This window comes from Python bivittatus, unplaced genomic scaffold, assembly GCF_059951505.1.
Source record: "Python bivittatus isolate LINGU-HERP-01145 unplaced genomic scaffold, Pbiv_v1 ctg000080_np1212, whole genome shotgun sequence".
Classification (NCBI taxonomy): domain Eukaryota; kingdom Metazoa; phylum Chordata; class Lepidosauria; order Squamata; family Pythonidae; genus Python; species Python bivittatus.
In genome coordinates, this window is record NW_028277035.1 from 27,280,426 (window position 1) to 27,352,514 (window position 72,089).

A 72,089-nucleotide genomic window follows, 5' to 3' on the forward strand; every position below is an offset into this window, starting at 1 on the left:
AGAATTGCTAACAGGGCCTGGATGGAGTTGGTATGATTATATTACGCCACTTGTTTGTTATCTGGCTTCCAAGTCCATTTCCAGGCTATTTATGAGTGCTGGTTTTATCATTTAAATTCCTAAATAGGAGCATGTATTGGATTCAGCCAAGCTGAATCATAAGTAAATTCAGGTAATTTTTCTTCAGTTGCTCCTTAAGCTAAAATGAACAGGGTTGCAGTTCTGGATCTCCCCAAAAACCTCACTCCAGATCCATGGAGTTCTGGTGTCCTGTTGTAGCCTCTTGTTAGATTGGGGGGTATAGTAATAGTCATATTAATGGGAAGTATTTTAATTTCAGTTTAATTACATTTAAACTTGACAAATATTTTTAGCTTTCTCTTTGATCCTATGCTCTTATTTAACTGTGGTTCCTAAGATTCTACCCAAAACCAAAGTGTGGATCTTGTAACTGGAAAAGTTGCTGACCCCTCATCTAGTATGTAGTATACATGCAATATCACATTTAAAATTCCAGGAACCAATCTGGAAGTGAACATTTTCTGGGTTTCCTTCTTTCTGAAGCAGGTAAATATCACCAGTTTTGCTTTATTTCCTTTAATTTTACTCCCTGAGATCTACTATTTTCACTTAAGCTTCTCATGCCCAATTGTAGACCAATAACATATTTTCATCAAGTCTCTTTCTACTCATCATTTGGCAAATAGCATTTCCACACCTTCCTATTTAGCCTCCTAATAGGATTAGGGTGCCGTTTTTCCTTCCTGTAAATAGAAAAATCGTATTTTCTTATCTGTATAAATATGGTAAAATAATATGCATGTCTGCCTTTCTTTTCCTATGCTTTCTGTTAGTGATGCTCACCTGAATTAATGGTTCACCATTATTTTGTAAGACTGAATCAGAATAAAAGCTACTTGTTCCCCAAATTAGAAATCCAAAGTAATTATTCACCCAATGAGTGAAGTAGGTCTACATCTGCTTTACATGTGTCATACTTACGTGAACAGATCTCTCAAACTGTCATCAAGCTACACATGTATACTAATCTGAGTTAACTTATACAGATAAACAGAATGCCTGACATCAATAGATGTAGAGAGTGTATTAATAACCTTGAAAATCTCATTCAAGATGCCTGTATAAGAAATCAAATATAAACCATTACTCTGACTTTTTAGCTAAAATGAATTCACATTCATCCTCTTTCTCAGTCTCTCATCTCAAACCATAAATTTAAGGTCAGAGCTTAAATGCTGAAATCTATGAAAAATGTCAGACAATGTACCTTCACTGGATTTATTTCTTTAGTTTGAAGACAGAGGGACTAAATATTTTAAAGGGCAAATGCATTGTCTTCAAATAACATAATGCTAAAATATATTTCCATTTATTCTTTTGATCCACAAAAAAAGTCTGATAACGATCAATATTATGATATGTTAAAGAAGTGATTCCTCTTCTTTCCTATGCTGTTAGCAGCTCATCACTATCTGGTTCTTTCAATAACTTTATTTTGTGTGCCATTTTACAAACAAGATGAAAAATTTAGGAGATCCTTTCAAAAAGTATCCCAAGAAATCATGGATGATGCAACCCAAATAATGATGGCATACAGCTAGTCAGATTTGACATTATGTCAGTCTTGTGAGAAATTACAGCGATTTGCTTCAACAAAGTGATCCAGACAGTTTAGACCATTTGATTTGCTTTTCTAAAATAAAGAGGCCACACAGTTCACATCACCAACTTATTTGGGAAGCCTTGAATACTTTGGGGGCAATGCTGTAGGAGAAGGCATCTTCCAATCTTCTTCACTAGGACAAGCTGACGTTCTTCCTTTCTGGTCAGATTTGGAATTAGCTCCAGCATCGACAAAAGCTGCACAGCTAGGTGATCATTGGCTAGGTAGTATCAGCATGCACTGCAGAGTTGCTAAAACTTTCATAAGCAGGTTCACAAGAGGTGAGTGAGCACGAGGAAGCACTGCTACTTTGGTGAATGGGTCTGGAGGAGGCAAGCAGTGTATTCTCCACAACATTCACTTCACCACACATCTTAGCCTCATCCCATATAGCTTTTTCTGCAGGAGAAGGCTGAGAGAAGCTTCGTTCAGCAAGTAGACGTGTGTACTACAGCCTAGCCAGCATTGAGCCTGTGCTATGGGACAAGCCTTAGTACAGCCTTCTTTTGTCAAGCAACAGTGTTCAACAAAGAAGGCTCTCTCAGTCTTCTCCCTCAGTATGAGGTCTACCCAGGAAGGTTGAGAAGATCTCCAAAGCAGGATGAAGAGAAGCATCATAGTCACCTTACTCTCAGAAGTGAAGTGGTCAGGATGCTTTGAGTGAAGCACCTCTAGGAAGCTTGGCTTGGCTTTCATTCCTTCTTGGGCAGACCTCACCATGAGGAAATTTTGCTCAGCCCAACATTCCCTTAATTCCTATGTCACAAATCATAACCAGGGTGTCCTTTCTATCAATTTTCTTTTTTAAAAGATAGCATGGGGCTAATCAGATTTAGCTAAATAATTTCATTACAGAAAATGTACTCAAGCATTATATAAAACCATGATGGAGAGAGGATGCATCCCCACTAAATTACTCCCCACCCCACCCCACATCCCTGGGCTTTCCATATTGAGCAGTGAAGCAACAGGAGTCTTCTTTTGGGGATTATTTAAATCTTCTGTGTGAGTGGGAAATCAGTTCTCTGATCACGCCAAGAATTTGACTCCTATTAGGGACAGGAAATAAATCACACTGAAGCACTTTGAACTCTGCTTGGTGGTCAGGGCCTGGCAGCACCACCGAGAATAGGGTTGGGAAAGGTGCGTTAAAAGATAGTCTGTTGTCTTTAAATAAAGCTTATACATGAGACATACTGTAGTCTACTGAAAACATTGCTTTAGAAAAACAACCCCAAAGAAGTATATTTGGAGGGTTATGTATGTACATTTCCTAAAAATACATATATTAAGGGAAGATACATCCAAGACTCATATGATAGAAACAGATCTATCATATGAAACTGAATCTATATTCCTTTCCTCCCACTTTTTACCACTCTGTTGTGAACAATCACCAAACCTTGGGCTTCACGCCCTGATGCAAGTTCCCCAAACAACTTGACCTGTTTCAACTCAGCCCTAGACAAGAGAAGTAGAGAAAACGCAGGAACAAAGCAAAGATTATGGCAAACATGTAAACTTGCTTCAGGTGTCCTAAGCATTACTTATCACAAGAGTTGAAGAAAACAAGAACAACGTGGGTTGCTTCTCCACACTCCTTCCCTCATATTCATTACAGAAATCCTTTGGGATCTATGACTGGGTATACGCAGTAGATTTAACATGCTGATTCTTGTTCTTATTTCTCCTCTATTGTTATAAGCAACTTTTAGAATGCGCTTTAATGTACACTAAAAACAACTACCATGTGTGTAAGAGGGGCATGTTATGGGCATTTGTAAATTCAGATGCTCACAATCACTTCCTTACCTCACCTCAATCCTGAGAAATGCTACTAATGCAGCTGTGGTCATTATACTTTAACCAGGGCTTAGTAACTTTACTTGGCTGAGGAAAGGAGACAAAGTAGATGGTACTTTTCTCCACTGTAATAAGACACTGATTCTATTGGCATCATTGTGACCACACTCTGCAACCCTGGCCGTGCCTAATCTTGGTGAAATTCTCATGGGTGGAGTGTGGGGCTCTTGTACTCTTTTAGTTACAAGATGACAGAGTGCCATATATATCCATTTACAATCTCTTCAGCAGTCTTCTGTGTTTCCCATGTTCTAGTTAAATCGCAAGAGAAAACCATCAGGAAAGAAACCTGACTGGGCTTTTTCAGACTGGGGACTGTGGGCAGCCAGGAAGGCTTTCGGGTAATGGAAAATGTGTAATAAAAACAACCAAAGCAGCAGCTTTTCCATCCTTTTTTCTCTCCTTCCCCTGAAGTTTCTACATGCTCCCACAAGCTGGGAAGTCCCCGAATCCCCCAGAGCAAACTGGGAAGCAGAAGGCAGAACTGATGAGGGAGGATTGTCTCTGCTGTTGTATTCTAACAGTGGAGTGAGACCAATAGATGTCACTTGCCATTCCTAGTCTAGTATTCTCCTGGAGTTGCAACTTCCAGAAAGCCCAGTCAGTCTAGTCAAATGACTGAGAATTCTGGGATTGAATCCCAAAGTATCTGGGGGATGCCAACGGTTGCTTAGGATGTCATCCAGCTTCACTACAGTTAAACTTTTGAAACTAAGGATGCTTGTTGGATCTTTATACATATCAGATGAATTGCAGATTGATTAGCACCTCCCAATTTTATATGCAGACTGGAAATTAGTTATTCCCTAATTTCCCACTGTCCTTATATCCCATCACAATTCTGGCTCAAAAAATTATCTATCCAAATCAATTTCAGGATGCAGTTGCTAATTGTGTGAAAGTGTAACTTAAATATGCATTTATATTACTGCACAGACATGCCACCTCCTATTTTGATTAAGATCTAAGCATCACTCATCACTCTTTTTGCAAATCAGAATGTTCAGGAAAACTGAAATTTAGCCTGAGGATAAATACCAGAGATACCTTGCACACAGAGGAAACTGCTTATCTTTAGTTAGATCAGTGGCTTTCCTGGGTTTTAATTAGGAATTTTTCACATAGGAAAGGTAAAGGGGACAATGCCAGAGCATTCCCCCTCCCTTGTACTTGTACTTGTTCAGTACTATATTGTTCAATACTAAATTATTCCATTCGTAAAATTATGGAAATCTGACTTTTTACTTTTGATCTTCAACACAATTGCTTATGGAAAGGCTGGATGGCCATTCTGAATTCCTAGAGAATGAACTAAAATATTCTGGAATGGAACTGTTGAAGCACCCAGACTTTTATGACTTTTAATCTTCCATCATGTTTTTGCTATTTGATATGACTTTATTTCTGAATATGCAGCATGGGGTGTATATTATCAGTCCTTCTGTCATATTCAGTTGATAAGCAAATAATTTGCTACGAAGTATGAATCAGCTCATGAACTCCTGATAAATATTAACTGCTATGTTTTAATTGCCAGATTTGTATTTTATTATTAGCTATCTTGGACACTATCCTACTGAAATTTTTAAAAAAGTATGTTTATTTAAATCCATCATATTATCAATTGAGAATAAAGGAACTGGGACCCTCAGGTCTGTAAACAATGTTGCCTTCTTACAGGAATTTTGTGTGCGGGCTCAGCAGATGACACCTCTTGGTGACCTGGTCTGGATTCAAGTTAAGCAGAGTTGAGCTTCAGTACAACCTGAATGAGAGACTAGAGGAAATCCCAGGACGGGGAAACTTTGGGGGGGAAATCCTGACAAAGGCAGTGATAAACCAATTCCATATAGTTGAGAAGAAAACTACACAGATACATCCATGAAGTCACAAAGAGTCAAGCTCCTTTTGCTTTTGTGACCCTCAAAATATAGGAAGATACTCCCATTAATGCCCTCTCTCTTGTTAAATATTCATCACATGCTGGGCCATAGCCACCACATATTTGTTCAGTTCAGGAGAAATGTTGTTTGTCCTCTTCATTTGTTTTTTTTTTCCGTATTCAGTACTTTCAATTGCTATTCATTATTAGGTTCTGCAGTGTAAACTTATCCTAAAAATTGACATCACATTATATCGCCAGGAAATTCAGTTCAAATTGCTTGAAATGGGGGGTCTTCGCTACAGGGTGTAGAAATGTAACATTTCTGTATTGTGTTGCCTGGTGGGAAGCGGTGCGTTCCCAAGAAGGGGGTGGTTGTTATTTCTTTTCTAGGCTATTAATACCTCAGCAGCCAATAGTGGAGTTCATTGGATCAGATATCTTTTCCATACAATATTCTCTAACTAAATTAATCTCATTCTTCAAGCTCATTATCTGAGTATAAGAAGCTCTTTCATTCTGAGTCAGCCCCTAGCCCATTTCTTGCCACTTACTACCATTCCCAGAATTCTCCAGCTAGCATGTCCTATTTCATAGAGGACAGTGCAGTCCCCCACTGAAACTTCTATTTGAATAGCTATGCAATTTAAAGCTAGTTTAGAAGACATAAGCCAGTTTTGGACGTGATGCAGTATCTGCCAATTCTCCTTCAATTATGGCTGCATAAAAGGGAGCAAAGTATGATTTTTTTCCTGCTACCTTCTAATTTTCTGAGTGATTTCAGTGCTTGAAGGAGCACAAAAACATTGTACCCAAACTCTTCCTATATGAAAAATCACCATATTTAATGACAAAACATTAGAAGAAACTTTCAAATATTCAGAGCAGTTCAGTGCCACAATCTATTGCCTAGAACAGTGATGGGCTTTCCACTTACACATTAATCTCTAAGGGAGGCTTGCTCTGCTGATTTCCTGTATTAATCACGAGATTGAACTAGTTGGCTGAGTAGACTCCACCCAACTTTTTGATCCCACAGTTCACACATTGAATTAAGTCAAAGAGTGGTTTGGTTTATGTTTGGGTTTATGTGAACCTGATCCTTAATAGTTGAAAACATGGTTTATGGCTTAGAAGAGGTATGATCCAACCCCCAATGGTTTGTTCAACAAATCATTATTAAAAATGAGGTAGGATGCTTGAATCTACATTCAAAGGGAACAAATGTAGTGCAGTTCTCTTCTGCTCTTTCTCTACCTTCACCAGAGTATTCTCTAAAAATAATTCAGAAAATTAATTTTCCCCCAGAGCCTTTCACTGGTACTGGCCATCTGCCAGCTGCTGGGGTTTGTTTGTTTATTTATCATATTTATATAGCCACCCATCTCACACAAGGTGACTGTGGGCGGCGTACAATTAAAAAAAATAAATACACATTTATAAATACATGGTTTGCCACATGTCTGTACATCGAACCTAGATCTTGGATATTACTGGGAACTTCTGAGCAAAGTTCCATCTAACTGTACCTGGTGGTGTTATCTGAAGGAACATTAATGGATAGTTCCAGGAAATTGTAAGTCATTCAGAGATCTGGAAGAGGGAATTTAAAAACATTGCCTAAATTATTCTAACAAGTTGGTACTATGTGTGTGTGTGTGTGTGTGAGAGAGAGAGAGAGAGAGCACTTTAAGCAGTTGAAAAGAACATCTAAGATGAAAGTCTAATGATGCTTATGGTTTCCTTGAAGGAAGATGCTGGGCAGATTTGTATATAGAAAACTAAGGATGGAATACAAGAAGTAGTGACTGAAAATATTTGAAAAAATAGTGCAAATGTAGCACTTTCAAATCCCCCTCATTTTTGGGGAAGCATAAGAATATTCTTTAGATTCTCCCCTACTACCAGTAGATTGTTAATGATAAGTAGCTATGTATGATGCTTAGCATTTACAAGATGAGAAAATCCAAATATTTTAAAAGGAACTATTATCTCATTTTTTACTGATCAAAGAAAATATGGCAGGGAATATTAAGATGTATTATATTTAGGGCTGTCACTTTCTGACCTTAACATGGCCTTTCTCTGTAGCTTCAACAGCTACAGCATCAGACAAATTTGGCCATGGTGCTGTTTTCCTTTGATACTTCAGCTTCTCAGTGTTATAACATCATTCATCCATAGTATCATCCTTTCAGCTTTATTCAGCTCTCTTTGGGTTCCAATAGCATCTTGTTCACTTCAGCTCCAGCTGCAGGAACATTTCCCCTCCCCATCTTTATTTGGGGCTAAACCTCCTCCTTTTGTCTTGGCAATACCATCAGCATCAGGAAGTGGGGCTGTTTAAAAAGGCTGGGGCGGGGGGGGGCTGCAGCACTGGGGTCATCTTCAGGAGCAGTTGCAGAGTTGCATTGCCTTAATGGACAACACTCCAAAAGGGACCCTAAGTTGTTGTGCTTCATTCTGAGCTGAGGACAAGTTTTTTTTCACATTGCATATATCATTGGAGCCATGAAATTAAAAGATGCTTGCTCCTTGGGAGGAAAGCTATGGCAAACCTAGATAGCATATTAAAAAGCAGACATTACCTTGCCAACAAAGATCCGCATTGTCAAAGCTATGGTTTTTCCAGTAGTGATGTATGGCTGTGAGAGCTGGACCATAAAGAAGGCTGAGCGCCGAAGAATTGATGCCTTTGAATTGTGGTGCTGGAGAAGACTCTTAAGAGTCCCCTGGACTGCTAGGAGGTCAAACCAGTCAGTCTTAAAGGAAATCAACCCTGATTGCTCATTGGAAGGATTGATAATGAAGCTCAAGCTCAGATACTTTGGTCACCTAATGCGAAGAGAGGACTCTTTGGAAAAGACCCTGATGCTGGGAAAGATTGAAGGCAAAAGGAGAAGAGGACGGCAGAGGATGAGATGGTTAGATAGCATCACTGAAGCAATGAGCATGAAACTGAGCAAACTCAGGGAGGCAGTGAAGGACAGGAAGGCCTGGCGCGATATGGTTCATGGGGTCACGAAGAGTCGGACACGACTTAACGACTGAACAACAAGGTCCAGAAAATTCTGCTATATACACACACACACACACACAAACATATATGTGGTGATCAGATCTTCCACTTAGCATAGAAGGATTGCACTAGGAGACCTCAAAAATTTTAAGGGAAGCTTATTAACATAGTATCTGAGATGTTCCTGTCTTACTTGGTATTTTATGCATTCAAGGTCATGCAAAACAGATTCCTCTCATTTTAACCATCCACTAGCTTGCCTAAACTTCTGAGCCCTGAACTCTTCTTCTCTGAAAACATACCCCTTTCTTCCATATTGACCTTTAGTTCTCTCCTTGGTTTCTTTGAAACACCTTGGATTTTGTTCTCCTCTCTTCTATCTACCTCACCTTCTTCTCTTATTTTAGCCCTGACTTTTTTCTTGTTTCTTATATCATCCTCTGCTTTGCTTGATCTTATGTGCCTCTTTCTTTTCCCATATACTTCTCCAGTAGGTTCTGTACTCCATTAAAAGATTCCTGAAATCTCATTTCTTCACTTGGCTCAGTGTCCAACCCAACTGCTGTTCCTCACCTTCTCTCCTTCCCTGTTTTATTGCAAGGGCTGCCTTTTCAGTTTTGAAAGGAATAAATGGAAAGGGCGGAGAAATGAGACAACATCATGAAAACACTGCATGCGATGCTTGATGGAAACAAAGTCAACTGGAAACTCCTTGCCTCATTGTATGGTCAATCAATGATAAACTGCACCAATTTAATTACTATGATATCGAGATCAGTACGCTGCTTGGAGTGGGAGGCAAAGAGATTTATGCTTTTCTCAGCAAAAGCTCATGCCTTCATAAGGGAAATAGGACTCATAATTTGAGAACTAAACCTCTGAATCTTTATTTCCTATTTGGCTGCTTGCCATATATACTAAAAGGACTTTCCCTTCATCTATTAGCTCTACACTATAATATAAACGTGGTGCTTCCAATCCTGAACATAAAAACACTTTGGAGAGTAAAGAAAAAGGGAAAGCAGAGGAGAAGAAGGAAAGCACATAAAAATTAATGTCACAACCACAGGAATTTGTCATTACATGTGACTATTTTACTATAGAATAGACTCGGACATTTTTCCGGTTATCTTGTGAAAACAAGTTAGAATTTAGTCAGTGTTCACCCAATGCATCCCTTCAAACACTGAAGTAACAGTGTTCTTCTACCTGCCAGCCTAAAGCATTTAGTACCTCAACCTCAGTGGTGCAATTAAGAAATATTGCTTTTATCCCTACCTAACTTTAGATAGGAACCCATGTTTACTTGGGAAGATTTGGAGATGACAGAGATAGAGTCTTGTGACATGATCTGGGATTCATTCCATCCTGGATGTTGAGGAAGTGGACCGGATGCTGGGCAGTTCTGGTGGTACTCACTTAACGACCACTCATTCAGCAACAGTTCAAACTTACAATGGTGCTGAATGAGTAGTACTTACAACCAGTCCTCATATTTATAACGGTCACAGCATCCCACGGTCATGCGATTGCCATTTATGACCTTCACTGCCAGCTTCTAACAAGCAAAGTCAATGGGTAAGCCGGAAAAAGATCGCAAATGGTGACCATGTGACATTGTGCTTAATGTCAGCACAGGAACTGCCATCACTAAGCATCGTGGTCACGTGACATTGTGCTTTACAACCACATTGCTTAGTAATGGAAATTCTAGTCCTGATTACTGTCATTAAGCGAGGACTAACTGTATAAGCTCTGCCACATGAGATCTTGAACTGTCAGTCTTACCAGGTAGAATAGACAGAAAACACCACCAGATGAGCTAATTCTACTTTACTCTAAGGCTATTTTAACAAAATATTGCAAGTCTGAAACTACAGTTCTCTCCCTGTCTCCTTTACACCCCAAGAAATTAGGGAAGGTCTCTTCTGAGCCTCTTGCCCCACCCACTATCCAGTTGCAGGCTATGCTCTCTCTTATCTGACTGTTCCCTAGGGAGTGTCTCTGGGCCCCATCTCCCAAGGTCATTTCCACATATCTTTGCATGAACTTTTTGGTTCATTTGGGTGGGGAGTTGGGAAATAACTGAATGGATTGGGAAAGTGGTTAACACCTCACTGTGGGAGGGAATGGTGTCATTCGCCTGAAAGAAGCAGTGGTGGGCCCCTTCCTAAAGAAGCTGTCCCTAGATCCAGCCCAGGTGGGTGTAGAACTGCCCCAATCCCTCAAAAGCAGGCTGAAAACTATCCCCAATTACTTTTACTGATTTTTTTTACTGACTTTACTGATTTTTATGGAAACATTGAGAAGGAGGGGTGAAAATCAGTCCTAAGATCAGAGTGGTCCAGGTCCTGCAGGAACAACTTTCCTCTTATCCACACCCCACATACAATTAAAATAAAATAAAATAAAATAAAATAAACTTCAAAATAAGACAAAACATCCTAGTCTTTTGTAAACGGCCAGTCATTTGCAGAAAGATGATTAATATGTGCATCACAGACCATCTTTTGATTTGAACTCATTTGATTTGAACCAGATTTTTAGTCTTTTTGTGCAATGGGAAAGGGTGGGTCTCTCCTTCTGTCCTTGCTCTCCCTTGTTTTCTTCTTTTCCAAGTGCCAGCTGCTCCAGATACTTTTTTTCAGGGTCAAAGTTTACTAACAAGCTGTATTCCAATTTCTGGGCAATGGACTCATCTTCAAATCCTTTGAAGTGTGGCACAAACATGCCCCAACAACCATTTTAAAGACCATATTTCCATGACTTTCTCATCCCCAGCCCCAGAGAAGGCAGCTTAATTTCATATTAGGTCTTCCAGAGTGTTCACCCTCTTCTCTCAACCCAGTTTTGGTTGTAGACAAAATCTGCAAGGCTTTCTCAACAACAGCTAATGTTCACTTAGTTCAAAAAGCCTGAAATATATTTGGGGCATCCTGGTTTATATTTCTATTTTGCTCCTGTCTTTGAATACTGTATGGGATACATGAGTGTAAACAGCGGGAGCCAAGACAACCAGTGCTCTCTTTTGTAAACTGGATTCTGTCCCACTTGTAATAAATACCTACTGCAAAACTGAAAGAGAAAGTGATATCAGCTAGAAAACAGTGGTCAAAGTATGAAATGGCTTAAATCAATAAAGCCCACCCCTTGATTCTTCCTAGATTGTTGCACATCATGGTCACATAATCTTCTTTAAAAAGGAGGGACCTCTGACATCCTTCTCATAATCTGCATTATCATCAAAGCATTTCATTCAACCACATTCCTAAAGCAGATGTGCTGCGATATTCTTTTTAGTTAATTAGGCAATTCAAAAGAAGTTAATGTCCATGCGTACATGTTAAATGGGAAAGAAGTCAAGTAAAGGGAAGCACTCACAGAGAGCTCCAAGCATTCCTTAGAAGCTGCCTGCTTGTGGGACTTGCAAACCTGTTTGCATCTGCTCAAGGATACTGGACACTATTTGGACCAAAGCAAGAAACTGAAAGAAATATATCCACTCAAAGTGGTTGTGCAAGGCAGTCTGAACTAATTACCTACTTCAGTAAGTTCTCTAAATCAGAAGCACTTGTCAAGGCAGGGTAAATCTGAGGTCTAGCAACCTTGAAAATGTCCTTTTAATTTATGAACAGAATGCATACGTTTGTAATGATTGCAAGACAGATATGCTGCGCTGTCTTCAGCACTTGGAAAGACTCAATCAATTCATTGCTGACTGTGTTTATTCATTTATATTAGACAAGCTTAACTGAAAGGTCATTACCTCATCTCCAATGTATCAGATGAGGATTCCTTTTACTTTAATAAATTCAGCGTCTTATAAATAATGATGTACCAACCATGGTTTCTTTGAAGATGTAAAAACATTTCTTAGAAATGCATTTTGGAAGTCATTTTCTTAACTTGCTGAAGATCAGAGGGCTTTTGAAAGGATCAGAATGAGTTGGTTAGTAAATCGGCATGGATAGTATGCAGTGAAGCAAATGGGTAGGGGCCCCATCTAATTGTCCAACTTGTGTTAAACCATGAAACTGATTTACTATAGGGTTTTACAGATAAAATTAAGATTTTGTGAAATTCAGCATTATGGCTGAATTTGCAATTTGTAATTAGACACATTTATGAAAGAAAGATCTGTGTACTGAGTTCCTCAGTTTACCCGCCACCCTTTCTACCCCTATTTTCTTCTATAGTTCTGGGAATTAGAAAGTAGTGAAAGAATTTCCTCAGTCCTTGGCCTTCTGGCTATTAAAATACCTCTTCATAGTCCCATCCAGATCCCCAACCTTGACAGCATCCTGACCACTCATTTCCTTGATGGGTAGTTCAGCCAAAATGTTTTTGTCATTGCTGGAACGTTTATAGATTTTTCCACCTGCGGAAATGGAAAAAGTCATTGGTAGCTGTCTTGGGTTATCACCTGAATTTTGGCTGCCTGCCCTCAAGCGGGACAAGGCTGGCAGGTGCCCAACAGTCTATCAGTCACTCCAAGCCATATTAACTAATTGTAACTTTCATTTTCAAGGTAACATGCTAAGCTAATATACAGACACTAATATATAGTGTCTATATATTCAACGCTAGCGGAGCAAACCAATTGCCTTAACAGCTTACTTCATGACTCAGTTTAATTTTGCATGAACTTTTTATCTACATCTAGCTAAAATCCCTATGGTATGTCAGAGTTAACTGAATACATCTAATGTGAAGACTCACACATGCTCGTATCAGCTGAAGCAAATTCCTGAATATGGTGAAATAAAAGGAATGGTGTCAGGCCACAGTCGCTCTAGCCCAACATGTTTTGCAGAAATTCTATGGTTCTGCAGGAACTTCCTACTACTTTTTTTTTAACAGGCCAAATAAGAGTTTGCAAATTGAGTTTTATCTGGATAATCACTTACCCAGCCTATGGTCCCAATCCAGGTTGTGGGAGGTAGAAAGGTTGCTTTTAAAAAATGAGAAGCCAATCATGGATCTTGTTCAGAACTAAGAGCTAGTTTAGTTTATTTTTTCACTTCCAGCCAATACCCAGACTGAAATGCAAGGTAAGATTTTCTTCTCCTTAAAGCATCTGACTTCAATCACACTGCATCTCATGTTTGAAGGTGCATTGTATTTGCAGGAGGTGAATCATAGCCCTCTGTGCAGCAGGCCACTTTCCATGAGTTGTTAAATACACAGGAGAACGAATGCAATATCTGAATGTGTCCTGCGCCATCAAAAGTAATCTCCTGGGCAAATTCAGATTAACAAATTTGCTATGAGTATAAAGGTTTATGCAGCACACAGTTTATACTGTCATTTAGACACAATATTATAATCATCAGTTTCATTCTAGCTTAAGGCACTGAATTCTGAATCCGAAAGCAATATCATGAATATATTATAGTATCAACTGGGGGAAAATCAACTCTCTCTTAACATCTTTTACCCAGCATTTTTTGTTTGTTATATTTATGTTCCATTGCTATGTTAATAAGTTAGAAAGGCTGTATTTTACATATTAATATCATTTTTCAGTATCAATGTCATTTATTTCAGACAATCAGGGGCTCAGCCATAATTGGCTTTAATAATTAGCTAATTATATTGTTTTACAACTATCAAGGTATCTGAGAAACAAGGAAAATAAGGAAATTTATTATGTATTAGGCTATGTCACTTCTTTTTTGTTGCTAGCTATTGAATAATACATTTTATTAGTTTTTTTTTCAGTTTGTTCTTTGACAAATGCTCATAAGCCATATTATTATAACATGCAAGCACCTTATTTGGAAGGCACATGCATGGCAGCAGCACATATGCATCAAATATGTTTAAAAAGTGAAAAATTAAGCTGAAGCTTGAACCAGCATTTCTCACATACAAGAAACACTCCTCAGTTTGTAGATCAATGCATTTTTTCTAGCATAAGCTTTTGTGGGTGGAATTCACTTCCTTTATTTTATCAGGTGCATGAATCACACTCTTGGGGGGATCAGGGAAAGAATTACAAACAAGGCTAGAAGGAAATAAAGCAGATACAGATAGTGGAAATCACTTCCCTGGGAAGGCCATTCACAAAACAAGTGCTCCGTGTAACACAGTCATCCTTGCACTGGTGGTCTGATGAGAAATCCATACCTCTTTGACAAAATGTAACTCCTGTGTTGTTTCCTGGAATCCTTTAAGGATGGCTAGTAAAACATCCTTCTACTGGTTTTGAGACATTTCTGAAGCCAAGTTTAAGCCCCACGTAGTCTGACCTGCCTATCCTCCATAGAATGTGGTGGGACACTGCAGACGAATGACAGCAGATAGCACACTGAATGAGGAGCAGGTGTGAGAGCCTGGGGGATTATGAATTATGTCACAAGGTTCTTTCATGCTCTTGCCTGCAGCTATGTTTGGTTCAGAGCCTTGATTGCTTTTGCTGGTGAGCAGCTAATTTAAGTTGGGGGACTCTCTATAAACAAAGCTTGACACTCAAGTGTCTTTGTCCGGAATGCAAAAAAATAGCCCATGTCAGCAAACAACACACAGGCTGTGTTAACCAAGTATTTTCAGTTTAAAGTTCAACAGGGACATTTAGGGTTTGACTAGAAAATGGACACTATCTTACATTATCAACAATTTCTAATCATTACAGTATTTCAGATGTGTTGTTTATCCATCTGTGTTTCACTATCTGTATCTTATTTTTCTATCTTTCATATTTTTGTATTACCTCCTTCTTTGAAAGATATATTTGAAACAAAACTGAGTGCAAAAAACCACCCCAGAACAGAAGCAGACTTCTGTTCATTAAGAATTGGAGTTTGCCTGCAGTGATACTTTTCAATTATTGAGGCATGTAATATGCACAGAGACTTATAACAATTAGATGCACTCTTTCATAAAAAGGAAGCTTCATTTTTAAAAAGAGGCATAATGGAGTTCTGCACATGCACAAACTATTACAATAGTACCTTTTAGAAATTTCTAATATAAGACTGCTATCCAGGCAGTTGTCATGAGTCTACAAACTGTTCTCATATCATTTAGATTCAGATGCAAGTCACTAGTATTCATCATGCTCAGATAGAAATCTGTGCAATGTGACACATCCTTCAATCTCTGAACATAATTCTGTGTTAGACTGGTGCAAATCAGTCCTGATTTTATTTTAACTGGATTTGTGAGATCTAAAGAGGACACGATTTGACATGAGTTTGCCATTCATGATTTCAAGGGCAAATAGATTCCATTCAAGCTGCTTTGAGATTCAGCTGGAAAAAAGACACACCCATAGGCTATAATGGGGAAGCATCAACATGTCTGTAACTAATTCATTTTTTGGCACAATTTGATAAAAATAGTAGGTATAAAGGACATGAACCCTGCCAAGTTTTAGATGGATGTCTTCAGTTCTTCCTCCTGTACCTCTTGGAAGGCAGAGATATCAGAAAGAAACAATATGGTAGCTTCCAAATTGTCCAGCAAAAAGTGAGTTGACTTCAAGAACTGCTTCAAAGGAAAGCTCTTACTTTTCCACTTGCTTTTCCGGGCTTGGTGTGGCATTAAAGAACAATCACAGATTTGTTTTCATTAAGTTCTGTCAATTTGCTCTCTCTGATTTGGAGTTTTCTGGGATGCTGGGAGGGTTGGCATAGCTACATGATAAGCTTGTCCCCTCCTTGGATAGACCAATTCACTACTTGGTTGTACCAAGGTTGAGGTTTGCTGAAAATACATTAGCAGAAGCAACGTGCTAACATCGTGAGATAAATCGCCAGATAGAAAAGGGCTGGCACAGAAAAAGTGGCATTTGTAGCCTTGCCACACCATACCACACCACACCTATTTTGAGAGTACTAAAAGTTTTAGCCAATGTCTGTAAGGGTTAGCCTGGCACCCATTCACTCATTGTCAAGAGACTTAAACCTGCCTCAATCATGCATAATTCAAAATGCAGAGAGAGGAGTTGGCAGGAAAAACAGAGAAGTGTGACATTAAATTAGCACAGAAGAGAGCAAAATTAAGACTTGTAGTTGACCACGTTCAAGAAGCTGGAAGGTGAGAAATTGAATAAAGGCCTAAATGATGTAAGCCTTGCTGCTCCCCAAAAACTCTGATGGGTGGAGAGTTTTAGGAGAAGCTAAAACTCGTCAGTCCACTATGTCAATATTACTCCATCAATCCAAGTTCTCCATATATGCAACATTGAACATCATCTGTAAACAACCCAGAAGCAGCCAAAAAGCCATTTGTGACACACTGCAAAAGATTACAAAGTGCTTTGAAGCCTTTTGGTTTCATTTCCTGCTTCTAAGCAGGTCTCCACCTCTATTCGAGAATCTGTTTCAATGGATTTGTTGAATTGAAGCACTGCTTTGAAGCTTTGCACATCTTTAGGATGCATCAGTCCCCCAAGTCTATAATTGTAATAGTTTTTAAAGAAAAAAAGAGGTGTTACGTTCAAATTATCCCATTAAAATACTGGAATTCATTTTCCCAGGCTGGCTGGGGAATTCTGGGAGTTGAAGTCCACACATCTTAAAGTTGCCAAGGTTGAGAAACACTGCTGTAGACTATCAAAGAGATGATAAGAAACACTGGCAAATTTAAGAGGAGAAGCTAAGAAGATACGTGGAATTTGTTTTCTCCAAGAGTTCTGAATTGGTTAGGAATTATGCCAACCTGCAAATATCATTGACTGAAGTTGTAAGTCAGAAATACAACATGACATAAAATACGCCTACTGTGCTTCATTGTCATCTAATGTATGAAATTCTTCTTTTAGAAACTTTCCTATTATTGCTTTCTTTTTTCTTCATATTGTAAAATGACTGATGTATAGCCATTTTAAAAATCCATAAGTCAGTTGCTCATGCCAAGTATATGGTATCTATTATTTATACATATACAGATCCACATATATGGATATTTCATAATAATAAAAGATAAACTTTCTTTTTAGGAGGGAGTACTAAGTACATTTCAATTTCTACTTGTACTCTGAAAAATTAACCAATTGGAGACAGCACATAATATTCACCTCAAATAACCTGTAAAAACTCATATGCTATTTTGGCTTAGAAATCACAGTGCCTGCCTGGTCTATATTGACATAATTCTCATTAGTCTAAACAGTGCCTGCAACTATAGTATTTGTGCAGGAAGAAATTGAAAAAGGCCACATTCACTCTCAGCAGATGTACCTCAAGGGTTTCTGACTGATGCATAGTGACAGAATTAGCAACATTATAAATAGTTCCTATTACTTTAGTAATTGTACAGACAGAAACGGAGCAGGTGTCCAATCCTTCAAAAGGTATTTTGTATGCATACATTTGATGAATTATGGAATAATTACAGTAGGGTGTCAAGGACAAAAGCTGGCCAGGTATGAACCGATTGCTTCAGATCTGGGTGAGATAAGAGAACTTTTCTGTTATGCTTGACCAAGAGTTCCTCATATCTCCATACAGGGCTTTCCATGAGGGGTGGGGTGTGTGTGTAAAAAAGAAGTCAAGATTATAGCTGTGACTGTGTGACTGAAGCCCTGCCATTTTTTACATGTGTTGCTCATGTGCAATGCACATGAAAAGGGGCTCTGATTGTGTGGCTATGCCCACCATGTTGACTTTTTTGACACACACCCACAGATACCTCTGCCTGCATTAGAACATTTGCTTAAGGCATTTTGCGGTGAAGGGGTAATACATGGGGACTTCATGAACTAAGTGAAGCACAGTGATATAGTTCATGAAATTTCAAAACTGTATTTTCCAAGCTGCCTATAGATAATTTCTAGTAGTTTCAAAACTGGAGGGAAAAGTCTGTATTGTATAGTATATTGTTCCATGGCTTACTGAATCATTGCAAAAGGACTCTGAAATTTTAATTAAAATAAATTAAAATAAATAAAATTTCATTTGAGTTGAGCATATAGATTTCTTGGCAGCAGTATAGAAGTATTTTGTCATTGTTTTCTTCTGGGATGTTTTTTTCAATTTTCCTGTCTTGGGATTCCTTGCTATTTCCCATCCACTTACAATTCAGGTTGGATCCTGTTTAGCTTTTTAAGATCAGCCAAGGTTGGTTAGATGTTGTCATAGTTTTCCTTCCTTCCTTCCTTCCTTCCTTCCTTCCTTCCTTCCTTCCTTCCTTCCTTCCTTCCTTCCTTCCTTCCTTCCTTCCTTCCTTCCTTCCTTCCTTCCTTCCTCTCAAGACAGTACCTAAGCTTTCTCTCATAAATGTTCTTAGCTCAATGATGCTGGTGCAAATAATCAGAATTTGTCCAATTATGAAAATCTCAAAGATTGATGGTGGTAATGGTGTTTCCCCATTGTCCTAAATTGTCAGTAGAATCTCTAAAAATTGTCAATATACAGGATAGATAGATAGATAGATAGATAGATAGATAGATAGATAGATAGATAGACGGACAGACGGACAGACAGACACAGACAGACAGACAGACAGACAGATAGATTTTTTAAAAATCATTTGAGTGTCACAAAATTTACATACATCTCACAGTAACTCAGCATTTCATATATTATGTTATGGTTTGAAGAACAGATTGTATATTTGTGTGTTTGATTATACATATTTTTTCTCAAAAATTATCAGAGTAAGCCATAAAAGGTTAGTGAATGACTTTGGGCCAGTCACTCTCTCTTAGTGCAATCTACCACAAAGGGCTGTTGTTGTGGGGGAAAATAGGAGAAAGAAGTGCTAAATATACCAAACTGAGCTCCTGTACAAAAGGCAAGCTATAAAACTAACAAATCAATTAAATAAAATGCATATAATCACTATATGATCAGGACAAACATGAGTCATTCATTCACAGCAACTCTGTGTGTGTGTGTGTGTGTGTGTGTGTGTTTTGAAATGTCTCAAATACGTGTGCACACACATGTATTTGAGACATCTGTTTCCAGAATTCTCAACTGGCATCATCTGTAATTTTAAGGATTCTTAGCCAACAATTTTATGAATCTTGGATCTGATTATGGCAATGGTGGTCCTTATCCTTTGAGGAAGACATATTTGAATCTACATCCTAGGGATGAAGAGGTCACCCTACTAATTTTCTGAAGGAGGTCGGGTCCCTACCCAGTCCTAAGGAGTCCCAGATGCTGGTCACCTGGCCAGGTATAGCACCGCCTCCCTGAGAAAGCAAAAGCAAGACTTTTCATTAGTAAAGGCCTGCTCATGAGTAGGGTTACCCTTGTGTGGGGTTATGGGACTTAAAAGATTTCACTTTGGGTTGCAGGAGCAATGTCTGTTCTCTAGCTTCTCAACTTTAATACATTGAGGGATTCAATGTCCTTTGATCTATGGGTTTCTCTTAGACTTTGTCCTTGGATTATGCTCCCAGCAAGACTAGCCTCCATTGCCTGCAGTTCTTCAGCAGCTCAAGTCAGCTGAAGGACAGTTTGTCCCTTGGAGAGAAATTCATACTTTAGTTTACCTTATATAACCCTCTTCCTTTGGAACTAAATTGATTTCATGAACCTTCAAAAAAGGTTTCATCATCCTTTATCCAAGGAACATAAACATTAGGTTACAGCCAGCCATAAACATTTAAAGATATGTATATTTCAAGCTGCCACAAACAGAAATAGAACAACAACAAATCTGAATCCACACCAGAAGGAAAATATTGATTAGTCACCAAATCAGAAGTTAACCACATTGATAAAGGTTTGCTGTAATAGCTACCATCTTTCTAGCTGGGCTGTAGGCTGGGGAAAGCAAACTAACAGAGGAACATATAGGTTGCCTTGCACTGCATCAGGAAAGTCTGAGTTATATGGTCAAACAGGCAAGAAGGCAGTGGCTCGTACATGCTCCCCCAAACAGCAACAATGCCAGAGCAGAGAGAAAATCCTTCTAAGGCTTTACGGAGGAGAGGTTTGGACCTATTATTAGATCCATTCTTTCTAAGGAACCATCAGTAGTTTCATAGAATCATTGAATGATAGGGTTGGAAGGGACTTTGGAGGTCTTCTAGTCCAACTCCCTTCCCAGGGTAGGAATCCTAGGACTATCCCAGACAAATGGTTGACCAACCTTTGCTTGGAAACCTCCAGTGATGGAGTACCCATGACTCCAGGAGGCAGGTTATTCCACTGCTTCATAGATCTCACAGTCATGAAATTCCTCCTTATTTCAAGTTTAGGTCTTCTTCTGTAAAACTTCCACTCATTGATACTTGTCTCCACTCACTGGTAATTGTCCTACCCTTGGGCATTATAGAGAATAAATTCATACCTTCTTTCCTGTGACAGGCTTTCAAGTATTGGAAGATTGCTATCATGTCTCCCCTTAGCCTACTTTTGCTTAGACTAAACATACCCAGTTCTTTTAACCAGTCTTCGTACAATTTACCCTCTAAGCTCCTTACCATCTTCTCTGCACTCTTTCCTGTTCTGCAGCATTCTTCTTGTATTGTGACACCTAGAACTGGACATAGTATTCCAGGTGCAATCTGCCCAGTGCAGCAATGAATGGAAATATTACTTCCTATGATCTTGCAGAGAGTAGATAGGATGGCCTTAACACAGAGAGGGAAGATTTGTTACCAAGACAACAAACAGATAAATGTGGCTTAAGCCCATACAAAGATAGAGATTTACGAAAACACCTAAGGCAGGCTCCCCCCCCCCCGCCTAATTTACATGAAGATAAAAGAGGGAGGAGGAGAAGCACATTCAGACTTACAAAATTCTGTTACTATAGCCATTCTAATAAAAGTAGTTTTAAGCCTATGTGGCATCTGTTTCTTGATCTGGTTTATCTTGTAGGGCTGACATATCTCTACACCATACTTCTATTGATGCAGCTCAAGATTGCATTGGCTGTTTTGGCAGCTGCAGCTACCTTATGCTTAATCTGGGGTCTATCAGGATACTCAGATCCTTCTTGCAAGTACTTCTTCTGAGCCATGTACCACCTATCTTGTACCTCTGTGCCTAGCTTTTTTGTTAGCTTTGGAATTTGTTAAAACCCTCAGGTCATTCTGAACCTTAGCCTTCCATGCCACATCCTTATAGACTCCAGCTCTCCTTGATGTTCTGGTGTCCCTCTTTCCATTTTTTAAACTTGTCCTTTTTGTTTTTCAGTGTGTCAGAGAGTTTTGTGCTAACACACCCATTTCATCAGATGTATCCCATTTTTTTTTTAATTTTAAGAGACCTTTCCACTTTTATGGCATCAGGTTAGTAGCAATTGCACTCATCTGGTTGTGTACAATTTGAGGTGGCCACATCTTCCACTATCAGGTCTCAGAATGAGGGGACAAGATAGTTTCTTCTCCCTCATCAAATCTTCCACTGTGTGGTATCGAGATGGAGGCTGGGCAACAAAACAGCTGCCAAAAAACAGAAAACCCTGAGAAGCCCAAAACCATCCATTAATCTAATCTAACTGTCCACATGAAAGATGATGATCCACCTAGCAGTTTCCTCCATTCTAACAGCTTGTTACAGAATCCAGTCTACAGAGAATCCCCTCTATTTCTCAGTCTCATATGATACCTGATAAGGAAAATTCCTTCACCAGAAATGGGCTGTGAGCAGATATCATCCCTCTGGGGGAAAGTGGGGAGGAATGCCTGGTTCATGCCTACACAAGCGGATCAAGGCTGATGGAAAGAATCTGAGGTCAAAGAACAAAGCCAAAAAGTACCACTCATTTTCTTAGGCAATAAAAGATAATGAATTGGTCTCAGTGAAACCATGTCATTATATAAAAATGCTAAATGCAGTCTATGTTATGAAAATACTAATATCTTCTAAACTGCAACTTCAAATCCCAACAGTTCATGGTACACTTAAGTTTATAAAGAGGAACCCTCCCTTCCATTTGGCATTCTTGCCATTCTTGTGAGGTACAGTTCATGTCCCAGATTTCAAGTGAGGAGCAAAAGCCACAATCCTTCTTCCTTGAGACATACTAAGCTTTGATTATTCCAAACATTACCTATCGGATGGGAGAATAGCAATTGTTTTCAAAATCCAAGCTATCTTTCATAGATAAGTTTGCATTGTACAAGCAAAAAGAAAATATATTATTTATTAAGATGACTAACTCTTGTTTCTTTTTTTAGAAAATCCCAAGGCTATTCACAGCAATTGTAAAAGCACCATTTAAAAACAAGATTTAAAAAATAGAATAAAAATGGAATAAAATAATCCCCAAAAAGCCAACCATTAGGGAATGTGAATAGATGCAGATAGTCCTCATTTAGCAAGCACAATTGGGACCAGCAACTCAGTCACTAAGTGATGTGGTCACTAAATGGAAAATCATGTGACTGCAACTGTGCTTACGATTTTAATTCAGCTTTCCTTTGCTTTACAGCATCAAAAGAATATGACCCCAAACAGCCAGGTGAGCCCAAATTGCAGGAAAGGTTTCCAGAACTCAACTCATGAGGAAGCTGGGTAAAAGGGCAAATCTTATAGCCCTTTTTCCTCACTCCTCCACCCACGGAATGCTCACCCCAGTGCTGGGGTAATTAGCAAGAAGAGAATTAATGTTTCTCTTTACATTCATGGGAGAAGAAGGGATTACAAGAGAGTAAGCAGGCACACCATGGGGAATACACATCAGAAGGAATGCACTCGTGCCAGCTGTTTGCCTAGCACCCTCAGGGCTCCAAGCTCTGAGCTGCTTATAAGGCAAACCACTGGGTATGAAAGTGATTAAAGTCTTGTCAGTTACAATCTGTGAGCTGTCTAATTAAGGTCACAGAGCTGAGCTTGTTAACTTGGAGTTAGCGCCTTTTGGGGACAGGCTGCAGAGAAAAGCAGCTCAAGAGATCACTTTTTAAAGCAATCTCTCCATTCTGCAAAGGGAAAAAGAAAAAGAAAAAAATGGGTCAGGCACAGGACGATATGCACTAACTGACTGTAATGGCGAACTCGTGACTGAGAGAGAGAGAGAGAGAGAGAGAGAGACGCTGCAAAGGTTGTAAATGCGGCCATTGGTTACAAAGTTATTTTTTCGGCACTGTCATAACTTCAAACAGCTGCTGCACAAGGCAGTTGGTAAGCGAGGTCTACCTGTATATTATTATGGCTCCTACTGGAAGTTCCTTTCTACCAGTCTAAGGTTATTTCTGATGTTTGGTGAAATAGAATTTTTGCAGGTCAGTGTTACCTCCCATGTGCTTCCTGACTTGTCCTGAGGATACTTCCTCTTGAGGAGTTTGTGCTGCTCCTAGAGTGGTCCTTCTCCTTGGGAGCTCATCCATTGTCTATCTTTGGCAACTGAGAGAGTTGCCTTCTGCTATAGTGCAACAGCAACTGCTGTGGAACCAGGTTTTAACCAGAAATATTGGAACTCTGAGGCTGGTCAGAAAAACTCTGTCCTATTATGAGGAATTCTTGTCTCCTTCTTCTCCCAGCAACTCCTCTAAAGAGAATGTGAGCTTGACAGATTTGCATCTCTCCATCAGTAGCCCCGGATTCTGCCAAGATCCTCATTTCCTTTACAGGTGATCGGCAGTGTGTACAGGATCCAGACTGCCTGGTTTCCTTTCCTTTCCCATTTGCACTGATTATGAGTGAGAGGATCTGTGTTCCTAAGGTCTTGTGCGATTCAGGAGAAGGCAACAATTTTCACTCTCTGTTCTCAATGTTTTTGAGTTGACAGAAGTGAAAAAGATTGCAGGTCATTTTAAAACTGCTTCTGATAAAAACGTCCTGAGCTAGACAGTGGCCTTTGTTATGAGACTAATTTCATGCCCCATGCTTTGACTGACATAAAGTTCACATGAGTCATTTGATGCAACCCTCGGTATTATCAGGCAGATAGCATAAGCCTTCCTCTGGGAATAGAAAGAGAGATGGGACAACACAAGGAGAGGAGCTGGACAGTACTGCAAACTACCTACTTTGGGGTCTGGTTTCATCCACCATCATCTCCAGTCCCTTTTTCCCACAGATCAAGGCTGGGAAACCCACATCCTGCATATAGCTTCCAATGCTTCTATCTGCAAGGCTGCAAAATCTAAATTTAGCTGGGAAAATGGCCATATTTTGGCAGTGTAATGTCAGCAGCAAGAGGAGCTTCAAGGTTAGGAAAACTAGCAGCTTGCTTCTCATCGGCCTTCCACTGCCATTCTCATCCTTCACCTGCCCCAAAACAGCAACCATCTCAGCCACACTCCCTGGTAACCTCACTATGTTATCATTCAGTTTCCTGAAACCTTCCAGAAGGCTGAGCTGTATCTCCTGATATGTAAAGTTTCCAATTTCTCATGTCTACTTGATTAAAGAGAAAAAGACCATTCAGACACCGGGACTGTCATATTGTAGCTCCTTAGCTTTGGCTGCTGCCTCTTAGTGCCTCGCTTGCCCTCTGTGGTGGATGTCTAAAAACTCACCCCTACATTCTCCTTGCCCCGATACAAAGAGGGCCTGCTAACCTCCTTGAGGACAGGTACACATGAGATCCTCAACATGCCCCCAGCCCATGGCAGAGGCAACCCCACCCACCTTTTCTTGCTTCATGCTAAAAGTAACGTTTTCCAGCTTCTGCTGACAGAGTGTGCTGTGTGGCCTTCCTGCTGCATTTCATTTTATTACAGGCAAGTGCCTCTGCTCCCAGTGGCTCTGGGTACTGTGGCAGGAATGCCCTTTCCTCTCTGGTGACTTCTGCCCTCCACAGCCATTTCATCCTGGGCTGCTGGACTACTGGCGCACTGCACCTTTTTAAAAACTTTTTTTTTAAGTCCACTGGTGGAATGGTGAAAGACTGCCCTTCCCCCCTCCCCACTCTTTGCTTTACGGGTTCATTGGTGGAATGGTAAAACAGAGGACCCTTCTTTCTTTCCAAGTGAAACCGACAAGAGTTGTGTCACGCTCCCCTTCTAGCCGAAGAATGGCAAAACTGTAGTCTTTCCTTTAGTGCTTTCTGTCTCTCAGTTCACAGGTGGATGTGCCAGACAGGAAAGCGTAAATACAAGAAGGAATCAATGGAAGGGTTCATATGAAAGATCTATTCATGGAAACCACATGTCCTGAAACACTCACCCATGGAAAAGAAAACCATTTGTTCTTAGATTTCTGGTATGGGTGAGAGGGGTAAAGAAGCAGAGAAATCCACCAGTCAGGGACTTTGGTCACTGCCATGCAGACAGATCACCTGGTTATATACTTGCTTGTTTATTTGATTTTGATGCTGTTCAACTCCAAACAATTCTGGGTGGCTCAGAAAGTAAAGAATATCATAAAAATAACAGGGAAATAAGAATGCAATAAAAGTACTCTAAAAAGAAAAAGAAGTACAAAATAGTTACAAGGTAAGTAAGTTGTTAGTTGCCAAAGCTGAAGGATGAGTCAAGTCCAGAAGGAAATATCTTAAGCCAGCTTCATTTCCTGCCAGTCTCAGCACAAGAGATAGCAATGAAAGGCTGTTGGGTGGAAGAGTCCTAAGTGATTCACTGGCACCATGATGCTCTGACAGCCATGATACCTCTAGATGGCAGCCACTGACCTTCAACATTAAAATTAAAATGACTGCCACCTAGCAAGAGAGCATGAGACCTGGTGAGATTCTGACATGATTCTTTTTTTTCAAATTATGCCCATGACATTGTACAATATCAGACAATAGTGCCTACTACCAGCACAGCTTGCAGATGCTGGTTCCTCATGTTGCTCAACATGAGCAACACCGTTAATCTGAGACCATGTGTAGAATAGCCTTGTGAAATAAACTTAAAATGAAAATTTTGATGAAGTAAAAGAGCGACTAAAAATGAAATCAGTTCCTCATTTCAGTGGTTGGAATGGGAGAAAAGCACATAATTTTGTCTTTTCATCAAATCGCAAAAGCCTATCATTAGTCTGCAGAAAGAAGGCCAGACAAAAGGGCAAAATGTTTTCTTTCACTGATCTGGCTTTTTGTAATGCAGGCTAGAATATCCCAATCACTTTGTCGGGTGCCTTATCTCCCTGCCCCCTCCTGGGCAGTCATTGCCTTCTCTCATCAACTTTGCTGAATTCAGCACCCTGGTAGCAGCACCAACCTTTTAAAAAGGACTGTGGCTGGTTTAATAATGCATAATGACAGATTATGATTTAAGAACAAAAGGCCACATGTAAAAGTGTAATGACTGTTCAGCAAGCTGATTTAATATCATTCATTTCGCCCAGTTCTTCAAAAGATGGGAAGAAAAGGGCATCTTTGCCCTTACAATGAGTTTCACTTCAGAAAAGCATTTGAATCAGGCAGTTCCCTGCACTGATTCACTCTCAGACATTTTTACAACAAAGGCGTGGTAGAAGAGCAGAGAGAAGCTTTTATAGGTATGACTGCATAGACCAAGGCCGGGGTGTGAGTTTTACTAATGGATATCCTTTTACCAATGGTTTTATGTTCACTCAGCTAGGTTGATGAATTGAACATAGGACTGCTTTTAAGGATCTCTTGAAAAACTCTGCAAGTTGGAATAAAAATGCAACAGTAGACTTCTGGCTGCCATGATTTCTCTAAAGTCCTACTGGGTTGCAGTCAGTAAATTAAAAGCATAGCTTTTCTATGCGAACACCCTGTCTATAGTCTATCCTCTTGGAACCAAATTATTTCCTCGCTGGCTATCTTAATAGGGATGTCAATGGTGGATGAGTGGGTGTGCCAAAAAAGTCGTGAGGGTAGTGCCCAGGAAATAAAAGCCCCACCCTCTTTTTATGCACTGCTCCATCTTGACTTTTCTGACTCACACCCATGGATGCCCCTGCATCTTGAATATTTTGGAAAGGAATGTATGTACATTTATTTTCAAATAAAAGACTGGATCAGCATTTTATTACTTATTTGCTTATTTTAATTTGTCTGCAAAAGGATTCAAGACAGTCCAATGACAAGAAAGTTCAAAACAATCTTACACTGTAAGACACAACTCAAAAATAACACCTAACATCCTTAACTGTCAGTTCAAAAGCTAAAGTCAGGGTGAAGAGAAACGTTTAGTACGACTCCTAATGAGACGTGTTCCACAATATGGGAGCAACACAGAAGAAGGATATCTCCTGTTGACCTGATAAATGAGCTTTTAAATATAAAGGTATATGTGATGGAAGGCATGAGCAGGGAGAATTCTGGAATGGAGCTTCAAGGTTACAGGGAGCAAACATGAATGAAGTTGTCAACTTTATTGACAAAGTTAATATTACCAAATTACATGGTCAGTAGGGTATTCATCTAAGAGCTTTTTTAAAAAAAATAATAATAATAACGTGAAATTCTAGCTCCAGTAACAGTAATATGGAACTTCTCTCAATGAGCAATCTTGGGGTCATGGAAATAGTTAATGCGACTCCAATTATTAAAAACAAATCCAAGAAAAATCCAGAAAGTTACAGCCCCATTAGGATGAGCTCACTTTGGGATATAGTTATGGAAATATTACTAAATATAAAATTACAGGGAGCGGGGAGAGACATTTCAAGGAAAGTGTCTCCTTAGCCCCCAGATGGAATGTGTGAAAGTCAAGAGAAAGAGACTGCCCTCCCCCCCAGGGCATAATGGTTATAGTTGCTGTTGTGCGGGATTAGAGTTAGTCTGGCGAGATTGATGTCAGGTTCAGCCCAAGAATCACAACGAGCCAGTCCAGAAATCAGCTCAGCTTCTTTATTAGCTTGCACCTAATAGACAGAATCTCAGAGTCCACTGGAGTTGGGTGGACATTACATTTAAATAAATAAAATAAATAAACAATTAATCCACTCATGAACACTTGTCCAGTTCTTACAATGTTCTTCTATTTATTCATAGAAGAATAAAACCATACTATTGTCTTCATCTATTGTCAGAGAAGACTGCAAACCTAGATAGATTACTGAAGTAGGTTATTAGGGTTTCCAGTCTCTGGGATCTGCTTTGCTCTGTCTCCTTGTAGCAATAGCCTTCCTAACAAACAATTCCCAATTTTTTTTTATTTTTTTTTATTTTTTTTTTGCTTCTGGGTCCAATTCGGAGTGCTGGTTATCACCTTTAAAGCCCTACATGGCTTGGGGCCAGGTTATTTGAAGGACCACCTTTTCCCAGTTACATGTACCTGACCTGTCAGATCAGGGAGGCAGGGTGTTACAGGTCCCCCCCCCCCCATTAAGGAGGTTCATCTGGTGGGACCGAGAAAAAGGGCCTTCTCCATGATGGCTCCCTCCTCATGGAATATTATACCCCCAAAGATAAGATTGGCCCCCACCTCGATACTCTTCTGAAAGGCATAAAGACATGGTTTGCCAGTAGGCTAGGAATCCCAGGTTGATATGGAACCCATCAAATGGCTAGTCTGAATGTGTCGTATCTGAGGCCTTATTTCTGTAAGCTGCCCAGAGTCACCATGTGTGAGTTGGGCGGCCATATAAATTTTTTTAATAAAATAAATAAAATAAATTCTTCCACATGCAGGAAAGTGCTGCCTGATTTTTTTTCTTTTTTTCTGGCAAACATGAATGAAGTCGTCAACTTTATTGACAAAGTTAATATTACCAAATTACATGGTCAGTAGGGTATTCATCTAAGAGCTTTTTTTAAAATAATAATAATAATAATGTGAAATTCTAGCTCCAGTAACAGTAATATGGAACTTCTCTCAATGAGCAATCTTGGGGTCATGGAAATAGTTAATGCAACTCCAATTATTAAAAACAAATCCAAGAAAAATCCAGAAAGTTACAGCCCCATTAGGATGAGCTCACTTTGGGATATAGTTATGGAAATATTACTAAATATAAAATTATCAAGCAAAAAAGGAAAACAATTGTGGAAGAGAATCAGTTTGGCTCCTTCAAAGATAAGGAAACTGGATCTCATGTGAAACATTTATAGCACTATAAAACTATGCACAGCAGAGAGGGTAAAAAACCTCCACTTTATCGTACCATTTCTTGAAACTGTCTATTCCTTGGACTCTTCTGCTACTTCAATGGCCAGCTGGTTCTTATTCAGCCCTTTTTCTCCTCTACTTTCCAAGTCCTCTCTACTATAAATATTCAGCAAGCGAATGTTTTATTAAAATAACTCTGCCTGTTTGGTTTGACCAAGAGCTTGCTGCAGCTGCCATCCCCATGGGAAATAAGAGGGAAGCAGACCAGAATCTGCCCCCCCCCCATTGTAGAACCCTTTGTTCCCAGAGGTATGAATGTACCCTACCCTCCTTTCATTTCTGAAGGTGCTTCAGACCATGCCTTTTTAGCAGGCTTTTGGCCTCATCAAAGATGTTGAGTAACCACTGCTTTTCATTATCTTAATACGTCTCATTTTAATTGTTCTTAGTGCTTTGTACGCTGCTGAGAGAATCTGTGATCGGAATACATATTATTAAATAAATAAATAAACAGGTAGTAAATTGCACATGCATTTCTACATCATTTGATATTCATTAGAAACACTTCTTTAGTGTGTCTTTGTAGGATAGTGATTGTTCAAAGCATTATGGAGAAACTTTTTTTTTCAGTAATCCTAATGTCTTCTTGTGGAGAGCCAATTTGGTGTAGTAGTTAAGGTATCAGGCTAGAAACTGGGAGACCATGAGTTCTAGTCCTGCTTTAGGTGCAAAGCTAGCTGGGTAAAGCCAGCTGGGTGGCCTTGGGCCAGTCACTCCCTCTCAGCCCTAGGAAGGGAGCAATGGCAAACCACTTCTGAAAAAAACCTTTGCCAAGAAAACTGCAGGGACTTGTCCAGGCAGTCGCCAAGAATGAAGACTGACTTGAAGGCACACACACACACCCCTTCAAAAAAAAGCATCCTTGTAAAGGTGGAGCAATATTTTCATCCACGGAAGTTTGTCTAGTGTTGTGTGGCTTGTGTTAAAGTTGAACTGATCCCTTCCACTTTGTTATCTTAGAAGGTTCCTTGGCAGATAAAGTCACAGAAGGAAAAGGATGACATGTTTGCTCATTTCCAAGTAAGTTCTAATCAACCTCCCAAGGTCATCCTGGCCAACTGAACTGATGAAATGCCTAACCTTTCATTCTCATATCCATTAAAGAAAATCATTTTTCACCTGGAAGAAAACCACCCCAATGGATCCATACACAATGGATATAAAGGTCCAGGTACTCTCATTAATTCCGGATGAGTGAAGATTTGTAACAATACAGAGATGATCACAGACTAACAAGTTCATAGGTGGGTTGTGAAGGTGACAGCCCTTTGTGCTTACTTTCCATCTCCAGTAATCTGTTATTCAAGAATATCATGACATCTATAATTGGCTAAGTTAATAGTTATTTACAGGGCTGCCCTCCAGCAATTTGTCCAGTCTGTTTTTAAAGCTGTCTAAACCAGACACTGTAATGAAATTTCACAGCACTGGATGCCATAAATTAAGGTGGACAATCTTCTTATAACTAGGGGCTGCATTTAACAAATTGGATGGGTCTATATTATGCATGTGGAAGGAGAGGACAGTGTTTTGAGATCATTTCAGAATCTTTATTTTTAAAATCATGCTATTTAGTTTTCCTTACAGCTTTCTGTGCTTCCTGCTTCAGGAAAACACAAAACTACACCTCTGATTTTCAACACTAGTAGTCCAAGAAGACTCTAGAGCTGAAGAAAGATTCAGATTGCAGTTGCACTTTCCTGCTATAAATGAATTGCACATTCTATTAAATACAGTTTAGTATAATAAATACTACTGGATCTTCCTGAAGTCCTTGGGGTTCTCTGAACTTGGTTCTTTTCCTGCAAACTTTTCATTACCCGGCTAGGTAACATCTTCAGTGCTGGAATGGGATGGGGTTTGCTCTCTATTTATATACTCTTGCATGCCCTGCCAGTGTTGGTGGAGGTGGGGGTTTTGTTTTGTTCCTCTGATAGTTCCTTGATTAGGGTATTGTTTGCTGCTTGATTGTGATAATCTTGGTGTTAATCTCTGCTTATCTGGGTGATGATTGCTGGTGAGCTGTTCTGGTCTTTTGTCTCCTTTGAATAGTGTGTAGATGCTGTTTATCTCTATGTGTCTGTTAATTGCTGCCTTGTCTGAATACCAGGCTTCCAAGAATTCCCTTGCATTTTTGGATTTTGCTTGGTCTAAAATGCTGACAGTTTCCCAGTTAAAATTATGGTTAAGTCTGTCTATGTGTTGTGAGATTAAGGAGTTCTCATCATGTCCTCTGACTGCTAGTTGGTGTTCGTGGATGCGCTCTGCCAGCCTGCTGCCTGTCTGTCCTACATAGTATTTGTTGCAGTCCTTGCACTGTATGTTGTAGATGACTCCTGTTTTTAATTCTTGTGCTACTGGGTCTTTTGGTTTACTTAAAATATTTTGGAGGGCTTTCATTGGTTTGTGTGCCATGGGGGTGCCATGTGGTTGTAATAGCCTGTTGGTGGTTTCTGAGACATTTCTGATGTATGGAAGCATGATCCTTTTCATAGTCTGTGTTGTTTGTGTTGTAGTAGGTTGAATGGTCAGACACTTTTTGATAAAGTTGCGTGGATATCCATTTTGTTGGAAAATGTTGTATAGGTGGTCTGTTTCCTTTTTCTGCTGTTCTGACTTGCTGTTGTATGTTTGTGCTTGCTTGAATAATGTTCTGACACAGCTCCTCTTGTGGGAGGTTGGGTTGTTGCTTTGGTAATGGAGTACCTGATTAGCGTGGGTTGTCTTCCGATAAACTTGGGTTTCTAGTTTGCTGTTGTTTCCTCTGCTGCTGAGGATATCTAGGAAGGGTGGTGTGTTGTTTTCTTCCTCTCTGGTGAATTTTATTCCTTTGAAGATCTTGTTGATGGTTTCATGTGTCTTCTCTAGTTGCTCCTTTTTTTATTATAACAAAGGTGTCATCTACATATCGAATCCATACTTTAGGTTGTATGTGTGGAAGTGCTATAGCTTCTAGGCATTGCATTACAATCTCTGCTATGAGTCCCGACAGTGATGATCCCATGGGTGTGCCTCTGATTTGTTGGTATACACATATTCACCTCCATTGGTCCATTGGTCTTCCTGAATTACCACATTTTCCCTAGAATGGAAAAAATGCAAATGTGCATGGGAAATCTATTTCAACTCAGAGGAGCAGGCCCGATGAACAAGAACCATAATCCAGAAACTAAAATATTCAGAAGATATTCTTCACCATTGGAACTCAGAAACAGTTTTTATATTATGAGTTATTTTGCAAGGTTGGATTATGTCCAAATGTCACATAGAATCAGCACTAAGAATTTGCTTCAACCCAAACATCAGATAAGCCAGGTCAAAGGCCATATAAATTCCAAGATCCTGCAATAACAGCCCAAGAGAAACAGACACATTGATCAGGGGCACCATTCCCGTAAAGCTGAGATTCCTCAGTCACTCTTTAAATAGTGCTGAACCCCATTCTCATTCCAGAAAGTTCAGAAAATACACTAGTGCTTCTGTCTTTCTAAAAGTGGCAAAGACCTATTTTGTTCCACTTTTCTCAATTGCTACCTTGTTACTGGACTTGATGCTTGGCCATGATTTTCCAACATCTCATAACTATCAGATTAATTATACTCCTGTGTTGCATGCTTCTTATTAACAAAAAAGTCTGCCTTTTCTAACTGACAGCCAGGGAACAGTATATTAGGTTCACACCTTATCCCAATGAATCCATGACAGTGAATCAGGGATGTGATACAACTGCTGATCACTGAAGGGGTCCCCTTCCTGTTTATCCACGTAGTAGAGGAGCTATAACCAAATCATCTCAGGCTTTGGAGTTCAAGGAAGGAAACTAAAGAACCCAAGGGTTCAATGGTATTCTTATCCATCCTTTTAAGGAGAAAAAAGAATGTTGCAGGTGAATTACAGGCCATAGAAATGTTTTTTTTAGGAGAAATGTGGTTTATCAGACCATGCTGTGTGTTGGATGATGGATTGCTGGCTGGAGTTAAACCTGATGATGGATTGCTGGCATGAGATGAATTGTCCCTCACAAAGTTTAGGAAACATGTGCTTGACCACAAGTTGAACTTGATTAGGAGGGCTTTAAACTGAAATTAAAAACTGAGAAGGAAGAGCTTTTAATAAGAACTTGTGAACTACGGGAGTGAGAGTGTAATTATACACTCTCACTCCCTTGTTATTGTACACTTTTAATTCACTAATCTTCAGAGTATGGGAAATAAACAAGATAAATGTAAACTCTAATTACACAAAGGTAAATATGGTTTGATAGGTGTAATTGAGATCTGAAGAATAGCTTTCAGAACAGGAATTTAGCAGCTGAAGGATGCAATTTATTCAAAAGAAAAGAAGCTATAGAAAGAAAGGAGTGGTTTTATATATTCAGAATACCCATATCTGCACAGAAATGCAAGGTAATTAACTTAGGGGTGCTACTGAGTGTATCTCAGTTCAAATAAGTGGAAGAATCAATAAAAGCAGCACTTGAACTAGTGTCTTTAATCATCCATCCACTTCTAAAAACAAACTGCAATCTTGCAAAGAAGCATGAAGTAGCAGCGCTAAAAATGTTCTTCAAAGGGTGGAAGAAGGCATAGGAAAATCAGTTGTCCTTTATGAAAGTTTTAACCAAGGAAATGAGTATTTCCTTGGTTAAATACTGAGGAATACTGAGTATTCTTTAAGTACCGAAGGGGGTGTCACCAAGAAGAAAGTCAAGTCCTGTTCTCTATCACAAAGTGTAGGACATGGAATAAAAGTCTTAAGTTAAGAGAAGATAAAGGCCAGTTGAATGTTAGAAGAATCTTTCTGTTAGTAACAGCAGTTCAAAAGTGGAGAGCCAACAGGAGGACAGTTCACCTTTCCTGGATATGCTCAAGGAGTGGCTCACCAGCAATCTCTTAGGATGCATTAATCTGAATTCCTACACTGAGCAGGGGATTGGATCCAATAGCCTAAATGGCTTGTTCCAATTCAGTGGTTCTGATTTTCCAAGAAAAGATTTGAAAACAGGCATTTGTTTGAATTTTTTTTTCTAGGTCGAGGAAAGCCAGGTGTAAAGAAGAAGTCATTCCACAACCTAGAAAAAGCTTTTGACCGTGTTCTGCATCAGCTGATATGGTACGCGCTACATGACCATGGTGTGCCTGAGCTACTCATAAAATGCTTTACATTAATACCAGCAGCTGAGTGAAATGTGCTGCTGGCTTCTCCAACAGCTTTCCTGTGAAAGTTGGTGTCCACCAAGGCTTGGCACTATTGCCATTGCTGTTCATTCTTGTCATGGATACGAACAAGTGAGACCTGCATCACAGTGTCCCCTGGGCCTTGCTCTAGACCAAAGATCTCCTACGGGCAGCTACCTTTGCACCTTAATATCAAGAAGAATAGTATCTGAAGACTAGCTCGACCACCTCCACCATTCAGGTCAGTGGTGAAGACCTAGTGAAGACAAACTCCTTCTGTTGCTTCCCATCTGCAAAGTGACAGCGGCATTAATGGGGAAGTGTGCATGAGGATGAATGCAACATGGCTGTGGTAGAAGGAGATCACTGGAGTGCTCTGCAATAGGCATATACCAATTCACCTAAAATCAAAAGTATATAAAATGATGGTCCAGCCAGTAGCACTGTATGGCCTTGAGTGCTGGCCAACCACCAAAAGTGCTCAGCACCCTTTACATGCCATGGAAATGTGTGTGCTCTGCTGGTCATTAGGCATTTCCCTTCTTGACCACGTTAGCAATGATACAGTCCAGCAGCAGATGGGTGTTCCACCGATAACAGAGAAAATGCAGGAAAACCGCCTACAGTGGTATGGCCACGTTCTACGAGCAGCACCCCACACTTATCTACCTACCACTTTAGTGTTAATGGCAGATGCCCACATGGAAGGCCAAAGCAAAGGTGGAAGGACACAATTAATGTGAACATGAAAATCTCCCAGTTGGACCTGGTTGCTGCATTTGATCACATCGGGAAATGTCATTCGTTGATCTGAAAAGTGGACCCTGCACCTGCAAGAAAAACGCTAGGATGGTGATGATGATTTGTTCAACATGTTCTGCAGTGAAAGGCAACACAGAGCATTCACTATGAAAAATAGAGGGCAAAATAAGCTTCATTATAAAATATAACTTGTCTACATAATTCTCAACCAATCATTTATTCACGTTATTATACATTCACATAAATTAATGTGAATAAATGATTAGTTGAGAATTATGTAGACAAGTTATATTTTATAATAAAATGTATTTTGCCCTCTCCATTTCTCCTTCTAATGTCCATGGAGAGCCTAATGTATTTGTGATTTCATTCTGTCTTCATATTCACTCATACTGTCAAAGACACTTAAAAAAAAAAATCCTGTTGGCAGCAAAACAAAGCAGAAGAGTCCCCACCCCACCCCACCCCGTCTTCACCCCACATACACATACATTATTGGTATTGAGAAAGGGAAAAGCAAATCAATAGACAACATAATGAAATTCTAATAAGTTACTAAAAGGATAGTCCTAAGGGTATAGACAAAAAAGTCTGTTTTTGACTTTTTTTTTTTAACCATCTGTTTTTCAGAGCTTTGATCACACCGTCATGGCCACCATCTTGACATTTTTTACCATATCGTGTGGATACCCCTGGCTACGAGCATGGTGAAAAAAGTTTCTGTGAGAAACCAAGAATGATATACACATTGGAAATACCTCCTATGTACTGAATAGTTGCTCAGTACTCTGAAAAAGATTGAACCGCTATTTCAATGCCCTGCTTGATATGGGGCACTCTAAAAGCTCTGCATAAATCATTGTCCACATTGATCTGTTTATCTATAATGCAGAATAAATGTAATTAATGATTAATGATAAATCAGAGCACTCTACACATACAGTAGTCAAGAAATTCCACTCTCTAGCCAGCAACATTGAGAAAGAGAAAGGGAGGGAAGGAGAGCTAATTTCATGGATTACAATGGCTGTTGATCTGACTTTTGGAAAGGCATTAAACTAGAGAACTCCATCATTGTGCACTTGCTGAAATATTAATCCCTTAGCATTGCAAATTATTGTAAAATAACGTTCCCCAAGCTGGTGTTTTGTGGGAGGGCAAGTGGTACCTTCCCAAATAGTGAAAAACTCAATTTGGTGACTTTGACCCCAAGATCTCATGTAACCTCCAATGGCTTTTTCACACAATGTGATAAGAATGTAATGGTGATTCAAATCACCAGAATCCAGCATTTTGTTACTCACAGTGGCCAGCCAGACATGTCTATGGAGTATTCCCACATACTATAGGAGATGGAGACATATCCCTCTGTTATTGCTATTCCCTTCAATTGATATTGAAAATATTCTGCCGTCAACCCTGAGGTAACATTGTTCGCAAGCCCAACAGACTATAATAGTCCTTTTGTGACTGCTCTAAACGTATGAAATTGATAAGATTCCCCTACTATTAAAGTCTTAATTTTGATTATGAATAATAATTTCTCTTAATAATTTTAATTGATACAATCTATACAATTTATGAAAAAGCAAGTTTTACATTTATATCTGGAACCAGGCTAGGATTTGTCTTCACTTTCTCTGACATCTCTATTCAGTGGTGACAGATTTATTAAGTCATAAACTTTATGCCCTCTATCCTTCCATTCCTTAAATTGGTCAGATATATCCTTCTGTGTAGATAGTGGACAATCAAGGAATCAGAGGAGAGGAGACAGACTGGAAACCAAAGTATGCTTCCATTTTATCCAAGCCTCTAAGGATGGTATTAAATATGGGGCCTATAATGCTTCTTATTAATTCCTTATCTTCTAAGTGAAACAGTATTGCTATGAATAATGGAGAGTCAAGTTGATGATTAATTTTCCATACTGTCCTCAATTATGTATTTATAGGTCCCAGAACTATAAACTAGTGTGGGAAATCAAAAAGGCATTCTGGAAGAAGAAAATAGCAAACCACTTCATTGTTGCTGCCAAGAAAACTACATGACCACGTTCACGGAATGACCTTGACATGAAGGAGTCTACCTTGAAGTGAACCATAAGGGAACAGCTATGTGAGAGCTGTTGTCATTATGATCAGTGTTAAAAACTTTTATTTTCCAGGAAATAAAATCATATAATAACATTATTTGCCTAAAAAATGGCTGGAAAATAAATTTGCTCAAATGTAGCTTCTGCTTTCCTGAAAGTTTTCTTCCCTACATAAGATTTCTGTTTCTGACCACAGACTTAGAATTTCTTCTAGTGGTATTTTTGAGCTTATTTTGGGTTTATAAGATGGTGGGAAATGTTATTGATGATGTTTTCTATTTAAAAAGTCTTTGCTGAGTCAAACATGACTCCTGGTAGTTTCACAAACACATCCATATTGTTTTCTTGTCTTCTTCCAGGGTGACTTTTCAATGAGCTCATACAAGTTCTGCCAACACTTTCAGGAACACCACACAATTTCTTGTCCCATGAAAGAAAAATAAAATCAAAATCAATTTCCCTTTCATCTTATTGAATAAGAATAGTCAAAATGAGATTGATTGATTTTGTGCAGCACTAAATACTAATATAGCATTTTAGTGGCTCCCGCATTGCAATAGTAAATGCTAATCTAACATTCGACCATTGTAATGCAGGAACCATTTTTACATGGTTTGCTAGCTTGCTTTATTTGCTTGTTGTATAGTATTTGCCTGGTCATTTGGAAGTTAGAGCTACATAGATAAGGGCAATTCTGCTGTTCTTTCCTACAAGATCTACAGGCATGAATCTGTGTATGAGGTATTGTGATTGTGTATGAGGATTATGATAAGGTATAACTTTAGAACCAGGGAAACTCTGGATCAAGTCCACCCTCAAGCTTACTGAGTGACTTTAGGCCAGGCACTCTCTCTCTCAGCCTAACCTACTTCACAAGATTGTTGTTGGAGGAAAACTGGGAAGAGGAAGGACTATGTACATCACCTTGAACTCCTGGAGTAAAGGTGAGATGTACATCTAATGAATAAATAACCAATAACATTCCTGTGATTGTCTCCACTCAAATGGCTCTGACTTCCAAATATTATTTCATTGGGATGTATTCATGTAAAAAATTAATGCAATACATGAATGTGATCAGATATAGTGGTTAGCTTAACATGCTTCATTCATTAAAACGTGCACAACTCATTTAATCCCTAGTCACCAATGAAGATCAAGAAGTGAAAGTTAAAAACTACTGTAGTTTGCTCCTGGAATGGGGCCTCATTCATAAAGGATTGAGACAGCTCTGCTTGTCCCTTGAAGCTCCCCATATTTTCCGTGGCTTTCCTATCCTTTCTCTTTCCATTAAAAGTCCATTAAGGAAGAAAAGTCAGAGAATATGCAGGTGCTATTGACTGAAAGAGTTAGGAGTCACCCATATGGAATAAAATAATCATCTTCCCCATCTCAAAAATAGCTTCAGTTTTACTAGCTTTTCTTTGGCTTCCACTGTTGAATGTATGTCAGTTTTGGACAACCAAATATGATGGATGAGGCCATACTTCAAAAGAGTGAATTAGAATTGCATAGGGTTACTGTTCTCAAAGATTCCCAGAGAAAAGCGGATGGAGTCACATATGCAGACAGAAAGCATGAGATCCTTAGCAAGAATATTGATTAAATAAATGTGCCAATCTAAAAGAGAAAGCTAAGCTCTGAAAGCTAGAAGGACTATGAAAAATTCATATGTTAAGTATTCCTGATAGCATCAATGGAATCTAAATAACTGATTATTTTTTCTGTTAGTGATGTCACTTTCTGGTTTAGCTATTCCTGAAAGCTTTCCATACTTTTAAAACAATAGAAATATTTGTATTTCCAGGTTGCTTTGGTCCACTTTGATTTCTCAGAATGTGGCTACATCATGGGACACAACACTATAGCTAGTGTTTATAGTTACTCTTCAAATCAGATTGTTGGAGGACATTTCTAAGGAAAAAATAATTTTGACTTACTGATTTGTCAGAGGTCTCTCCTGCCTTCGTGTTCAGGAGGAGTTCAAGAAGAAATTCATACCTCTCCCCGCTCTTGTTTTTCCCCACAGTAGCCCAGCAACTCCCTGTGAAGCAGGTTAGGCTGAAAATGAGTGATTTTAACCTGGGTTTCCAAGGTCCTAGTCTCACATCTTAACCACTACTCCAGCTCTCCAATTGATATTAAACTGTTCACCTAGTTCACTGAGTGTCTGAGTTGAGCTCAGCTTCCAGTCAATGCATGGATAATTGCATACCATCTCAACCTGACCCTAGCAACAATGTGTAGCTCTTCCAATATATATATATATATATCTCCAGTAATTTCTTTCATCCCATCCATCATCCTTATCCATTAACTTCTGTTTCTTTTACTTCCCTCAACCCTGCCAAGCATCATAATTTTTTTCCTAGTCCATTATCCACTCACATCACATGCTCCATAAGGACAGAGTATTTCTAATGGGTGGCATGAAAAAGTTGGAAAAATGGAGAATCCTGGAAACACAGGGAGATTTTGATTGGGTAAAAGCAATAATTCAGGAAATAGGTTAGCAGAGTTTTACTAAGATCATTAACTGTCAACATCTGCTTCACATTACATAAATCCAGACTTTACACAAAGGATGGATAATATCAGAATCAAGAAGATTATAATTGGAAACCAACACAGAAAAGCAGAATCCAGTCAGTTAAGACCTTTCCAGGTGCAGATTGTGGAATAAAACATGCATCACTGGTGCAAATACACAGGTTAAATTTTTAATGGATTAAAGATGGTATCCATGCCCGGAAGATCTGACCTGGAGAACTTACAGTCAGAATAAAAGTTCAACATAAGGAATGGTTTTAGTGTGCTTTATTTTTACAGACGAAAACCAGATGGGCTAACAGATATGACAGATAATTAAAAACTAGAGCAGAAAAAGAATCCAGAATTTCTATGACAAAAATATCCAGAGGTTTTCAGAACAAGCTGAAGGACAGAGGATCAGTCTTGGGCAACAATAAGAACTTATTGTCGCTTGCAACATTAAGAAAGGGAAAAAGATATCTCAATCAAGAATCTCAACAAATAAAGAAATTTAACAAAAAAAAAAAAGAGCTTCTAATGCTATGTTAAAAATCTGCTTTGCATTTTCATTTAAATTGATCCAAAACAAGCAAACAAACAAAAATCAAAAGAAAATACAATTTTAATGAAATTCCTAAGGATGTGGTAGGGACTTCTTGTACTTACTTTAGTTACATGGTGGCCAAATGTGTTGAATGCCTTCTCTTTCCTTGTACAATCATTCATCCAATGATCTCTAATGTCCTGCCTTCTTGCATTTCAATTAAATTCCAAAAAGGGCATTATGAGGGAACTGCTATCATGGCACTTGTTCAGACAGAGAAGTTTGAGCTACTAGGAAAGCTGCAAAGAGACAGAAGGCTTATCCTCATGAGCTGCTTGCCATTGCAAAAGACATATTATTAAATCTCTTTCAGGGCCATGTCCTCAGACTTTGCCACCATTTAATCACCAGCCCACTGCTGAACAGCTTGAAGCTGGATTTAGGTGTAAGAGTGATGTTTGCCCTCTTATCCTGAATCAGAACTTCCTAGGCAACAATCTAGTGGGGATGGCATAGTCAGGGCCTGCAATCTGCCTAGCTCCCATTATCACTAGAAGTCCACTAAGAAGGGGGCTTGCCCCTCCCTTTTCTGTGGTTGTGAATGTCCATTCTCGAATGCCATTTTAGCTTGGGGCTTTGAGGGAGACTGGATACCTGGAATGCACCGGATAAATATGAGTAATTTTTCTTTTTCTTTTCTTTTCGTTTCGTTTTGTTTTGCACAGGATGATTGCTTTCCCAGAATATTGATAGTCCTGTTATATATGTGTCTTCATGTGCGTGCGCGTGCACATGCCCATGAATATACCCACACATGCACCACCAAGTGGCTTTTTTTTTTTTAATAACCATGATTGTGAACTAAGGACACAAGATTCTAGAGTGAAAGCAAAAGAGGAGCCCCAAAACTGGCTTGGCTGCATGTAGAACTTAGCAGACTTTGCTTGCTTTTTGGCTGAGAAACCTCATGGGTTGCAATTATTTGAAAAGGCTCTGGAAATTAACTGACCATAAACCGAAGTGCCACTCTTGGGGGGGGGGGGGGGAGAGATGACAGTTCAGTGCATGCAATCTTCTCACAGCCAAAGCAGCAAATCAGACTGCCTTGTAAGGCAAGGCCACAGGGGACATTTCCCACTGTTAATGGGAACCAGTTGGCTGTGGATGCTGGAAGCCCAGTGAGCCTTTGGCCATTTTTGTTTTTTATTATAATGGGGGTGCATGACCACTGTTCCTGCACTGTGGGAGGATTCACTTGCTTGCCTTTAATGAAACCAGTGAAAACCCAAAGAAGCCCCAGGCACTACAAAAGTGGATCTATAGATCTGTCAGTTTTCATTAAGGAGATAGAGAGATCAATGGTCTCATGGCTTAAACTTTTTAAAAAATTAAGGTTGCTTGTCAAGAGGACTGGCTTACCAAATAACCACAATGACAATCTCAGCTGGGGGGGGGGGGAGGAGGAGGAGGAGGAGGACAGTTTTGTCTCTCTTCCCCACCTGTTGGAGAAACCATATAGGAATCACAACCAGATGAGCTTATTCTACTTTATTGTAAAGCTACATTGACAGAATGTAATTCTGAAAGTACGATTCTCCTGCTGTCCATCTTTACACCCCAAGAGACTAAAGAGGTCCCTTCTGAGCCTCTTGTTCCTCCCACTATGCAGTTGCAGGCTATGCTGTCTATTATCTGACCATTCCTTTGGCAGCATCTCTTGGCCCAGTCTCCCAAGGTTTTTCCCACATACCATCACATCACCACACCCTTAAAGCTAGTATTAACACCTTAAGTAATCAAAGCCTAAATAAGGAGAGAGTTCCCTCTCTTATTTGCAGAGATTTAGCAGTGACGGATGAGGATTAGAATGTGAGACTAGATTTATCCTTTTTCTTCCACACGTATTTACTTTATCAATAGGTTTAGGCTGATAAACTATTTATAGACTGGCTAATCAAGTAGGGACAGGGGAACAAATGGTCAGTGAGGAAACAAACTTGCTGTCATGCTCATGTTCATTAAGGAGAAGGTGCTAACCAACATGGTGATTTTAGAATTTCTTTAGTGAAGCTTGGTTGGAAAACCACAATCTGCTTGTCTGTCAGTCTTTTAAAACACACTGACTTCCCTGCCATCCCAGATTCTCTCTCTTTTTTTTGGGTGTGGGGGGGTTGGAACTGGATGGTGGGAAAGAAGGTGGTTATTTAACAAACAACCATGGCTGAAAAGTGGAGATCTGTACACTTTCTCTCCCTCTCTCTCTGAATCACAGGTCAGCTTCTTCTGAAACTAGACAGAAGAAAATCTGGCAGACGGTCTTGAGAATCCTTTAAAAGAACACCTGAATGATCAGTAGAGCTTTCTAGTTTTAAAAGCATTTACATTTCTGTTTGTCTGTGCCAACCAGATTTTTTTCTGTTTGCAAGGAATCATGTTCTTCTTCCTAAAAGGCAATTTTCTCCAGGGCAAAAGCTGCAAGGAGCTGCAAAAATTACCCTGGTAACTCCAGATGACTAGCCAATGAAGTGGAAGGGCTCATCCACACCACTTGTGTATTGCAACACCAAGATGGCCCACTTACCTTTTGCAGAAGGCATGTCCTCAAAAAGGATCTCCATCTCATAAGCAGCCCACCCAGAGATGTTGAGACAGGGCAGGCTGAAACTATTTCAAGGCATTTCAGCAAGACAGCATGTTTTCCCAGCTATCACAGAAGAATCCCATGTCTAGATCACAAAGAGGAAGAATCTTTGGAAAGCAATGATCTGCTAGGCTCCAAACAACCTGCTGCAGAACCATCCCTCTAACCCCTTTACCTCCATGACCAGTGTTACTGTGACCACAGGCTTCTCCTCCTTCTTTTGTAGTTCAATCATGAGGATATTGATCTTGCAGAAGACCAACCACAGGTTAACCAGGAGGGTAAGATTCTCATTGGTAAACAAACCAAAGGGCTCCACAGAACTCATATGGATCCCCTTGTCTCCAAAGTGTGTTCCTTGAAAGCCTGTCATTCACTGGCATCCATGCCTTGTAGTCAGCTGTCAAGAAGGCAGCCTGCTGCAATCCCTTGATTTGCAGAATGGAAATTCAGGTAACTTTTATTTTTATTTATTCAGTGTTGATGCTATCCAACTCCAACCAACTCTGGGTTAGAGAGTTTTTGTTTATTTGTTTGTTTCTCTGACAACAGAGTCTCCCAGTTTTTGGTTAGCCAGTAGAGGGGGTTCTTCTGCTTTTTGAAGAACAAATCACTTCCCTGAAGGAAATCCATGTTGTTTTCTGTGAGGCAACAACACTCCTGGCCTAGTTGCTGAGGTGTGGCAAAAGATAGGCTGTGAGAGTGCTCATTTTTCTGTCAGCTTACATCCTGTCCACCCACCACCATCCCATCTTAAGGGTGGGAGGAAAGTACAATTTCCATAATATCCTTCTGTTCCAGATTTAGGGTTTGGGAATGGAAGGCACTGTTTTGTAGTTGTTCTCTCCTTTCTCTGGGGATGGTTCTAGTCGGTGTTGGTAGGGGCAGAGAGATCTAGCTCTAGGCCCCTGTAATGTTGGGTGTCTCAGGGCTCGGGCCTTTAAAGATATTAAATCTTAAAATCTGTTTCTCTTTAACATCTACATGAAATTGCTGGGTGAGGTCCTTCAACAGCATGGGCCCAGGTTATTTGCAGGACCACCTCTCCCTGAGGGTACCTGCCCATCCCACCAGATGTAATGGTATATGGAATGACCTTGAATGACAAGGGGAAGAGATGCTGCCTAGGGAACAATCAGATAAAAGGGGGGGAACCCATAGCTGAATAACAGGCAGAGAAAGAAACTTAGAAAGGATCTGCCCTAACTTATCAGGCTGCAAAAAGAGACGGTGGGAGATTTGTGCTTTCAGACTTGCAAGATTCTGTTCATGTAGCCTTACAATAAAGTAGAATTAGCTCATCTTGTCATGTTTCCTGTCCAGTCTACCTGGGAGGCAGACACCAGATCATGTAGGTGGGTACACTCCAGGTCCCACGTTGCCATCTAGTGGGACCTAGGAAGCGTGCCTTTTCTGTAGCAGCCCCTACCCTGTAGAACATCCTTCCCCTTGGGATCTGGCAGGCCCTCCTCCTTTTAGCCTTCCAGAAAGTCATAAAGAGGTGGCTTTTCCCGCAAGTGCTGGGCTAGGGTAAGGCTGGAGCCTGAGGACTGTATGGATTGATGGACTGGCGATGGTAGGCCAAGCACCTAGTTTTCTTGTTTTGGTTTGGTTTTTTGTTGTTGTTTTTATTATTGTTGTGAACCACCCAGAGTTTAGTTTACAAGATGGGTGGCCATATGAGATGAGAGAGAGAGAGAGAGAGATCTATTGGGAAAGCTTGGCCATGGGGACAGATCATTTTATGTCAACATATTTTTCTGCCTAAGGAGAGAAGGAATGCATGTAAAGGAGCTATCTAGATAAGCTCAGAGACACAGAGAACAGAAAAGTAAACCATCATTCAGCACCACTTTGCAACAATAAATATGAGTGAAAAAAGCCCGCATAAGAATTAAAAAGCAAGCAAGCAAGAGAGAGAGAGAGATGACATTCTGAGAACACAATGAAAAAAGAAGTTTTCACAGGTGCTGAAAACTCAAGAGAAAATTAAAGGTAGTTATGAGCACAGTATTCTGTGAAACCATGTTTTCACACATCACTGGGCTGGAATATTGTGAACAATGAGCCAACCTAAGTAGCTGAGCATTCTGTGAAGGGGATGGAAATAGTGCCAGATCAAAGTTGTCCTACACAATGCCACTCTAGGTTTTGTCTTGCGTAGGGATTTCATGAACCTCCCATTCTTTCTGCACTGAAGCAGCCACGATCGAAATGTCTTAGAATAAAGCAAAACTGTTCATGGCCAGAATTTCTCCCCCTCCAGATGGAGCTGCATCATGTATGCATAGTTAGGTCTTCTATTCCAGGAATCCATTACAAGTTTGAGTACTGTCTCGAATTGATGAAATCATCCATATCAAAAAAGGGAAAGAAAAGAAAGTGTGACAGAGCTTGAGATACATAGATAATGAAAGGAAAAGCTCACAGGCACCTATACTTTTCATTCATCTTAAGTAAAAGAGATCTAAGCAGAATAGAGGCATGCCCTGCTCTGTGCTGGAAACATGATGTAAATGGCAACCCAGTTCAATTTCATCCTTTTAATGGATTCAGAAAAAAAAAAAAAAAACCTTGCATTTACCTTGGCAAGTGCTTTTCTAATATGTTATGTGAAGCAAGCAATGGCATTTTTATTGCATTAACCTTTTCCTTTGTCCTTGTCTATAGAGAACCACATTTTAGGAATGGTACTGAAGATCTCCTAGCCAAGATGTGTAACTAAAAATATTCTGCAATTAAATGATTTCAAGGACTGGGAAATGCAGCCAATCTGACGAATAATGATGAATAAAGCCTGCATTCTCCAGTACTCAGATCCAACTGTTTGACGACATGCACAAAGACCTTTTATCGTTGCCCCTTCCCTCCCCCATGTCAGTATTCAGCCTTTTAAAACATTTTATTCATGAGAATTCTGCTCTGACCAGTCCATTAATGAAGGCCTTCAAGAAAAGGAAGGAAGGAAGGAAGGAAGGAAGGAAGGAAGGAAGGAAGGAAGGAAGGAAGGAAGGAAGGAAGGAAGGAAGGAAGGCGGGGAGGGGAGGGGAGGGGAGGGGAGGGGAGGGGAGGGGAGGGGAGGGGAGGGGAGGGGAGGGGAGGGAGGAAGGCGGGCGGGCAGGCAGGCGGGCAGGCAGGCAGGCAGGCAAAGAAGAACCGCTCAAAACACAATGCAGATCCAGATGTCTTTTTCTCCAACCTTGCATTGGTTTCTGGGAAACCTTACTTCAAGGAGTTCTGGGTAGAAGGGAAAAATCTATGTTGTCTTAAATATGAAGATATATGATAATTAGGATAGAATTGATTATTTCAGGAAAGATTCTTCATAACATTGCACTGCTTGAAAAGCAGTCTTATTTAAATGGGATTTTTTAAAACAGACATGTTTTTCTGGATACATAAGTACAACTTCATCTATATGAGCTGGTTCCAAAGGATCTTGAGTACAAATGTGAGCATTTTCTCTACTCTTCAGATCTGTTTTTATCCCTACCACACTACCTGCTCTTACTATTCTGATTCTCTGTACTTAAGAAGTGGCTTTTGGTAGCACACTAAGTAGGGGGAAATGTAGGCCTAAGGAGTCTGAAAAACATGTTGATGAGAGTTGGAGGACAAAAATATCTGGAGGGCCACAGGTTACCAATTAATACTAGATCCCAGAAAAGAGGCTTATATATGTCTTGCCCAGGAATTGGGGTTCTGACCTCTTTTATAGCCCTTCTTGTTCAAAATATATGTATAAACACACATTAGCATTACAAACAAATCAATGTTTCATCTTTGTAATGTCCTAATGTTTTATATAACTTATTTACTCTGCCATCATCTTAAATAATGAAGGGCACATTCACACTAATGACATTTTGGGTTCCCTTTTATATGCCACATAAAATGTCAGTTCAGTTATTTTCTCAAGGTCATAAAGTGAGTTTCATGACTGAACATAGATATGGCTCAGGTTCAAGTCCATCATTCTATCCCCTGTTTGTTTGGGGTTATATAATGTTGACAAAGATTTTATTTCTTTCTGTATCTGAATTTCTTAACATTATGCCGGCTGTAGCATTTTAGATTCAGAATAGACTTTAGAGGCTATTGCAGAATGTACAGTGCAGGGTACAACTCTAATACCTCTACCAGTAAGGGAAAGCCCTGCCGGTCCCACTTCAATTGGCTCTTATGGTTTACCCCAGCATTTTTCAAACTTGGCAACTTTAAGTTGTGTGGACTTCAACTACCAGCATACTGGCTGGGGAATTCTGGGAGTTGAAGTCCACACATCTTAAAATTGCCAAGTTAGAAAAACATTGGTTTAGCCCAGTCTACTTCCCTGCAATTCCCTGAAGGTTCTACAGGACATGTATACTTTTTGGAAAGCTTAACGCTGTTTAGAAACGTCAAGCATCAAAATGCAGATGCAGACTCAGCTATGCAGGCACAGCAACAGCTGTGCTCCAACCCCTGCCTGACACCTTTCAGATGTTAGACAACTCCATCTCTTCATAGGCTAAGCATATCCATTTTATACAATTATAAAATTAAACAAAAAATGACTTTATTACTTGAGTCCCCAACTTGGCACTCATTTTTAATTTAATTTCTTTTACTTTCTTTTATTCTGTTTTAGACTTTGTGGCAGTTGTGGCAGCCCAACTGAAGCCATGTCCCTTCATGTCAACACTCCACACATGTAAGAAGCAGGACTTCGATCATTCTGCCACAACCACCTTTTTTACTTTTTTGGCCCCTCTGCGGATATCTTTGACAAGATGGTATCCAATCTTTGAATGACAGGGCTCATGTCCTGATAGAAGAATAATTGCTACCAGCTGGTGGTTCCAAAGCATTTCCTATTCCTTTTAATAAATAGATGACCCTTACAGGAGTTCCAATACATAAAAGAGTAAGCATTTGAAAATTCATTGTGTCATATGGACATATCTGCCAAATCAGCTGAAGTTCACCTTTAATGTGTACCTCTGAAAAGCAAACAATTGCACTATACCATTTTTTTAGTCACAAACATGATAGTCCTTAGTACTGAAATACATTTACATGGCCAATCACAGGTATTGGGTCAAACCTCTGTGGGCAGACAAGTAAATTAGCTGATTCCTTCTCTAACTAGGAATCTGTCTATCATCTCTCTATCTCTCTATCTATCATCTATCTATCATCTTCTTTCATGTAACATAACTGAAACTATCCTTGGTTTATTTGTGAATAACTTAGCCAAGAAGGGATAGGATGAATGATGAACATGAAGATGCTCAGCCAGATAGGCACTAATGCTCAGTTACCTGCAAGCTGAATCAAAGCAATCAAAACCTACTTCAAAAAACCCTCACCTCAATTAATTTATTCCATCACGACTCCAGTCTCCATGGGAGGGTCTATGAGAATGAGGAGTAAACTAAATTATACCAGGTGTAAATGAAGTAATATGACCTTAAAAAGAGAATAGTAATTCAAGTATCACTCTAGGATATGCACTAAATTAGATTCAGCATTAAATCCTCCTTTGTTCCTATTTTTCCTGAGATTTTACATCTAAGCCTGCTAACTTTTGAAGCAGAAACATGCACTGAGGAGACAATTTGTAATTAGGAATTTCATATCAAACTCTATTGCTAAGAGGAAAGTGAAAATTCCAAGATGTAGAACAACTTAATTATATGAAGCAATTTTAGCAATCAAAGACCTTACAGAAGACTTGCTCCCTTTTTTTCTAACGATCAAGCGGTATTCATTCTATCCTTATGAACTTTGGTTTGTTGATCTCACCAAAATGTTAGAAATAGAAGAAGCAAACTGAATGTTTCTATTATATAATTCTCTTTATATTCAGGAAAGGAAAAATGTTCATAAGCTTCCCGGATAGCTGCACAAGATGGTTGCAGTAGATAGTCTGTGGCTTTAGAGTGCACAATCAGTCCCATAATTCTGGCAGATGAAATCTGGATTCTTTACAGTCCACATACTTCATTACTTCATTACACTATCAACCACTGTTGTAGAATCCAGTTCTCCTTGGAAAGCCATCTCTTTGGCCACTATTTAAAAACATGAGATCAAGCTATGAGAAGCTGGGGACCAAAATCATTCCATCTCATTGGCAAACAGGTAGTATTTCAACACAAGACTTCAAGGCTGTGTATGTCTGTGCCCATGCTTTTTCTGTAGTGCAAATTGCAGTGCAAGGAACCTGGCTTTTGTCTGTAATCAGAGCATGTTGCCTCCTGTAATAGCTTCCAGAGGAACACAAGATCAGAGTAGGTGCCAGCCTTGCAAGGTAGTCCAGACAGGAAGCATGCCCAGATGAACTAATTCTACTTTATTGTAAGGTTATAGTAACAGAATCTTGCAAGTCTGAAAGCACATTTCTCCTCTGTCACCTTTACATCCCAAGAAACTAGGGAGGGTCTTTTCTGAGATGTTTGCCATGCCCCCATTTCTTCTGCAGGCTAAGCTGCCTCTTATCCAACTATTCCCCTGGCTGTGGCTCTTCCCCCATCCCTCAAGGTCATTCCCACATACCATTACACTAGGCAATCTAGTGGAGTCCAGATGTTTTGCTCTATCACTTCCAGTTAGCTTGGCCAAACATCAGGGATGGCATTGGCCAAACAGTGCTAATCATGCCTAGTAGGGAAGGAAATATGGAAAAGGGGGAGGGGGGATTATAACATTTCCAATGTATGTTCAAAATGTATATGTGCTATATTTGTATTCTAAGATAAGGACAGATTCAAAGTTTATTTCTGAACATAGTTGAATGGAGTCATTTTAAGTCAGAAGTTAACTTACTGTAACTTATTCTCAGCTTCAAATTTACTTTTCTTTTTCAAGTCCCAAAGAGGCCTTATAAGGAAAAAAAATCTGTGCAGTTGAGAGTGAAGGGTTCAGCTGTGGAGATGGCAAATTTTGCTGGAGTTTTTCAGACAACCACTTTTTAAAAGTCTATCGATGAACACTGAACATGCTTACCCTTTCTTGATTAATTCCCAATGACATATCACTTTCTCTTTGCCAGATTCAGGATTTTATTACAGCCTCACTGGGTTTCCCTGAAAATGGAATTTAAGAGAAATGTCATTTTACATATGTCAAGGAGCCGCAGTCTTTCTAGTAGGCTGTATTATTAAAACCAAATTTGTCTCTTCATGAATGTAAAACATAAATATGTTTGCAACACATTTTTTTCCATTAGAAGTTTGACTTAGAGCTGCCAATGTTGTTTAACTTCTTTAATTTTTCTTTGGACATTCTGATCCTACTGTCCCTGGGCTACTCAGCCTAAGGAATGTCCAGAATATATGTGTGTGTGTGTGTGTGTTTGCACACACATGCGTCTTGATAATATACTATGAATGTTGTTAATGTATTAGCAGCACATATGCAACCCAACCCTATTGTGGAAATTATTACAGCACTGGGATGAAACAAACAAGGAGTGGTAAGAGAATATATTCACACACACACACCCAAAAAAATCAAACTTGGAGAAAATATTGTAGATGATGGTCATCGTAGAATGCTATAGCAAAAGCAACAAAGAGGACTGACTCTTTAAAGCTCCTTTTTTAAAAAACTCATGGCATAATCTTCCCTGAACTAAGCCCACTTTTTGGCAATTGCACAAAAAGCTCTCCCTAACATGCCTCCATAGGTATGGATATGAAAGAAAAATGTGAAGGCAGGCCACCTGGAAGGTGACCCATATGGTTGGGTCCATGCTGTAATATCCTGCTTTATGAGCAGCTGGTCCCTGCTGCCTTGAAGAAAGGCATTCACTGGATCCAACTGTACTGGACAATTTCCATCCAGTCTCCAATCTTTCCTTTTTAGGAAAGATTGTTGAGAAGGTGGTAAGAATCAGTGAAGAAACTGATCTCTTTTAGTCAAGTTTATGGCTTAGACATAGTACTAAGACAGCATGGATTGTGCTCAGTGATGATCTTTGGCAGAGGCAGAAGAGTGGTAGCATAAGTCTTCTGGTTCTTCTTGCTTTCTCAAAAGCTTTTGACAGCATTGACCATGGTGTCCTTCTGGCATCCCTGCACGAGAGTGGGGAGGCACAATCTTGCAATGGTTCTTCTCCTTCATCTGTGGCTGAGTACAGTCAGTGTTGTCAGCTGTTTAACTTTGGGCCAATCATGTTCTCTCACCCTGGGGAGAAGGCACTTGCAAAATCTTGCCACAAAAACTGCAGGACTTAGTTGTCAGGAGTCAAGAATGACTTGAAGGCATCAAATCAAATTGATATGCACATAATTCTTAATTATACATCTTAACCCCTGATCAACAAGGTGATGCTGCCAAGTCTTGTCCTAGTGTTTGGAGCTGTGGGGGCCTGGATAGAGAGGAACAGGTTCAAACTCAACGCTGACAAGAATAAATTTACTAAATGTTGGAAGTGTCATCAAGAATCAGGATCTTATTATCATATGTGGTGGACCTGCTCAGAAGTTAAAAAATATTGGATGAAAATACGTGAATGATTAGAAAGAATGACACTTCAATATATAGAAATGAAGCCAGAGATATTCCTATTAGGAATGATACCAGAAAATTATAGTAAAGAACATATAGATTTGATTATTCATGTTTTGACTGCAGCTAGAATTGTATTTGCTCAGAATTGGAAAAGGGAAAAGATACCAAATGATGAAGATATAATAAGGAAGATATTAGACTGTGCAAAAATGAATAGGTTGACACTGGAGATTAGAGATAAGGAAGATACTGAATACTATAAGATATGGCAGGTTTTTTTATGCCTGGCTAGAGAGTAAATATGAAAAAGAGTAACAGAAAAAGTTAAGAAGTTTAATTAGATAATATGTAATGTTTTATTCTTATTGATGATACATATACACTTGGATATATTGGAAATATGACAACATGATTATGCACATTTGTATTTGTAACCCGCTTTGACTCGCTGTTCAATGTTTGGTAAGATTGTTTTTTAAGAATAAAAAAGTTAATTAAAAAAAAAAAAAGACTGAGTGGCTTTGGGTTATTGGACCTTGGGGTAGAGTGAATGGCAGATCCTGTGTGCTTGTTTTTGACTAATTACTTTTCTTCAGAACGTTTGGATTTTAATCGTATTTTAGAATTTATTTTACTGTACACTACCCAGAGTTATTATAGAGTGGCCCTTATACCTTTAAAAAAATGAATAAATAAAATGGTAAAAAGTTAAGCCAAAATTTGCCATGAAATGCAAGAGTTAGTAGACTCTAGGGATGGTTCAATATAGAACACAAATGTATACAACGTTTTTCTCCTGTCTACTGACCTCAAACTGTAGTGATATGCTGGAAATGTGGTCATGATAGGGTAGGATGTCTGGAGAAAGCTACCCGCTTGAGCAAAGCTGGTAAGCAAATTAAAAACAATATCTGTAGATTCCTGCTGGGGTTATCAGGACCTCCTTTACAGCTTCCGGTGTCACAGGTAGACTTCAGTATATAGTTAGATCTATGCACAGCCTGAAAAGGAGAGGAGAGGAGGACCTATTGCTGATGCTGAGTTATTTAAATAGGTCATTGAGCAGCAGGAGTGAGATACCCCCTAAATGCAGCATGGGTCCATCTGAAGTGCTGCAGTGGTAGCAACATAGAGGAAGAGGCCAAATACTGATCAAATGGGCTTAGGTGTTCCTGTTGGGTAAGCAGCCATGGAAGAGTTCATTCCAAATTCCCAGAAGTTTTAGAGGCCCAATGGAGAGCTAAGGGTGGCTCACAAGAAATCAGCACCCTAACACAAAAACATCCCATGAGATACAGGCAATTTTATGCTGTGCTCCAATGCTAGTGAAGGCAGTGGAATAAGAGCCAGCCTTTCTCTCTCACTCTTCTTCCTCATCCTTGGCAGAAGATGGGTTCCAGGATCAAGATCTGTTTCAGCTCCTGGCAGGAGAAGCCAGAGCTTCCAGGAAAAAGAGCCTGCTTATAGTCCTCCAAGAAGTCAGCAGGCCTATTGGGATTCAGTGCCCCAGATGAATAAATGATGCTATAAGATGCACAAACTCAAGAGGTGTAAGTTTCCCCCACCTGGTGGCTCAAGTCTATGGAGGCAATAACATTTCCCTGTAAAATGGGCATAATATTTGCCACTTGCTCACATATCAGGCTAGGACAAGAAGGGTTGGGATGTTCTAACAGGGGAACCCATGACTCAAAGTAATGAGAGCAGCTACTGCCAATAGTATATAAATAATGCCAGGGTGGTAAAGAAAGTCCTGGACCCAATTAATTCCAAATCAAAATTCATGTTGGAATATTTTTGGATGCTAAACCTGGCTGCCAGAACTGTTTTGGTGACACTATAAGAATACACATTTTTATTCAGATACCGAGTTGAAGAAACATACTTTCTAGAATTAGAGGTTGCTTCTTCTAGAGCTCCCACCCTTTGACCCCAAAGCTTTGTCCCTAAGCCTTAATTCTATTCATATTTCATGGGGAGAGACATATTCTTTGCATAGACTTAAAAGTTGAACTGATGCCCAGCCTTCACCCATCCAATTTTGACAGTCATTCTAGAACAAGGGTGGGTTTTTCTATAAAAGACCTCATTTCATTAATAGTCATCTGTTGGAGGGATGTGGAGAGTGCATTTAAAGCAAGCAGTGTATGTCAAAGGAGCCAAAAGTAGATGGAGAAGCACACAACTTGTTTTTTCCTAATACTCCAATTTCTTTCTCTCCCAACACGCCTTTTTTTCTGTTGCAAGACCGCAGCAGAAGGCAAAGGAATCATACCAGCGGCCTGAACTTATCCCTTTCAGAGAATTTTTGAAATTAGGCTGAGGCTTTTGTCCATACATTATTTAGAATTTTCTCCAGCTGGTCACTAGGTATGGACTGTATTTCATCTCGGGCAAAATTCATTCAGATGTAGAATTCAGGTTTCTTCACAGACCTTCCTGTTTTTCTATTACACATACATGCAGATCCCTCACTGCTTCTGGTATTTTTATAATTTTTAAATGCAGTCTTTTAAGATAAGTATAAAGAACTTGTTTCACCTCAGCATCTCCAACCTATAATAGCCTTGATGTTTTGCAAGAATCAGCAACCACAGAAATAATATGACCACAAAGTAAATATCTCTAATCCCTTATCCTGAACAAAACTTGTAAAACTGTTATAAGCAATAGTTAGATCAAAGTGCCTTGGCTTAGAAGGTCTCCAATGTGTACAATAAACCAAGTTATATGGGTTTCTGTTGGCTTCTTCCTTTTCTAAGTGAAAGAACTGCAGTCTGTTTGTCATGCTACTATGTTTAATGCAAAACAGGTTAGTTTTCAGGAGCAGTTCAGACAGCAGAACAAATCCCCTTGGTTCTACAAGGAATATTTACATAAACCCAGTGGCTATAATTAGGCATAAAACACACCTACTTTTAAAAAGTTTATTAACAACAACCCAATATCATTCTAAGGGTATGGGGAAACTCTGGTGGTTTAAAAAAAATATTCACTATTCTCTGGGTGCTCTTTAGCCTAGAGATGACTGAATTTCTCAGGAATGGTTTAATTCTCTTTCTCATTATTTCATCCTTAAATGCATTTTAGCCTAGTTCCCCATAGGATACAATGTTGTTGTTTTTCTAAGTTTTATTTTTTACAAAATAAAAAATGCTAAAATATCCACTGTCTTTTTGTATATATTGTTTGCAAGTTGCAAATTATGTACACCTACTTCACTCCATCTTTCCAAAAGTCAAAGTGCCCAAAGTGAAAAGGAACACATGCTTGCCATCAAGTCTTAACTTCATTCCTGAGACTTACCCCATAATGTATTCTTCCTCCATCTGGAACCCTCCAGTTTGTTTGGGAGAATTTGGGAAGGGTCCTTGTACTGAGGTCCAAAACATGAACAAGGCCCTTGGTTTGAGAAAGTAATCCTTTTGAAAACAATTAATTAGCAAGCCAAACTTCCCAATAATTGTTAATCAGAAAGCAAATATTCCATGACAGACACAGTAAAGAGACTTCTCCAAGTAGATGAACGAGAAAGCTATTGATAGCCAACAAACAGGAATACTAAACCAGTTCTTTTAAAATATTAACATAACTAAGAAAGGGAAAACAGCAGCCATTCAATAAAAGGTTCATTTTCAAAGCATGTTCCCATATCACCTAACATAACTTGCTTTTCTCCCTCCCCAGAAAAGACTTGAAATACAAGCAGGAAAAAACAGATACAAGAACACACTTTTATAAGATTTAAAAATCTGCAGGCAGCCAAAATGCATTTATACTTAAACTTATTTCTTGCTTGTGCCATTGAAAAATCTTATTTATGCTTCAAAATTGCAAGCTTTTTTTTACTAGCATTCGGTGAAATTGCTTATTTCATGGTAAACTTGGCATAATGCATAAATCACTATGCAAATAGTGAAAATGCAAAAAGCATTCCATAAAGCAATCATTTGTTAGAGATGGCATATATTTAATAGTTGACAGATTGCTGCAGCTTCATATTTTAACTTTTTTCACTTTTTGGAAAATAAGCAAAATGTGTAATTAAGATAATCAGGTGTTTTAATAAATAGAACTGCTGTGTAGGAAAGGTCTCGGGAAGCAAGAAGAAGACAGAGTTTGTAAAATTGCAGCAGTTGTGCCGTTATTAGATATTTTTTCAGAAATGTCCAGTATGCATGGGTGGATGGGTGTGTACACTCATGTAATATAAGGAAGTGGTATTCCTTCTTTTTTTTCCTGGAAAAATACAGAGTATGTATTTTAAAACAAAGAGGAAGTAGGATGCAAGTGGAATCCCATGGGGAAAAATGCTTTTGCATGGCTGATACTTTATCAGCTATGGAATGGGAGAAGAGATGGGAAGCAGAGACGTTTCACCCAGTTTACTGTGCATCCCTTTCAGTTGTCACCAGATGGATCCCAGACTTTACATTTTCCCCTGTTAAATTCCACCCTATTCATTTCAGCCCACTGCTGAAACCTGTTTAGATCTTTTTAAATATTTTCTCATTCATCTAAAGTATTAGCCAGCCCAGCTTTGTATCATCTGCAAACTTTGTAAGTGTCCCCTTAACTCTCTCATCCGAGTCACTAATAACAATGTTGAACAGTGCACAGTCTAGAACAGAGCTGAAGTAGAGTCATTAATGAGCACCCTTTGAGTGCAGTAATTCAGTCAACTGTGGATCCATCTAACAGTAATCTCATCTAGCTTACATTTTAACATTTTATGAAGGAGACTATTATCAAGCACCCCACTAAAGGCTCTGCTGAGATTCAAGATCTACCCTGATCTACTAAGGGAAGAGGGAAGATTGGTTTGGCATGATTTGTTTGTGACAAACTTATGCTGGCTCCTGTTAACTGTAGTATGCCCATCCCAGTGCACACATATGTGCTGCTTGGTCATCTCTTTGAAGACCTTACCCAGTATAGATGTCAAGCTGACATGCCTAGATTACCAGATCCTCCTTCCTTGTGATGAATGCCTAATAGACCTTGAGGACATACAGGAGACAGCAAGATGGTGAAGGAAGGAAACAGGGCCACTATATAAGAGTTTCTTGAGTCCAAGGAAGGGGAGAGGCATGAGAAAGAGATTCAGGGTAATTTTGCTTTAATTACACTAAGTGAAAGTTTTGCAGGAGAATTATTTTGAGAGGCTTTCAAGATTCTGTTACCCTACTGTATTAGAAATAAAGATCATTCCAGACATCCAAGTGGTTCTTGTTTCTTGATCTTGCCAGCTTCTCAGGGCTTGACTGAGAGATGGGGACGACTGAATTAAAGATATGTATAGGAAATTGGAGATGGAAGATGGATATTATTACCAAGGAAATATATCAGCAGTCAATTAATATTTGCAAAAAGAACACCAGAAAAGCTGAAACACAACAGGAACGTAAGGTCACATGGAGAGCTATGGGCAACAAAAACAGATTTTCAAGGCTATTTCAGTAGTAAGAAGAAGGAAGACAAAACTGATTCTCAGTGAAGATGGTAAGGTGGTAGCAAGTGACAGGAAGACGGCAGAGCTCCCCAGTTTCCACTTTGCTTCAGTTTTCTTCCCAGAAGGGACCCATGTTCAATGGACCTAAGCAAAACAATTGCCATGAAGAGGGAGTGGCAACACAAGTTAAGTAAAGAGCCAGTTAGGAGCACTTGGCTACTCTGAATGAGGCTGTTTCCAGGGCCAGATCAATTACATTCAAAGGCCCTGAAGGAGATTGCTGGCGTAATCTGGGAGCAACTTTCTGTGATCTTTGAAAGAGTGCAAGAGGACTAGGAAAGAGCAAGTGCAGTTCCTTTGTTCAAGAAGGAAAAAGAAGGCATGGGTAACTGCAGAAAAGTCACATTGACATTAAGACCAAGCAGAATTTGAAAAGATTATTAAATAATCAGTTCATGGGTATTTAGGAAAACATGCACTGCTTGGCCAGAGCTAGTAAATATTTATCAAGAATAGGCCATGCCAAACTAATTTTATCTCCTTTATTTTATCAGTTTAGGGTATGCAACAGGCAGAGTCTACCTTGACTTCAGCAAAGCAGTTTGGAATCCTAGTATGGAATCCTAGTATGGAAGATGACAAAAATTGAGGGGAATTATGCTTGTATTAGATGGATACTGAGCTGGCTGCACAATCATACCAAGTGAATGTATATCAATAGCTTTGCATTAAGGTGGAAAGAGGTGACAAGGGGTGTAGTCCAGGGCTCTCTTCTGGGCTGTATACTATTCAACATATTAGTAAATTACTTAGGTGAGAATGTCAGGTTCTTAGCTCTCCATCTCCACAAGATTTTTCCAGTTTCTTTACAAGACTGAGATAGATAGATAGATAGATAGATAGATAGATAGATAGATAGATAGATAGATAGATAGATAGATAGATCACATTTAGGTGGCCACCCATCTTGCACAAAGCAACTCTGGGTGGCACTTATTGAAAGAGTTATTGAAAGTAAATAGGGTAGGGTTGCAAAAATCTCAGCAACCGGACTATTTTCCCTTTAGAATCCAATTTAGTACCTAGGCTCCAAAGACAGAGACTTCCTCAGTTTCTTAATCATAGCTCCTGCGTGTATTGGTGAGGAGGCCGTCCACGTGGTTGGGATATAAAACTCTCTCAGGCTTTAAACATACCATTACAGAGGGTTAAAAAATATTATTAAACCTGTATTTGTTGAAAAGATAAGGGTGATAGTTTCAAGCTTCAGGAGGATCTTGAGGAGCTGGAACAATCAGCAAAACCAGCGGGATGAACTTGAAAAGGGACAAAGTCAAAATTCTTCATTTGGGTAGGAAAATCAAAAGTGTAAGTATAGGATAGGGTCAATCACACAGGACAGCAGGACATGTGAAAAGGATCTTGATGTCTTGATGGATCACCAGCTGAACATGAGCCAACAATGTGACACAGCTGCAACACAAGCAGATGTCACCCTAAGCTGCATCAGCAGAAGCAGTATCAAGATCAAGAGAACTCATCATTCCTCTTCTGGTCAGGCAACATAAGAGACAACTCAGTTATAAGAGAGAAAGAAACTGAAAATAATTCCATCTTGAATCTGTTTAGTAGAAGAGGGACCAGAGTTTTCAAGATTCTGTTATTTTACCCTGCAACAATAAAATAGCCTTCCTTCTGCTGCTATTTCCTGACCTCGCCTACGTCAAAAGGCCAACAGAAGGTTTGCCCATCTGAAGATCAACCAATCTCTATGATCATAATGACATTATAGGCTAAGCATTAACGCTTTGCTAAAGCTGGTTATGGATTTGAAGGGGCCTAGATAAAAGATCTCCATCTGACCAACCCCTCTCATATTTTGTCATGGACTTTTTTCTTGCTAACAGCAATAGGAAGCAAACTCTAAGCAAGATTAAGTGGCCATGGCCATAAGGGGAATATTCTATAGTGCTTGAATTATGGAAATTCCAAATTGGAGTTAGGCCAGTTCCTCATTAGTACTTGCAATGCCGCTAGGCTAGGGAGAACTGAGTGGTTTTGTGGCAGATTTCAGCAGAAAGATCTGCCAGGGTAGAAGCACTGGCGTTGGCCCAGGGATGCCGGTTTCCAGCCCAACACTGCGTGGCTTGTGGTTTGCAAGACAGGTGCTGAACTGCAATGAGCTCATTGCCATTTTATTCTCTTCACCTTTTATTGCACGAGCCACACAGTTATTCAAGTGAACAAAATTCAACTGAAATCAGCAGCAAAGAATGGCATGTGGTTGAAGTAACTTACAGATCAGGTACTTGGCTAGACAAGGAGGAACTGAGTTGGGAAGCCTTCATAAACAGAGTGGAACTATTTATAGACACTTCCTAATAGGCTGCCAATTTTATTTTTAACAAGTTTCCTCACAGCTTTTGTAACATGGCATTGTACTCCTTTCAACTTTTATCTATTCTAGGGAACGCTGTCATTTTTAGAAGTCTGTATTTAAGGCTATCTTAGTATAAAGAATGCATTCTCTATGGATTTAAATGTAATATTATAGAAAATGTTTTTTTGTTTCCTGGCTAAGTCTGTTACCCATGAGAGTAATAGATAAGAAAGCTACATTACTACAATGGTAGACCAATCCATCACGTCCCTGACTGGAGGCATACATTAGCAAATTGTGTTAACATGGGATGGACTCAGAGGAATCCCCAGAATCAGAGTTTGTGGTGAAAATGACAAAAGTAATGTTGTGCCATAAGCTCATCTTTCAGAGGTCTGTGCAATGTCACAACACAGGTATGAAAGGAGTGGAACTCACACAGTGATGGTACAATGCTGTTTTCACCATTTGTTCCCCTTTGATTCCCATGACACTTCTGGATATACTGAAGATTTTCAAACTGTTGTAAAAAAGTAGTTTGACTTGAGAGGTACACTGTCTGTCATTTTGCAGTTTGCAAGGAATATTGATTTACTCTGCCAACAGTCTGCTGTTCTGGCAAACTAACCGACATTTTCTCAGACACTCATCCATTTTCGTGGGGCTCCTGAGGAGGGCTGCCAAATCCTCAAGCTACCATATCCGGGGTAGGACTTGAAGCTTAAGAGCCAGGACAGAGGATAAAGCAAGTGTACCCTTCAAAATGCAGCCTAAATTTCTCAAAAAAGGGGAAAAACCAAAAGCAAGTTGGCTTTATAGTCCTTTCAGTTATGCCACTGCAGAACTGGAAATAAATCAGCTCAGTTCTTCAAGACTGGAGTGGTGAATACTCTTCAGCACATCATAAAAACAAGATCTCACTCTGTGCTCAAAATGGGAGAGAATCTTCATATAAAAGTCCCCCAGGATATGCACAAGAATAATGGCTTTGATCAAATAACCTGTCTCTTTGTTTTATGTGCTCTGCTAACCATATTTACTCAGAACTGCCTGATTGTTTTATGGGATTGACTCCCTTGCAAAGGTGTTTAGGATTACATCTTCCTCTGAAAGGAAGCATGTTTTACCAAAGTCCAGCTGTGTCCCTATTAGTATATATTATATATTATTCTGCTGATATAACATGTAATCATTATCCTCTTCCTACACATGAAGACATTGATGTTATGGAAATATTTGTATGGATTTCTGTCAAGCCTGCTCCATCTGCAGTTTGTTATGGTATATCTTGGAGATCGTTTTATGATCACCAAATAAACTTTTGGTCTAGTTTGTATTAGCAAATCTATATTTAGAAAGCATAAAAGTTCATGTACATGGCCCATGGGAGAAAGTACAATTCCAGGGTTCAAGATGACTCAATTTTTATCTTTATAGTCAGGAAAAAAAACCCAACACCCACCCAGGGAATATTTATAGTTGTTAGTGACCATCAGCAAAAAGTGTGTGTACATGTGTGTGTGTGTAAAAATCCCTTCTCACCCCTACGGGTGATATGTGTCTTCCTCAATCTCAGGTCCTCTACCAGTATCTTAGCTGTTCCTAGCACTTCACTCTTCTGGACAGACAGGTCTGATGATGTTCCTGGGATATGTTGGAGCCACTCTCCCAGCTTAGGAGTCACGGCCTAACACCACTGGGACTACTTTGGCTTTTACTTTTCACATTGTCTCTAGTTCTTCCTTCAGGCCCTGGTACTTCTTTAGCTTCTCATACTCCTTCTTTCTGATGTTGCTGTCACTTGGCATTGCTACATCTATCACCACTGCTGTCTTCTGGTCCTTGTCTACTACCACGATGTCAGGTTAATTGGCCAGTACCTGCTTGTCCATCTGGATCTGGAAATCCCACAGGATCTTAGCCCTGTTATTCTCCATGACCTTCTGTGGAATCTTCCATTTGGACTTGGGAGGGTCTAGCCCATACACTGTGCACTGTACACAATGCCAGCTACTTGGTTGTGTCATTCAGTGTATGCTGTTCCTTCCTGCATCTTACACCTTGCCACTATGTGTTGGACTGTCTCTGAGGCCTCTCTGCACAGTCTGCCCTTGGCTCCTGTCTAGTGTGGTAGACCCCTGCTTCTATGGATCTGGTGCTTAGTGCCTGTTCTTGTGCTGCTATGATCAGTGCCTCAGTGCTGTCTTTTAGTCCAGCCCTTTCCAACCACTGGTAGGATTTCCCAATGTCAGCCACCTCAGCTATCTGTCAATGTACATCCCATGCAGGGTCTTGTCTTGCCATGGCACTTCCTCTGCTTAAACTTACTTCTATATCTGCTGCTGCCTCAGACATTCTCTCAGCAGCTCATCTTTGGATGCCATCTTATTGATATACTCCTGGATGCTCCGGGTTTCATCCAGGAAAATTGGATGAAAATGACAGCTTTGTCACTCACCAGACCCCGCCCACCCTCTTTCCAGCTGGTGTACAGTCTCTGGGTGTTGGACTTGAGGTGGAAACCTACATATATTGTGAGGAGTTTCCAGGTCTTTACATCAGCAGCCTTCAATTTCCTCCTTTAGCCAGCTCACTATACAAACAGGGTATCTGATAATCGGCAGGGCGTGTTGATGGCATGGATCTTGTTCTTCCCATTGAGCTGGCTCTTCAGGACCTGTCTGATCCTTTGATGGTACTTAGATTTTGCTGTCTCCCTTGCCTCCCCATCAAGGTTCCCATGTAACTGTGGGAAACCAAAATACTTGTAGCTGGTCTGTATGTCTGCTATGTGGCCCACTGGTAGTTCCACCCCATCAGTCTTAACTATCTTCCCTCTGTATTGTCGAAGGCTTTCGCGGCCAGCATACGATGGCTGGTGTGGGTCTTCCGGGCTGTGTGGCTGTGTTCTTGAAGTTTTGTTTCCTAACGTTTCGCCAGCACCTGTGACCGGCATCTTCAGAGTGCAGGAGCACAGACAGGAGCAGTTCTCTCTGTGCCCAGGGTGATGTGACCCTTTTGTGGGTATTTATAGATATCTGGGGGGGGGAAGGGGGCGGTTGGGGGTTTGTGGGTGGGGTTGGGTTACTGAGTGGCTGCTTGTTTTGGTGTCAGCATCTGTGTGTATCTTCCTGGGGATTAGGCAGGGTTTTTTCTTCTATTGAATTGTTAACGAGGGGCTGCCAGGGGTGATTAGCAAGTTCATTGTGTGAACTGTTCACATGTCCTGGTGGTTGAGCTGAGTTCGTTGACCTTTTGCAGGCTGTATTTTTCAGGATTAGTAGCCAGGTTTTGTTGATTTTTAGACTCTCCTCTTTTTTATTGAAACTGTCCTGGTGTTTGTGAATCTCAATGGCTTCCCGGTATAGCCTGGTATAGTGGCTGTTGGTGTTGTCCAGTATCTCTGTGTTTTCAAATAGGATTTTGTGTCCAGTGTCCTTGAGAGCATGTTCAGCTACTGCAGATTTTTCTGGTTGCTGTAGTCTGCAGTGTCTTTCGTGTTCTTTTATCCTGGTATGGATGCTGCGTTTTGTGGTCCCGATGTATACTTCCCTGCAACTGCATGGTATGCGGTATACTCCTGCGGCGGTGAGGGGATCCCTTTTGTCTTTTGCTGATTTTAGCACTTCTTGTACTTTTCTGAAGGGTCTGAAGATTGTTTGGAAATTGTGTTTTTCCATCAGTTTTCCCATGCGGTCTGTGACCCCTTTGATATAGGGCAGAAATACTTTGTTGGTGGGTGGCTGTTTTTCTTCTTCAGTCGCATGTTGCTTTCTTGGTTTGATGGCTCTTTTTATTTCATTCTTGGAGTAGCCATTCGCTTGTAGGATCCAATTTAGGTGGTTAAGTTCAGAGTTTAGGAATTGGGTTTCGCAGATCTGATTGGCACGATCCATGAGGGTTTTGATAATGCCTCTTTTCTGACGTGGGTGGTGGTTGGAGTTTTTGTGTAGGTACCGGTCTGTGTGGGTGGGTTTTCTGTAGACTTTGTGTCCTAATTTGAGGTCTGGTTTGCGTATGACCAACGTGTCTAGAAATGGAAGTTGGCTGTCCACTTCTTTTTCCATGGTGAATTGTATATTGGGGTGGACGCTGTTTAGATGGTTCAGGAACTTCTCTAGGTCTTCTTCATCCTGACTCCAAATTGCGAAGGTGTCATCCACAAATCGGAACCAGACTGTTGGGGTAACGGGTGCGGTTCCTAAAGCCCGTTTTTCAAAATGTTCCATGTAGAAATTTGCTACGACTGGGCTCAGGGGGCTTCCCATGGCGACACCGTCCATCTGTTCGTAGTACTCATTATCCCATAGGAAGTAACTGGTTGTTAGGCAGTGCTGAAATAAGGCTGTGATGTCCTCTGGGAAGATCTGTTTGATGAGAGCCAGGGTGTCCCTCACTGGTACCTTGGTGAACAGGGAGACCATGTCAAAGCTGACCAGTTTGTCCGTGGGGCTGAGTTTCAGGGTGCTGATTTTGTCGATGAAATGTCCTGAGTCTCTGATGTGGGCTGGAGTCTGTCCAACGTGGGTCTGTAGAAGGGTGGCCAGATGTTTGGATAATTCATATGTCGGGGAGCCAATGGCACTTACGATGGGTCTGAGTGGAATTGAGTCTTTGTGGATTTTGGGGAGTCCGTATAGTCTGGGTGTAAGGGCTTCTGTCTTGCATATGCGTTGAAGTACGTTGGGGTAAAGGGAGGAGCTCCTCGTCAGGGTGTTGGTTTGTTTCATGATTTTGCTGGTTGGATCCCGTTTTAGTTTTCTGTATGTGGTGGGGTCTAGTAGTTCTCTAACTTTGTCTTTGTATTCATCTGTTTTCATAATTACCATGGCGTTGCCCTTGTCAGCCGGCAGGATGATGATGTCGGGGTCCGAATTGAGGGTTTCTATGGCATTTCTCTCTTTCCTCGTTATGTTGCTGGTGGGGGGCTTTGTTCTCCATAGGATCCTTGCTATCTCACCCCTTATTTCCTCTGCTTCCTCTTCAGGAAGGTGGCGGATGGCTGATTCCACATTGGCGATGATATCTTCCACAGGAATTCGGGGGGGGGGGTGATTGCGAAGTTTCCCCCCTTGGCTAGGATGGCGGTTTCTTCTGGCGCGAGTTGGCGTTCCGTCAAATTGATGACAATGCAGGCGGGATCCAGCGCCAGTTTTGGTTGACTGTTTTGGCATTTGTTAAACTTTTGCTTTTGCCTGGTTGTGTGGTTAATGATATCCTTTTCCATTTTCCTGTAGGTTAGGGTGTCAATCTTGTCCCAGTCCTGGCTTCTCATTTTCTGACTGATGCTGATGTGTGTGTCAAATAGTTCTTTGTCTGTGATGGCAAGGTTTCTGCGGGTTGTGCGTATTCTCTCACGTAGGAGGGCTTGTTCAAGTCGGTCGTAAATGTGGCTAGCTTGTGGAGATTTGAGAGTCCTTTTCGTTCTGAGAAAAGCTGGGATGGTCCTAGTGTCTCTGCATCGTAGTAGGAAGGTTAAGGAGCATAGTAGGTGTGCTTTTTTGTTCAGGAGTGTTCCTAGTCTCCATGTCTGTCGGAACGTTTCCTCCCCGTAGAGGCGTTCAATGTATTGTCGAAGGCTTTCACGGCCGGCATACGAGGGCTGGTGTGGGTCTTCCAGGCTGTGTGGCCGTGTTCTTGAAGTTTTGTTTCCTAGGGCACAGAAAGAACTGCTCCTGTCTGTGCTCCTGCACTCTGAAGATGCCGGTCACAGGTACTGGCGAAACGTTAGGAAACAAAACTTCAAGAACACAGCCACACAGCCCGGAAGACCCACACCAGCTATCTTCCCTCTCTTTATTACAATCCAGCCACACTTCTCCAGTCCAAATGACATCCCAATGTCCTCACTGTAGATCTGTGTCAGGTGGATCAGTGAGTCGATGTCTTGTTCACTCTTAGCATACAGCATATACCTCTACAGCATGTAGAGAAGGTGGCTGTGGCTGATGGTAGTTCCACTGTTGAACTTGTATTCATATCCATTCCACTCTTGAACCTGTATTTCACATGATTCATTTACATACGCTAATTGCAGTTTTGTTGCAAAGGAGCTCCACCAATCTGATTACAGGGATCATGTAAGCAAATTCTTGGAATTTGGAAGAAAGGAATTTCAGATACTACATGCAAAAGGAAGATAAATTTGATCAAAACTGAATTAAAAGGGACTAGGATTTCCTTTGTGCCCTCACTATCCAACTGCACTGGCCAATGTTTTTTGTTCTTTAGAACTTCATAGCAAATAAATATTTCCTGAGTTTATAATTTTATAAAATAACAAAAGTACCTGCTTCCTTCCCCCAGTGGTACTTGTAGGAGACACTGATGGATACTTACCTCTTGTACAAAAATTGGGTGTTTTCCCAATGCTGATTAACTCATAGAGTATCTGGGCAATCAAATGTGTGATGTGTTTCCCTGAATCATGATAAACTAACTCAATGAACTACAGCTGGAAAGAGTAATAATTAAGTATTCTGTCTTTCTCTGCTAGGCAGATGGTCCATGAACTCAATGACCAAATTTCTGGCTTTTCTACATTTCCTTTTTAGGAAAGGAAAGGAAAGGAAAGGAAAGGAAAGGAAAGGAAAGGAAAGGAAAGGAAAGGAAAGGAAAGGAAAGGAAAGGAAAGGAAAGGAAAGGAAAGGAAAGGAAAGGAAAGGAAAGGAAAGGAAAGGAAAGGAAAGGAAAGGAAAGGAAAGGAAAGATTGACAATTTCTTCCCCTTCCTTTTGAACAAGAAGCAATATTTGTATCTCCTCACACTTAAAACAACAATTTTACTAATAGCGATTATATAGAACATTCTTTCCTTTTAAAATGTTGAGAACACTCTTCTCCACAGCAATCACTTTGCTTTGATTACATGTGTATGTGTGAGTGCACGTAATCAAAGCACATGCACGTGTACACGCAGATTGGTGTAGTTAAGATCATGTCATTTAATAGAATTTAACAGGAACAGGATTAAAAAACTTGTTAATTGTAACCTATCAAATGCCTTTGCATTATATTGTTCCTACTTTATTTTCATTAGTGATTCATTCTAATTTTCACTATACATTGAGTGTTAGGAAACATTTTGGAGAAGCAGTAGAATAAGTGTGAAACAACAGCATGAAATGTGAGAAGGGTGAATTTTAATTCCTTGGGTTCTAACCTATTTACTGATTTAAAAATAAGGTGGTAGAAATTTCAACAGAGCATCACTGGTATAAAGTAGTGGTACAAAGTGAATTAATTTAATCAACGGTCAGTATCTGTACAAATGGTTGCTTAGCATAATTCTTGACTATCTGAAGAGAAATTCTGAATTGACTGCACAGAGTCACAATATTGTATATTTTTAAAAATTCATGCAACCGCTCAATATTCCTATCATAAAAACCAGCTCTTCTGTGTTCAGAGAACAATGGTGTTGATGTGACCAAAGTAATCTAATTCACCTAATTCCTCCTTAACTAGTAGAACTTAAACACATTTATTTAGAGATTTGTCATGTCAACCAACCAGTTCAGACTACCCAAGCAGGTGAGATGCTTGACCAGTAGAATCAACATTTTATTTATTATTTATTTGATTTATTTGATTTGTATGGGTGTCCATCTCACCTAAGTGACTCTGTGCAGCTCACAACAACAGATTGCATTAGAATTTGTTTTCTTCCTCTGTAATGAAAGTAGAGATTCTTTACAACTGAACTTCATTTCAAACAGTATTTGTCTAATGGAATCTGACACATTCTGGTTTCTCCAGATGAAGAACAAAGAATGGTGATTTAGGTAATGTGCATATTTCTCTGGCTTCTCAGCTTTGGCCAAGTCATCTTATTTTCCAGGCCTCTAGGCTATCGCTAACCTGACTAGCCCTCTTGGACAGAAGCTAACTGCAATAACAAGAAAGCAATGATAGGGACATTTCTGCGAGTATCTGTAGCTTCATGGAGCTGCTAACTCATTCATGGATTTGACTGTGAAAAAACAATGCTCAGTAAGGTGATATCAAATCCCCAGGGCCTATTATGTTCCGTGATATAATGGCAAAGGAAGATTTTAGTTCTCTCCCTCACAGGCAAAGGGATGCTTTGTTTTAAATTAAGATCCAGATTTAAATCATTTAAATTGCCTGGCATTTCCCCCCCCCCCCCCGCCATTCTTGGCTGTATAAGAAGTTGAAAGATGTGTTTTACCATATAAGGGAGGACCTGATCTGGGTGCCACAAATATTGTGGCAACACAGAGACAGAGATACGATATTGACCCTGGCCAAGAATTCAAAAGTTCAGCTTTAAATACTCACAAACTATCTCTGTATCTCACCAGGATCTTAGCTGAGGCATGCAGGAAGTGGAAACATCTGTTTTTCCTCCCTCTGGAGCTAATGCTTATGAATATCATGTTAATAGCAAATAAAACAATTCCCAAGCATAATCATAGCATGATTTTTTTCTGTATTATTGAACTGGATGAAGCAACCAGTATATCTCAGTCAACTGAGCCCTGCTGGTTACATGGTTTTCACCATCCACGAGTGCAGGGGAAGAGAGCTTCACGATGACAGCTGAAGATTCCACCTCCTAAGCCTGTTACCTCATAGAAATACAGAAGGGCAATGAGTGTGGGCCAAAAACATGAAATCTATTTGTGTATCAGCTGCTCTGACCTGGATTTCAAGGAGCAAGCATACTGAGTATGTACAGGGAAGCTGACAGGAATTTGCCAAGAGAATTTGGCAATAGAGTTTAAGTGGGAGTCCTGTAACTAATTTTCTCCCCAAGTCAAGAGTTTTTACTTCACTAATGGGAGACATGAATGGACAGGAGACTGCAGTTATAACTTGCAGTGCTTATGGCACGTTTATCTTCTTTCCTGAGAACGATCCTTTATGATTCATTCTACTTTCACCAAAATTGTGACTATCATAATAGAGTTGCCTTTGGAGATGATGCAGAACCTCTGGCAGTTATCTTCTAAATATCACCCCATATTGACCTGCCTATATTCACTACTGATTTATTTCCCCCACTCATTCATTTCTGCAGTTTTAATGTTGATAATGCTTTAATGTTCTTTAATGCTTTTATTGGTCTCAGTCCAACATTTAGGAGCACTTCTATCTTCTCACACTCTAAGATCAGCAATGATGTCCTATTATTTACAGTCATGTAAAGCTTTTTGGAATAAGGAAAAAATGGGGATAATTGCCTTGCTCCCCCATGTTGAGGGGCCTATCAAAGAAAGATGTAGTGCTTGAGATGATCAGAGGATTTGATGCTTTTCATTCAAAGCTAAGGCTCTCTGATCTGAACTGCAGAAATCTGAAGGGCCACTAGATGTCAGCAAAGAGAAAGAGAAAACTCCCATTATTTGCTGCCATCTAGTGGTCATCTTGCTATTTCCAGCCCAGATTTTGTAGCTGTATTCATTTGTTCAGTTAAATATAGGATAACCTCAATATTTGGGGTATTAATGCTTGGGTCTCCTCCTGCATTTCTGTTTACCGTACCATCAAATTCAACAATGGAAGGAGAAAAATTACATCTCTATATGATGCAATGAGAAGGGAGATATCAAAAAATAATGTTGTTTTTGGGCCAAAACAAAACAAAACCCTTTTTATTACTCTTTGCTTAGGGAGCCCTCTTTCTCCGTTTTGGTTTTTCTTTTCTTTTTTTCCTGGCAGCTTAAGTTATTCTTACTTTCCCAAGCTTTTCCTGAGTTGTTGCTGACTCTTTGTTTTAAAGGTTTTCTGCTGATAATTATATTTTTAATTTGCTGCCTAGCAGTTTTAATACTTTATTGTTTTAATGGACTGCTCTACTATAGAGTCATTAATTATATGTCATTTTCAGTACTTATGGGGAAGTTTTTCAAATATTATTAACTGTTAACTATTAATTATTAACTATTAATTATTCATTATTCCCCACCAAAGTCAGGTTAGCTCCATGCCTGCTACTGTTTCAGAAGTACATTAAGACCTGGTTATATCACCAGGCCTGGGAGTCTCAGGGAACCACAGACATTCTGAGATGGCTCCATTGTGGTTGATACATTTGCTCTCTCTGTGTGGTTTGTATATTTTAAACTTTTTATGATATTCTCTTTTTTAGTAATGATGTTTATATTTTTATCATGATTGTTTTTATGTATCTGTGGTTTTATTTGATTGTTGTGTGCCACCTAGAGTTGCTTTTTGTGAGATGGGCAGCTATAGAAATGTGATCAATAAATCAATCAATCAATAAATCAAAGGAAGACATTAAACCAAAAACTTCCACAATCTTAAACCAATCCAATATGCCAATACAGTAGGGAAGATGTGACATCCTTACACACACTAAAGATCGTAGCATTTGTAATCTGAGTTTTATCCCCTGGTTTCTAAAGGCAACTCGCTATTCTTCAGATCCAGTATTTGGCTGAGATGCATGGAACTAAAATTGTAATGCAGTGCAGTTGTCTGAAGGCTAGCCTGATGAACTTGCAGATACTTGTAGATAAGCATCTTTTCTTATCTGATATTTCCCGGCCAGACTGTGTCACGTGCAAGAGACCCTTCACTCACTTGAGCTTGTATATGTCAAAAAAGAGCAATCCCTCTTTTTTGTCCCCATTCATTCTGGCAAATAGTTCTTCCGAGGTGTTTTTAACAATACCAAACAACCAACCCAGACTTGAAAATGATCTTGTCAAAGCTAACAAATGGAGAACAAAGTGTCAGACATAACTAAAGCTACCACACATGAACGATAACTCATAGGATGGAGCATTGCTATTCCTATCACTCTTTTTATTTTAAAATACTTTCATAATGAAAATGCACGTATATGCAAATCAGATGAAATTGGAAGGACTAGAGTTGCAAGTCTGCCCCAGTCTAACACCCTTCCCGCCTACAATTTTTGCCTTCCAGCCTTGTTATGACTACCAATGAAAAGGTTAATCTTAACAGCATCAACACAGGCAACAGTAACCATGCATCCCTGCCATTATTCACAGGACCTTATGCATTGCGTTGAATCACTGGAGGCAAAATTTTCAATGGCAAATTTTGAGTCACTCATTCCTGTGATTTAGCAAGCCCACAATATGGTAATCTGAGAGCAGGCACCAGCAGTTGTGGGCTACAGAAGATGATGGGAAAGAGGATTTGAAGCAAATGCCACCGCCTGCGGGCTTTTTCAGTCTACTTGAGGATGCTAGGTCAAAATGTATGGCATCATTTTGAGTCTTTCTAGTGAACTCTTACGAGATAAGATTTTCGTACTCACTGATACAAGCTTTTATTTTTCCCTCTAGAGGTTTCCTGTGTCTGTTCTCCCATTTGCCTGAGGTATAAATCTATATCAATAGTTGCAGAGAAATTACTTAACTTTGTATAAAAGTGCTCTGTTTAGGTGGCTTAGTCATCTATTGCAAAGAACTGAGAGTTCTGATGTGGTGTTTTGTTATTATTAAGATCTGTTCAGAAAGGTTGTGTCTGAAACAGAAAAATCTATTATTGCTGTTTTGATTGGTTACTCTGACTGTTGTTATGAGTAGATTTTATTAAGAAAAAATATTAGCATTAAGGAAAAAGTGCTAATTTGACATGGCAGAGTGATAATACTATTTTAAATATTTTTGTAGGAATATAAATAACATGTTTATAATTGCTTTAAAGAACAGTTTTGATTTTATTTATTATGGAACCTTGGTGGTTTTCCTACCATGTATTTGTGGAAGATTTTTCTCTGTAGTGAAAGGTAATTTAGAAAGTATGTAAATCAAAGTGTCGGAAATAACTAAAGCACTGTGTATTGCAGTACTGAAACATTTCATGACCTGTAACAGGATTTTTATAGTACTGATGTACCTACACCACTTCACCAACCTGGAGACCTGCACACATGTTGAATTACAATGCCCAGAATTTCCAGATCATGTAATTTTAGCCATGCTGGCTATGACTTTTGAGATTTGCACTGACTTGCATTGATGATGTTACTAGTTGGATAATGAAAGGTCTGCAAGCAACAACAAGCTCAGAGAGCACCAGGAACTCCACAGTTTGAAATATCTGAAATATTGGGGAACTTCCTCAAGTTGGGGAAGGCTCTTTTATGCTATGGATAGTTGCAAGATATTCCTGACTTTCAATTTTATATAAAAGTCCAGCTTCCATTCTGACTCATCTTTTGGCCTTTGTTGAAATCACCACTTCCTTCATAAATATGTTTCTTCTCTATGAATTTCTGGACTCAAGAAACAAAGAAAGCTATTGCCACTATGGTTATCAAAAGATTTCTGCACAACTGTAGACCTATTTAACCATTTAGTAATATGTCTAAAGGCAAAAGCAATGTAGGGACTCATACACCAGCCTTGTTGAGATCACCTTCATGTGAAACAAGTCTTGATTTATCCACTTCTAACCTTTGTGAACTGAGCATGAAAGAAAATTCTCTGCAGATTTTGTTGAATGTGCTTAGAACTTAGAACTTGTATTTGGTTGATGTCCAGTTGCAGAGACGCATCTAAGGGATAAACAGAACATGAAGCTGGCAGTCACACAGATGTGACTTTGTCCTTATTCATAAGCATTTTCCTTCTTGGTAGCAGATTCAATTTCCATTATCACTCCATGATTAATTGTTGTAAAGGTGGGCATTCTCTGCTTGTAAACATGGAAT

The 72,089-nt window shown here is 39.7% G+C and overlaps 1 long non-coding RNA gene across 1 annotated transcript; it reads left to right on the forward strand.

Annotated features, from left to right (window-relative positions):
* Positions 1–13,349: 13,349 nt before the first annotated feature.
* On the forward strand, positions 13,350–37,484 carry LOC112542197 (uncharacterized). The gene is made up of 3 exons (XR_003086030.2): positions 13,350–13,499; positions 34,363–34,444; positions 37,226–37,484. It is a non-coding gene; the product is annotated as an uncharacterized LOC112542197 (long non-coding RNA).
* The last annotated feature ends 34,605 nt before the right edge of the window (positions 37,485–72,089 follow it).